Source organism: Gopherus flavomarginatus, chromosome 5 (genome assembly GCF_025201925.1).
Source record: "Gopherus flavomarginatus isolate rGopFla2 chromosome 5, rGopFla2.mat.asm, whole genome shotgun sequence".
NCBI lineage: Eukaryota > Metazoa > Chordata > Testudines > Testudinidae > Gopherus > Gopherus flavomarginatus.
In genome coordinates this window covers 22,610,702-22,665,887 of record NC_066621.1, presented here as the reverse complement: position 1 = coordinate 22,665,887, position 55,186 = coordinate 22,610,702, and the positions used below count along the sequence as shown (strand labels likewise).

The 55,186-nt window shown below is 51.8% G+C and overlaps 2 protein-coding genes across 3 annotated transcripts; both read left to right on the top strand.

Annotated features, from left to right (window-relative positions):
* Positions 1–8,269: 8,269 nt before the first annotated feature.
* Positions 8,270–36,277, top strand: CSRP1 (cysteine and glycine rich protein 1). Of its 2 annotated transcripts, none has more exons than XM_050956470.1 (6): positions 8,270–8,386; positions 24,799–24,911; positions 27,353–27,521; positions 29,829–29,958; positions 32,599–32,692; positions 34,631–36,277. In XM_050956470.1, exons 2-6 carry the CDS (start codon positions 24,800–24,802, stop codon positions 34,705–34,707), a joined length of 582 nt encoding a protein of 193 aa, XP_050812427.1. In that variant the 5' UTR covers positions 8,270–8,386; position 24,799; the 3' UTR covers positions 34,708–36,277. The 2 variants fall into 2 exon arrangements, with proteins under 2 accessions (XP_050812427.1, XP_050812428.1); XM_050956471.1 differs by lacking the exon at positions 8,270–8,386 and adding an exon at positions 9,635–9,723.
* A 7,045-nt stretch (positions 36,278–43,322) lies between these two features.
* Positions 43,323–47,224, top strand: PHLDA3 (pleckstrin homology like domain family A member 3). Its single transcript, XM_050956491.1, has 2 exons — positions 43,323–43,900; positions 45,609–47,224. Exons 1-2 carry the CDS (start codon positions 43,549–43,551, stop codon positions 45,731–45,733), a joined length of 477 nt encoding a protein of 158 aa, XP_050812448.1. The 5' UTR covers positions 43,323–43,548; the 3' UTR covers positions 45,734–47,224.
* The last annotated feature ends 7,962 nt before the right edge of the window (positions 47,225–55,186 follow it).

Genomic DNA, 55,186 nt, shown 5'->3' with positions numbered 1-55,186 from the left:
CAAATCACTCTACCAGCCTGGGGAAACTGAGGCAGTGGCTCCACCTCCATGCTGGAGAGGTATGATGGCTGTTATATGAGTACTCCCGCTACTTTATTTACTGCATAGGCAGATGGTCCTATCTGCATCTGCTGTAAGGTGATGAGAGATGTGTGTTACTGTGTTTTAGTCTATAAAAAAAGCCAAACGACACAGTGGTATGGCATCCTATGAAAGTTCCTGCCCAGGGCGACCGCTCTGCCCCTAGAACCAGCCCTGGCTGTGGCAGAACAAGTGGCTCTCTGGGTGTGACCTGAGCGGATGACTAGACATGCCAGCACAAGTCAATATTAGTCTATCATGGGGCCAGGGGTCAGCAGTGTGACCCTAGTCCACAGCCAAGGGGAGATCAGGGCCATCAGGGCCAGTAGTCCTCTCTTTGGTGATTTCTTCCTCAAAAACATTTCTTATATCCTGTAACTTCCTTCTTGCACTTTCTCCTCCTCTGTACGGTTTCACTCTGGCTGGATTTCCACTTGCTGAATGACACCCACTCTGCCCAAACAATTTATTGAAGCTCGACTTCAAGGCAGTCTGACTTGTTTCCTAAGAACAGCCATACTGGGTCAGACCAATGGTCCATCTAGCCCAATAGCCTGTTTCCAGTCCATGTCAGATGCTTCAGAGGGAATGCACAGAACAGGGCAATTCCTGCTTCACTTTCTCTGTAGGAGCATGCATGGACTCTCTTCTGGTTGCCCTCTTCTCTTGTAAGGCCTTCTCTAAACACAGAAGCTGCATCAGTTTGAAAACTGATTTAGTTAATCCAGTGCAAATGCCTGTGTAGACAAAATATATTTATTTAAAACTAGTTATATTGATTTAACCTGCATCCGTAAACCTAACAGCTCAAGTTAACCCGATGTAGGTTTAAACACAAACCTACATGAAAAGGACATTAAGGTTGCAAAAGCAAGCACTCAGAAGTTAGGCAATGCTAGAATTAAGGCTGCCTATGCAACCTTAATTTGACCCGTTATGCATGTGCATACATGCTACAATACAATTTTTAATGACATGATCACATACTTTTTTCCCCCCACAGAACCTGGCCTCATTCAATGCACAGGCTGAGCCTGCTCTGGGAATGAATTAGGCCTGTGTAACTAAACAGGCCATCTTGACCACTTTGATGTTCTTTTAACATAGTTTTGTATGTGTAACTTCCTAGCTGGTTTTAAAAGCAAATTGCCAAACTAAATTCCATCATATGGACAGGTATGTGATTCATCAGCAGGGCTGGCACCTTCAAATCTACTGCACAGACCTCTCCCACTTGAGGTAAGGGAGTATTTGAAAGCAGTAGTAGGTGTTTATCCTCTGGACCAGAACTAAAGAGAGTGGAGCACTTTGCCAGCAGATTGTATAGACTTCAGAAATTATAAATGATTTTCTAAAGCAAAGTAACTAGCTTGGTCCTCTTTACGGCAGATAGTGATTAATTATCACTGAACAGGACGGTGGTGCCTAGGAACCAGTAATCGTGACCTGACTATATTCAATATGGGCAAGCAGAGGACAGTTCCACCCAGTAAGAGATATACCTGGTGCTTCTGTGACGAACTGGGAAAGTTCTTAATGTTTTCTCTGAATACTGTGTTGGTGCCTCAGTGTCCCCATGGCAGTTCTTAAGTATCTGGCAGAGCAAAGGGCCAGTGCACCTAAATGCCTGACACACTGTCTCCTAGCAACTGATGGCCTGGGCCCCTCCTCTGCAAAGGTGCCAGCTGAAGGTGTTGGAGACAAAGGGATCAGGTGACCTCCTGGCCCGGGAAAGGGGCTGAGCAGAGAGGAGGGGCTGGGAGGGGTTGTTAGTCTGGAGCTGGCTGGGGTCAAGGGTGGAGGGCAGACCTGGGGGTCTGGCTCACTGCCCCCCAGAATGGACCCAGCCGAGGGGTCCGGTTCGCTGTACCTACAAGCTCTGTTTTAGACCCTGTTCCTGTCATCGAATAAACCTCTGTTTTACTGGCTGGCTAAGAGTCACGTCTGACTGCAAAGTGGGGGTGCAGGACCCGGTGGCTTCCCCAGGACCCCGCTGGGGTGGACTCGCTGTGGGAAGCACACGGAGGGGCAGAGGATGCTGAATGCTCCAAGGAGAGACCCAGGAGGTGAAGACGTGTGAGCTTCTTGCCCTGAACAAGTCTGCTCCAAGGGAGAGGAGGCTCCCCAAAGTCCTGCCTGGCTTGGTGGGGAGCAGTTCCGGAGCATCGCCCGGGGACTCCGTGACAGCTTCAAAATGAGTAACTTCCCAAAGCTGAGGTAAATTACAAGCAAAATTGATCAGGAGGAAAAGCGTAGGTGGGAAAATGTGAATGAAGATTGGAAGCTCTTTAAGAAGGGTTGATTAGATGGCCCAAAAAAACTCGACCACTCCACAGTCAAGAAAGAGGACAACTCTGGATAAAAACCCATCCTGGTTCAGTGAGAAAGTGAAGGCAGCAATTAGAAATAAAACTTTATAACAAAGGAAAAACATAAATAACAATCAATACAAGTGAGGTGATATGAAGTGTAGAAAATATAGAAGTGAAGCTAAAGACATCAGGGAAAAATGAATGGCTGGGAGGCCTAAGGACAATAAAAAGTTGTAAGCATATTGGGAGCATAAGAAATCTTAACAATGGAATAGGCACATTACTCTGTGGAGATGGCAAATTGTTAATAATAATACAGAAAAGGCAGAAGCATTCAATAAATATTTTCTGTCTATATTTGGAAACAAGCAGAATGTACTTTCTTGACACAGGGATGATGAAGCACTTAGGACGATGTTAAACAGCATCTATTACTTTTTAAGTTGGCACACATGGCTAACTTGAAACCAAAGGTCCTAAAAGCTGATGAGGAGTTATCTGGCCAAAAGATGTTAATTTTAATAAATCTTTCAATACTGGAGTGCTTATCTATCCAAAGTCGAACAGCTTCAACAGGAGAAATTGAAGGTATCCTATATCAGAATATCCCATAGCTCTGTGGTTTGGGCGTACATCTCAGAGGGAAGAGATCAAATCCTTTCTCCCCCTCAGGCAGAGGGGGGAATTGAACTTGGCTCTCACACATCCTAGGACAGTGCACTAAATACTAGGCTGCCTAAAAGTTATGAAGGAGGCACGTCCTCCTCCTGCCAGATTTTGAATAAAGCCCATGCTGGTAGGCACCCACCGGATGAAGCTCTGCAGGCAAGATAGGCTTATGTTAGCCCCATCTTCTCCCACTTTGCAAATCACATTGGGGCTTAGGTGGGAGATAGGTGGGTGTCTGCATGCTTAGAAGGAGGCAGCAGTGCACATGCCCAGAGGCAGACACTTAGGCACCCCGGGAACTGTTATAGCTGGTGTCAGGGTGACCAGATGTCCCAATTTTATAGAGACAGTCCTGATTTTTGGATCTTTTTCTTATATAGGTTCCTATTACCCCCCACCCCCTGTCTCGATTTTTCACACTTGCTGTCTGGTCACCCTAGCTGGTGTTTAGGGGTTGAGTGAGTTTAGGTGCCTACAAGGTTAGGTGGCAACCAAGTGCGGGTTTTGTGGATCACAGTGGGGCATAAAACAGGGATCACGGTCCTATTTGTTGGGCTATTGAATATGTGGAGGTGGAGAATCTTTTCCCTTATCCTTAGTTTTGTGAATGGCACCTAAATCCCCTTGTTTACCTATCCCAAAAATATCAAAACATTTTATTTTGATAATGTCAAAAATAGCTGATATTTCTGAAACATCTTTTTGGATCAGTTGAATGCATGTCTCCTACATCCCAGCTGAGAGCTCTACCTGCAAGCTTTTGGCTGTTTGACGGGAATGTGGGGAGGTGTCTTAGTCTATCCTACCGAAGCTGTTCTGTTTTGTGTGACATACCTGAATACAAATTGGGCCAGAGAGAGAGAGAGACTGCATTAGGGCACTCGCTTGTTGGGGGACACACACCTGAGAGCCAGTCCTCGCACCAAGGACTATTTAATTATTTGTCCAAAGTGGAGCCATTGCAACAGGTGAGATGGAGAGAGATCCACACTGGAATAGCCAATAGGCTGGTAGTTAGGAGTGGAGAGACCTACATTCAAGCCCCTAGAGTGGGGGGTTGAGCCTGGGTCTCCTACCTCTCAGCTGAGTGCCCCACGGCTGAATTACCCAATAGCCAGACTAAGCACATGCTTAGGGCACCAGCAAAGCAGGGGGCACCAAAAAAATGAGATTTAAAAAAAAATTGGTATTTGATCTTTCAAAAAAAGCATTGAAGTCGTCATCATGGGAAAAATCTGAACTTTGTTAGACTTCCTTACACTCCACTACACACTCTTTCCCCTTATTTCTGTTCTCTTTTTATTATTTATCCCCATGTAAACCAGGGGGGCATCCTACTAACGTAGATCGAAAAAATGCGAGGAAATCAGAGACTGTAACTGATCATCCTACTCCTGGTGATAAAACAGACATTGTTCTAGAAGGTGTGAATGTGTCAGAGACTGAACCTGCTCATGCTGTAAATAATAGGAGAAAAGATCCTGGTATTTGGGTTGATTTCAGTACCGATGATGTAGCTTGCTGGATAGATCATGGACCAAATGACTGTCAACACCACACTGGGCCATTTGAGAAATCACGTCGGACTTCTACCAATGGCAAACAAACAAGATATTGTCCGCAAAAAATATTCAGTAGCAACAAGTGCAATTCTGGAGTCCTACTCAAAGATTGTGGATGCATTAGAAAGTATAGCTGAAGACCAATCACGAAAGGGAGAAACTATATGAGAGGCAGAAAACATTGCAAACAAGATGCAAGAACTAGAGTTTGTATTCATGATGACCATGTGGAATGAAATTTTACAACACTTTTACCACACAAGTCAAGCTCTCCAAGAAAAAGATTTGGATTTGAAAACATGTGCAGACTTCTGTCAATCATTAGCACGCTTTGAGGAATGATTTCGAAAGATCTGAAGACATATCAAAAGATATCTTGCCTGAAACTAACTACAAAGAAGCCCAGTCCCTCAAGCGAATCAGGAAAAAACAACCAAATGATAGCAGTGCGACAGAAAAAGCATTGAATCCTAGAGACAAATTTCGCGTATCTACTTACTATGCTATAATTAATACACTTGAAGCTCATATGAAGAGGAGAAGTGAAGTGTACAAAGAAGTATCAAGTAGGTTTTCTTTTCTTAACGATATGGACTTATCTGCCCAACAATATTCACAAGGTTCCCAAAAGCTAGTTGACTCATACCCTGTTGACTTGAACGTGAATCTCTGTGGAGAAGTACAGCAGTTCCACTGTTATATACGCACCAAGTTTAACGAAACAGGAAAAATGAAATTCAGTCACAATGATCTTCATGACACAATACTGAAAGGCGGAATACAATGTGTATTTCCAAATGTAGAGATCGCACTACGTATTTTTCTAACATTGATTATGACTAACTGCTCCGCAGAACGCTCTTTTTCTCAGCTGAAAGGAATAAAAAACCCTCAGAGAACAACAATGTGTCAGGACAGACTTGATTCACTTTCCTTATTGTGTATGGAAGGGCACATGCTTTGTTGAGTCAGCTTCGATGAACTTATCAATTCTGCAGCCAGAAAATCTAGAAAGAAGCTATTTTAATTTCAGCATACCTGTAAGTTTTGTGTCATTGTGAAAAATAAAATTTTATTTTATGGTATAGTATTGTTTTTATTTTGAATTTCATATGGGGGAGCACCATAATCTTTTCAGTGCTTAGGGCCTCTAAAAGTCTTAATCCGACCCTGGTAGTGCCTGAACCATTGGGAGGGGAGGAAAAGTGCTGCTTCTGTGTTGTGAATCTAGCCCTTCATTTCCTTTGCTTTAAAGGACTGAAACAAATTTTTTCTGACTTTTCCAAAAATTCTGAAAAGTTTTGGTTTGGGTTGAACCTATTTTCTTCTTCTTCCCCAGTTTTTTGGAACTGCCAGCAAACTAAAGAAAGCTTGTGTTTCTTCTCCACAGAAGTTGGTCCAATACAAGGTATTACCTCCCCAAACCTTGTCTCCCTAGCAAACCAAAACATCAGGCATTTGCCCAGCTCCAGTGAGGGCTCCTTTGAAGTGTGAGGGGGCTTTTCTTTTATCCAGCATGTGACGAAGTGGGGGGTTTTCTTGGGGTTTTCTGTGTTTTCCAGGGTTTCGCATGCACAGGGGGTGGGACTCAATGTCCCTGGGTGTTACTGGTTTAAGGAGGTGAGGGGAGAGGGAGTTTGTTGTTACAGAGGACCGGAGAGGGACTCAGGACCCCAGCTCAGGAGACACAACCAGTTCTGGCCAGTGGGAGGACAAATGGCTGTAGAAAGAGGACCCCAGTGACCTGACCAGCCGGTTCCAGCCAGAGGAGAGCTGCGAGGAGAGGAGACCCAGGCCTTCCTGTTTACGACCCTGTTTACCTGGAAAGAAGACAATAGACAGAGGCGGGGCTTGAGGCCGGGGATATCAGAGGCCCAGCTGGGAAGTAGGGGGGCTTGGGGGCTGGCGAGGGGAAGCAGGCAGAGCCCACCTGGATGCAGGGAGACTGGGATGTGCTGTTATTGTGAGAGACCAGGCCTGAGGCCCTGAGAGTTTCCTGTGCTGTGTTCAACTCTCAACAAACCCTCCTGTTTTACGCTGGCTGAGAGTCACTCCAGTCTAGAGAACAGGGTTCACCCCTTTGGGGGTGAAGAGGCCCAGGGAGTTCAGAGTGCGTGGACTCCTGGAGGGGGCCCAAGGCAGAGACAGATGTGCTAAGGCTCAGAGAGGTGCAGCTCCAGGAGGTGGAGGGGCCTGACCCCGAGAGAGAGTGAACCCCCGAGAAGGGCTGTCTCACTGAAAGGGGCAACCCCCATGGACCGCACAGGGCCAAGAGTGGGCACGATCTGTGAGTCCGTGACACAGCATGAAAGAGGGGACTGGAGAGCTGATAAGGCAAAGAGCTCTGTGTCTCGATCAGAATCTGGCCCAGGTCTGCAGTGACTAAAGTTTATTGCCCTCTGCAAGGGCTTGGACTATTGCATGACACCATGACCTAGAGGAGTCAGCACAATGCTTGGAATCAGCATGTCCCAAGTCCTAATCTTGGCTTGGTCACCGATTTGCTGTGTGACTGGAGAAAGTCCCCTCACCTCTCTACTTCCACTTCCCTCTCTGCTCCGTGAGAATAAACAGCAACTGGACTGGTGGATCTTAATTTATTAATATTCCTGTCTTTCCCCCTATCTAATGTAACCATGACTCTTCAGATGACGGTTACTAAGATGGGGTCTCTATCACACCTTGTCACAGCGGATAACGCACAGTGGCTGTTGGGGCACGGGGATAATCTGGGAGGACAGTTAAGGGAACATGTTATTTATGGATCTACAAAATGGTTCACTCTGAGCTGGATAGCTGGCCAGGTGAATCGTTTATCCAAACTAGCTTGTCCACACCTACTGAGTATCTCAACACTGCTAGCCCAAATCTGTTGTAGGTTACCAATGAAATGAGTTTGCTGGTCAGTTGAGCTCCTAGTGGTTCTTTGTGAATGCTGACGGGTATGCAGAGGCCCAAGACTAACAGCAGGGGGTGCTCTGGGTTAAAGATGTGCCACATTTACAGAGCTGGAATAGCAAGGAGGGCTGCAGGTTGGATTTGAGGGGTCTCAGCAGAGCTGGAGGGTGAGCCCTGCACTGGGGTAGGATTGAGTGGTCTCAGCGGAGCTGCCAGGGGAGCCCCAGCCTGGAAGAGAAGGGCGCTGAGGGCAGGATTGCGGGGTATCAGCAGAGCTGGGAGGGGAGCCCCAGGCTGGAATAGCGAGGGGCTGAGGGCAGGATTGTGGAGTATCAGCAGAACTGGGAGGGGGCGCCTGGAATAGCGGGGGGCTGCGGGTCCGGTTTGTGGGGTATCACTGAACACATTTTGCAGAGCTCCTGCCACCTGAACTAGAGCAGCCCCTGCTAACCAGCTGGGCGCTCCGGAGTGCAGGGGAGCCGGGCACCAGCGTGCCCTGGCCAGGCTGCTCGCCCTTTCCCCGGGGGAGGTGGCACCCTGGCCCGCGCCCCTGCGCGGGCGCCTTTCCCAGCCTGTGCCGGGCTCCTGCGCGGACGGGTCGCCGGGGGCCGCTCCCTGGGCCCTGTCCCTCGCCAGGAGCTTGGGTGGGCAGCGCTGCCTCCTTTCTCCGGAGCCGTGACATCAGCCCCTCGGGGCGGAGTGCAAAGAGCCCGGCCCCCGCGCCTGCAGTGTGTGTGTATGGGGGGGGAATGGTGCCCCGGGACACGCCTTCTGCTGGGAAGAACAAAACCCAGCCCCCAGCGGAGCCCAGCCCGGGAGCGCAGCGCCGAGCGCAGAGCTAAGGAGAGCCCAGCCCAGCAGCAGGTACGTGCCTTCGGGGCAGCTGCTCCCAGGGCCGGGGGGCAGGGGAGCCCGAATTCTACCCCAGGCTGGCCGGAGCCTCCATGGGCTTCTGCTGCAGGGTCACGCGTGGACTCCCTCGCGTGCAGCGTCCCCAGCCCCACGCGGCGCGTCGTGACTGTAGCTCCTATCCGGGCAGACCCAGACCCGCTCTGCCCCGGGGCTTTCCCACACCAGGGCCCGGAGCTCGCGTCAAAGGAGTCGCGCTCCGGACCATATTAGCATGAAAGCCAATTGCCTGAGTCAGAAAGGATCTGGCCGGTTTCCTCTTGCCCTGGCTCTGTTATTACGCGGGGGCTGTGCTGCCCGGGGATGTGTTAAGGGGCAGCGGGTCTGGTTTATCTCGGAGTCCCTGAGCTCTCTTGGTCCCCGGTCATCAAACTTTCAACTGCTCCCAGCTACGAAGCCAGCCGCACCCCTGGCACCGAGTTCGGAGCAACTGCAACTAAAGCTGGCTCGGAGGTGCCGAATTCAGAGCAGGGTTTCAGGGCTGCTCCCTTCTGCCTCCCAACTCCCCAAAACCTTTAGGGGAGTCATCCCAGTGCAGGGCTCTGCTGCTGCCGGACCAGCCCTGGGATGAGCTGCCTAATGCTGGGGTTGTAGACACCTCCCACTCCCCAAAGCTGGGGTGTTTGGAATAGAGGTTCAGAGCTGGGGACCAGCTAAGAGGGTCTCCTCTGGGTTCAGGCTGCAAATCCCCAGGCTGACTGGGCCAGGGCTTTGTTTCAGGTCCGGGTTTTTGAAGGTCCCTTTGGGTTGTAACCTGTGCTATCAAATATCAGCCCTGTCAGGGCTACACAGAGCTGCCTCAGAAGTTCTGCTAATCAATTGTATTTCAAGGCTGTGACATTGTACATCCTCAATCTCCTCCCCAGATGTCCCTGTTCCTGGCTCTGGCAGGCAGGTAGAATCTTGCCACTGTTAAGAGGAGTTGTTCAGTCATGTAATGTAAAGCTGCATGCGTCTCAGCCTCAGCCCTAACATCAGCTTGTTACAATGGAATCCCATCACCCCTCCCAGCAGCTGGCATGCGCAAAGACTCCCCCACACCTGCTGGGGCAGCATGTTAGTCCTGTGCCCTGATTTCCATAGCAGGAGAGGAGCTGGCCTATGCCACCGCAAGTGCCAGGCAATGCCCTGGGCTGCGTTTAGGCTTGACGATTGCAATCTACCTCTCTGAGCTTCCAGGCTGCCTCCATTGTACCCATGGCATGGCAGGAACCCTCTGAACAGAGTGGTAGTGCTGTGACACTGAGAGACGCTTGGATGAGGATGGAGTAGCCATCATGCTATACTTCTTGGTGAGTTTAGTACCCTTGGAAATGAAGGGTTCATGATGCTGGATTGGAGCTGCATGTGGTGGGATCTTGTCCGGTACAGGCTTCATCTGCATGCATATAGCTCTATGAATGCTCCTCAGTCCTGAGTTCTAGCACCTCTTGCTATTTCAGTCTTGCATCCATGTTAGCTCTGCCAGTGGCCCTCAAGCCTGACCTGCAATGGCAGTAGTCTCACATCTTCCTGCAGCCCTGTCAGTGCCCCACAATGCTGACCCCCCACTCCCTTCCCCCAAATCACCTATTCTTCCAGACCTGGGCCATATCATGTGATGGGGTTTTGATGCAGAGTCCACAGTGAATGTTTACTGAGACCTCCCCAACTCATTTCACCCGTGACCAAAGTCTGGAAATGAGCTTGGTCTTCACACCAGCTCTTTCCAGTGTTTAGTTTCTTTGAGCATGAGCGGCACCAACCCTGGTGGATAAAGGCATGGGCCCAAGTTCTGATCTCTGTGACTGTGGGGAATCCTACAGCCGTGTTTTCTGAAATATTTTAAGGAAAATGTGTGAGGCCTGGGGGAAAATAAGACTGGACACAAGGTGTACGTTTTTAACGGTGAGAGTCTTTAACTCTTGGAACACGTTACCCAGGGTCGTGATGGATTCTCCATCACTGACAATTTTTAAATCAAGGCTGGATGTTTTTCTAAAAGATCAGCTCTAGGAATTACTGTGGGGCTGTTCTCCGGCCTGTGTTACCCAGGAGGTCAGATGAGGTGATCACAATGGTCCCTTCTGGCCTAGAAACCTAGGAATCTCTGAACTTTTAAACAAGAAAAGCAGGCTGACATCATCCTGCTCAGTGAATTTCCTGCCACGAGGGAAGCGGAAATGTATGTGCGCTCTGTACCCCGGAAGAGAGGTTGTGTGTGTGATTATATCTGATGGGGAAACCAAGCCTATAGCTCCTGGAGTTCAAAATTGCGAGTTTCAATGAAGCAGCAAAGAGAACTTCCCTAGTGCCCTTCATTTGGGCCTCTCAAGGCATTTTGCTATCACTAGTTAGAATCCACTCAGAGGTAGGTAACAATTTGTATTTCCATTTTGCAGATGGTTGTGAGGGAGGGGAACTGAAGCTCTGAGCAGAGGGGACTTGCCTGAGATCAGTGGCAGGGCTTGGCATGCAACCCAGGAGTCCTGTTTCCTAACTGCCCTGCTCTAACTTCCCATTTCAGTCTGGGTAAACTTTGCACTCCTTTAAACTTCAAGGACTACATCCTCAGTTGGTGTAAATCAGTGTACTGGTCTCTTCCCTGAAATAACTAGAGTTGCACCAGTTTATACCAGCTGAGGATGTGGCCCAAATAAAGGAGCTTCGGCCTGGTGTTAAAGCAAGAAATCCAGATAGGCATTGTTTGCACAAATTAAGAGCAGAGATTGTGCGGGGAGGGGGTATTGACCAGAACTGGGCAACAGAGCCGTCCCTTGGGTAAGGTGTGTCATAACCTTATTCCCAGATTTGGATCCAAAATATGGGGGTTAGCATGAAAACCTCCAAGCTTAGTTACCAGCTTGGACCTGGTACTTGCTGCCACCACCCAAAAAATTAGAGTGTTTTGGGGCACTCTGGTCCCTCTGAAAAACCTTCCCTGGGGACCCCAAGACCCAAATCCCTTGAGTCTCACAACAAAGGGAAATAATCCTTTTTCCCTTCCCCCCTCCAGGTGCTCCTGGAGAGATACACAGACACAAGCTCTGTGAAACTACACAGAGTGACTCCCCCTCTCCGTTCCCAATCCTGGAAACCAAAAGCACTTTCCTATTCCCCCAGAGGGAATGCAAAATCAGGCTAGCAAATCCAACACACAGATCTCCCCTGCTTTTTTCCTCCCACCAATTCCCTGGTGAGTACAGACTCAATTTCCCTGAAGTAAAGAAAAAACTCCAACAGGTCTTAAAAGAAAGCTTTATATAAAAAGAAAGAAAAATACATACAAATGGTCTCTCTGTATTAAGATGATACAATACAGGGTCAATTGCTTAAAAGAAATATTGAATAAACAGCCTTATTCAAAAAGAATACAAATCAAAGCACTCCAGCACTTATATTCATGCAAATACCAAAGAAAAGAAACCATATAACTTACTATCTGATCTCTTTGTCCTTACACTTAGAAACAGAAGACTAGAAAGTAGAAACTACTTCTCCAAAGCTCAGAGAAAGCAGGCAGACAGACCAAAGACTCAGACACTAAATTCCCTCCACCCAGAGTTGAAAAAATCCGGTTTCCTGATTCGTCCTCTGGTCAGGTGCTTCAGGTGAAAGAGACATTAACCCTTAGCTATCTGTTTATGACAAGGTGAATCGGAGCAACCGCTCCGGGCCCCACACTTCGGGGGGCCCTGCAGGCTGGTGCAATTGGCTAGTGTGGTCAGTCCCGGAAGAGATGAATCTGTCACTTCCACCCCACGCCTGCCACCCCCCTAAGGATGGCCCTCCTGGGCAAGGTACACTAGACACTTACTATCTGGTGTAAACCATTTTGCTGGAGGTTAGCTCAAAACATGAGGGTCAAGGGCCAGTGAGCCAAAACCTTGATGAGAAAGCCAGCACTGGGATACCAGGGAGAGGGAAGGTGTTGAGGTTGCTACTAGGTGCTGTCCCTGGCACCATCCTGTGTCTTTGGCTACTAGATGTCTGATGCGTGGACACCTCTTCCCCTCACGCAGAGCTTTGGAGAGGGGGTGCCTTGGCTTCTCTCTCCCATTCCTGGTGGCTGCAAGGTCTGGCTTGTGGGATCCACCTTCCCATGAATAGCCTGGAGCCTGCAGCTGCTCAGAGCTTGGCAAAGGTAGTACCAAGATACTCCTCCCTCTGCCCTCTGTGCATGCTGTTACAGAGACTTGGTATGAACTGCATGTGTGGCTTGTCTCCCTGCTTGGTAGGGTGGGGGTTCTTCTGTGGGGTTTTGTGCCTCTCCCAGCTAGAACCCCAGTGCATCTCAGAGCATCTGTCCCGAATTCTGCCTTAGAACTGGGGATGTCTGCTTCAGGATTCCATCTCCTGGGGAGGGCAAAGCAGCCCATAGAGCCTAGGATCTGACTCTGTTCTCAAAAGGTACCTGGTATGGGCTAAATTACTTGCATTAAATAGGGCTGGTCAGAAAATGAGGGATCAGGGGAAATTCCCTGCAGGAAAACCTGGCTTTTTGCTGAAAAACAAATAGCTTCTTTCTTGATTCTGCCCCCCCCACCCCCCGGACCCCCAGCCTGGATTTTCCATGGAGAGCACACACTTTCCATCAAACTGCTCACTTAGTAGATACTCCAGTTTTTCCACCCAAACTGGATTTGGATGGAAAACTTGCAGCCAGCAGCCCTCTTGTGGAATGCCTGGGGATCCTTGCGATCTCTGTGGCTGCAATACCTCATTTCTTAGGAATTTCACTGCCCTTTAGCACTAATGAATGGCCATGTATGGTAACCTGTCTAGAGCACACTGGTCTGGTGTTTACAGGGCCGGCTCTTTCCCTTTTGTAGCGGAGCAGGCTCAGGGACATTGGCTTGTCCCCCCTGGTAGCAGCAGAGGGCTTGGCCTGGTCTCTAGTGGAAATTCTCTGCCTGTCTCAAAGCCACTCAAGAATATGGCCTGACTGAGTCTGCCTGGGTTCGGGGAAGTTCTCCACTTGGAAGGTCAGGTCGGTGTGCACTGGCAAGCTCTGTGTGCGGATCCTGTGCTAGCCACGGGCTGCTGTTAGTCTCTCACTTCCATGGACCCTAACTCATCCCATTTATAACTCATCCTGTACTGACTCCCTTGCTCCGAGCCAAAACCCACGAAAAGGCCTCACACAGTGAGTGCTGCTCTCTTCGGCTACACTGATTTGGTCCCAGATTGCTTTGGTCATCATGCCACGAGGCTTGAGACCTGATTCTCTTTTCTCTCACACCAGTCTGACATGCATGTATCTCTGCTAACTTAATGAGGTTACTCCTGATTTGCACCGAGTGAGTGAGGGTTGGCCCCAGGTCTCTTTTGGAACCTCTACTTTAGCAAATGTCTTCCTTCTATGGGGGCTAATTCCCAGCTGACCTGTTCCTTGTGCAGTCACTTCCACCGGTGCACAACTGATGAAAATTGCTACCAAATCAGAGTGACAGTGTGCTACACCCACTTCACACTCGATCTGCACAGATGGAAGTGACATATGGTAGGAGAGAGTTGGGCTCTCCTGGCTAAACTGCCAAAATAACTCAGAACTCTGGGTGCAAAGAACCCCTGAAAAGCTGGTCCCAGTGGTAGGTGGTAAGGCCTCAGAAATCTGTCCCTGTGGCTTTCCTTAGTGGATTGGATATATCTTTGCAAAGTGATTCTCCTTTTCTTTCCTGCCCAGATGTCTAACCTCTCCAGGCCCCTTGGAGTTGCATCTCCTGACATTTACTTATCCTCTGCAAATCTCGTTAGCGTGCTGTTTACTTCCAGTAATCAGGAAGACTTTAAATCAGACCCCAGTCCCTGAGGTCCCTCTCTAGATCCCTCTCCCACAGTTCCAGACTCTGTCACTAGTTTCAAGGCCACGTGAGAGTTCTCCTGGACAGGGCCGCCCAGAGGCTTCAGGGGGCCTGGGGCAAAACAATTTTTAGGGCCCTTTCCATAAAAAAAAGTTGCAATACTATAGAATACTATATTCTCATGAGGGCCCCTGTGGGGCCCGGGGCAAATTGCCTCACTTGCCCCCCACCCTCCACGGGTAGCCCTGCTTCTGGACAAATAAGTGTGAATTAACTTTACAGGCGGGATTTCATGCCACACTGTTCAATGCTCTACAGCAATCCAAGTGCATTAAATCTGCCCTTCTCCTCTGCTAAATAACCTTTTAGTATAGCTAAAATTAATTGGCATCTAACCTTTTTTCCCCAGTAGCTGTCTCCTCATCTCTAAATCCAAGGCAATTGTTGTATAAATCATGCTCACCCATTATGGAGTGTAGAGGATGGACAGAACATCCGTGAATAGTTTGACACTGGAATGGTGGAGAGGCGCACAGGGAGCTACTTTCTGCAGTGACACCTTAGTGATCTTCAGAGGTGCTTATGAGGCCGGATTCTTATCTGCAGCTGTGTGTAGCCTGAGGGAGGGGAAATGGGATGGAGCTACACAGCCCTCATGCATGTTCTAAAGATCTGGCCCAAGCCATGCGGGGCCAGACTTGTTAAAGAGCATGGGGCCAAATTTCCAAGTACTCAGAGCCCCTGATTGGGGCCAGGTGCTCAGCACCCAGCACACCGAACTCTGTTGAAAATCTGGCCCTGTGTCACCCACCCTGATCCTGGCCACTGTAGACTTGTTTCAAAATCACCCAGAGCAGGCACTGAGCAAGGTCAAGCAACTGTTGGTCTCCTGAGGGAGAAGAGCAGTGAGTGTGGTGGGGTAACAGGTCAGGATGACCTCTTTCCCTTCAGAGAAGTAATGCTCAGATTTTCATACCCCTCAGCCTCGTGGTGAAATTCCCCCACAGCCTGATCAGACCTGCCGTGGTTTCTGTCTGAAAGGTGGAAAAACCCATGAAACTTTTACAAGTGAAACTCCAGGGAGAGCTTGTAAAACTGGTGTTTTCAGATTGGTTCAACTATACTGGGATAAATAAAGCAATACAACCCCATAGGTGAATGCAGTTATACCAGTGTAAAAGTGCCTTTTACGGGTATGGCTTACTCCCATGTGAGAAGGTCAGGCTTGACAAAGCCCTGTCTGGGATGATTTAGTTGGGGATTGGTCCTGCTTTGAGCAGGGGGTTGGACTAAATGACCTCCTGAGGCCCCTTCCAACCCTGAGATTCTATGATTCCCACAAGGAGGAAATGCATTCCTTCTGAACACTATTTATATTGCATCTGAAAAGAAAACGGGGGCGGGGGGGTTATATAAGGTGTCTAAGACAAGGTTATGGTTTGCTGGTTATAATTATGGTGTCAATACGAGTGTATCATTTTTGTAGTTGAAGTTATGAATATTGGCTCTATACGGTCTTGTGCTATGCTTCTGGGTGACATCCCAGACAAGCTGGCGTTAGCTCTGCCTAGCCTGCTTGATGGCCCATTAAGGATCATCAGCTATACAATTGACCCATTGAGAGAAGGCAGATATGCCTTGAGACTCAGCAAAGTATGCAGGAACGTGCCCATGTGACTCCGGACTCCATTTTGCTGTAATTTTCCACAGTAAGTACAAAGAAGTGTTCTTACACGTGGAAAAGACTATAAAAGGCTGACGCCTCAGCTCCATCTTGTCTTCAATCCTGCTTCTTATCTCTGGAAGGACTTTGCTACAAATGGAAGCTCTACACAAAGGACTGATGACCCATCCCAGCTGGGGATATACTCCAGAGATTTGATTTGAATCTGCAGTTTATTCTGTCACTGCTACAAGCCTGAACCAACAACTTTGCCATTACTATATGTAATTGATTCCATTTAACCAATTCCAACTCTCATCTATATCTTTTTCTTTTTATGAATAAACCTTTAGATTTTAGATTCTAAAGAATTGGCAACAGCGTGATTTGTGGGTAAGATCTGATTTGTATATTGACCTGGGTCTGGGGCTTGAGTCTTTGGGATCGAGAGAATCCTTTTTTTTCTTTACTAGGGTATTGGTTTTCATAACCATTTGTCCCCATAACGAGTGGCACTGTTGGTGATACTGGGAAACTGGAGTGTCTAAGGGAATTGCTTGTGTGACTTGTGGTTAGCCAGTAGGGTGAGACCAAAGTCTTCTTTGTCTGGCTGGTTTGGTTTGCCTTAGAGGTGGAAAAACCCCAGCCTTGGGCTGTAACTGCCATTTTAAGCAATTTGTTCTGAATTGGCACTCTCAGTCGGGTCCTGCCAGAACCGCATCATTACACTTGCCCACCAACAACTGGGGTCTGTTGGCCTTACGCTAGTCTAGTCACTTAAACCCAACTTTTCACAGGTGATCACTAACACGTGCATCCCTCATTTTCTGGATGCCTGGCTTGATATCCTGGGGTCTGATTTGCAGAAGTGCTGAGCACTTACAGCTGTGATTGAATCACTGGGAGCTGGGTTTTGAATATATCAGTGCTGTATGATGCTAAGCACTCTGAAAAATCAGGTCCTAGGCATCTCTGATTGGGCATCCAGATTTAGTGGATACTTTTGACCGTAATCTGTCTGTGCCTCCGTTTTTCCATCTGTAAAGCGAGGATAATACTCCCTCATCTCACAGGGATGCTATGAAAATAAATAAGTTTGTGAATCACTCAGATACTATCGTAAGAAAGGCCATGAGGAAATTAATAATTTTGCCTTCAGAGCAGCGTTTGGCTAGTGTGCAGGGCATAAAGCATCGGCCACACATGAACAATAAGGAGAAAATAAAACATTGAATAACTGCTCATTAAGTGAGCGCTCTTCATATTTCAGCCTCTTCCTGTCCTAGGCCCAGTCTCTGACCTTTGCCTTTGTTTAAATATTGGAAAGCTTCCATCGTGTCTCTGAATTGTTTTTCAGTGTTGGCCTTGTGTGGTTACAAACTTTTGTTAACTTGGAAGCCAGACTTCATCCACTGAGCCTGTGACAGTGTCAGCCTGAAATCTGCCAGTTCCAACTAAAACCACTGAAAGTGTAGTTCCTCTCTGTAGAGTCCCTTCTTATATAAAATTCATGCTGCGCTTTGATCAGACCCCTGGTGCCCTGTGCAGATTTCATCATACTTGCGGGAGTAGCTGGATACAAATGTGGACGCAGGCAGATCCTCAGCTAGTGTCAATTGAAACTAATGGAGCTACGCTAACTGCCAGAAGTGGAGGACCAGAGCTACAATCTTCCTGAGAACTCAGCCAAGTGGGAAACAGGTGCATCAATTCTCCTCTTTCAGTTAAACTAACCATGAGGCTGCTGGCTGGCAGCTTTTAACAGCCACCATATGTTGTAGGATTGCTAGGTGTCAATTGCTCACCGAGGTTCCGATGATGCACTGCACACCAACATGTCTAAGTCTGGGATACATGCACCTGAAGTTCTCATCTATAGTTATATTTTCACTGTCTGGACAAATGCAAAGACCTGGGCAGAATATTCCCCCGTTTTCTTTTCAGATGCAATATAAATAGTGTTCAGAAGGAATGCATTCCCTCTTGTGGGAATCATAGAATCATAGAATCTCAGGGTTGGACGGGACCTCAGGAGGTCATCTAGTCCAACCTTCTGCTCAAAGCAGGACCAATCCCCAACTAAATCATCCCAGCCTGGGCTTTGTCAAACCTGACCTTAAAAATCTCTAAGGAAGGAGATTCCACCCTCTCCCTAGGTAACCCATTCCAGTGCTTCACCACCCTCCTAGTGAAAAAGTTTTTCCTAATATCCATCCTAAACCTCCCCCACTGCAACTTGAGACCATTACTACTTGTTCTGTCATCTGCTACCGCTGAGAACTGTCTAGATCCATCTTCTTTGGAACCGCCTTTCAGGTAGTTGAAAGCAGCTATCAAATCCCCCGTCATTCTTCTCTTCTGCAGACTAAACAAACCCAGTTCTCTCAGCCTCTCCTCATAAGTCATGTGCCCCAGCCCCCTAATCATGTTTGTTGCCCTCTGCTGGACTATTTCCAATTTTCCACATCCTTCTTGTAGTGTGGGGCCCAAAACTGGACACAGTACTCCAGATGAGGCCTCACCAATGCCAAATAGAGGGAATGATCACCGTCCTTTGATCTGCTGGCAATGCTCCTGCTTATACAGGATATTAAGGTTCAACAGATCAAGACTTCTTAAATGATAGCTCACAAGGCAAACTTTGTACAAAACACATCGTAATCGTATGATAGTGGTGAATATAGGGGTTTCAAGGCACTACTTTGAGGTATGGAGTGTCACACTCCTGCAGACCGATTTAATCTGTGGCTAAGTGCTTGAATCACTTATTTAGATTGCTGTTTGGGTTGCATTCCAGGGGGCGTTGGCACAAGCGGTTACAGTTTCTTATCAGGTCCCAGTCTACCTTTCATATCAGTTGTCTTTATGGCATGATCACTGATTTGATCTCAGCTAATGCTAAAGAGCTGGAATAGGGACTTAAGTTGTCATTGTGGCTACATTTCGGTGATGATGGCATTGAAAATGTCTCTCCTGCAGGATTGTCAGGTGAATCAATGTTCTGCTTCAATGGTAGTGTTTCATTCAGTGGCACGGTTGTTCTTGGAGAATTCAAAGAACCAGATTCTCTGCCCTCTGAGCATGAGTTCTCTCAATCTTATCACTAATATGGACTGTGTTAGCTCTCCTCAAGTAGAAGTGGAATTATTTTTTTTCACTCCATCCATTTGGTTGCTTGATTCCTTCAACTTCATCGATGTGTGAACTGTTGGGATGTGCTAATGCCCATTTCCCATGCTGATCTGCAGCTTTCATACTTACTGTGGCTAGAGTAAGACATCACCTAGTGAATTCAAAATTTGAAGATTGGGATAAGATGAACTCAGCAGCTTTACACAGAACTATGTTCTAAGATGCCTGGCGCAGCTTTGAGAAAATGCTAGATTCTGACAAACTTCCCTTCCTCAAATAGCTCACAACTGCACAGATTCCCTTCTCCAGAATCCTGTGACAGCCGATTGCTACCATTAACAATGCTCCTCTCCCCACTCGCCAACGAGACATGATCAAAGTATCTGCTGAGCAAGTGGAATAAAGAAAGTAGATTGGAGAGCTTCTCTCCTCACCATCTTGTAACACACAAAGGGGATGTGCAATGAAACTGAAAGGTGGCAAACTCAAAACCCTCCAAAAAAAATAACCCTTTTCAAACACACAACGTGTGACTTAGACTGTGGAACTCATTGCCACAGGATGTCACTGAGGTCAAGAATTTAGCATTGACTGTTATAACTGTGGATATAAATCTCTGATCCCTCTTCTGAGTCTTGTGAACAAACTCTAAAGGGCTACAAAAACCTCATGGTTTAATCCAGTAATTTATTAGCAGGGGTTAGGATGATGCCTTAATGGGAGAGCAGATTATCTCACATCTGTCTACAGGGACGAGGGGGTTGCACCTTCCTTTGAAGCATCTGGTACTGGCAACTGTCAGATGGGACACGGGACTACGCTGGCCAGACCCCTGATCTGGTCTGGTCTTTCCTATGTTCATTGACTACACTCTGTCCCTCTCCTTGACTCTCCTGCCCTCCTATCTTCACTGAACCCTTAGAATAGCGCTCTTGCTGCTTTCTGATCCCTGGTTTTCCCCACTCAGTGTTCAAGCTCTCGTGTGTGAGTTGTGGACTGAGCGTGCGTGTGGTTGGGGGGAGGAGGACATAGTTCAATCTATCAGAAGACTTCTCTCCACTAGCGGTCCCACAAGCCCCTATTTCTGTGAGGTAAACTGAGGCTGCTTTGTTTATTGGGGAATCTATTTATACCCTGTTCACTGCTGAAATCTCTTGTGGTAGACTTGCTAGGAGACCCCAAACCATGCGCAACCTCTCTTAGGCCGCATCTGCACCATTAAACCTGTCAGATAACTGGGGTCAAACAGGGCTTATCCCAACCCCCCTCCGACAACTGCTCCGGAAAAAAGCTGTTCCAGTGAGGGGGTGTCACGGAGTCCCCAAGCGACGCTCTGGAACTGCTTCCCACAAAACCAGTCAGGACTTTGGGGAGCCACCTCTCCCTTGGAGCAGACTGTCTTCAGGGCAAGAAGCTCACATGGCTTCACTTTCCTGGGTCTGACCTTGGAGCATTCAGCATCCTCTGCCCCTCCGTGCGCTTCCCACAGCGAGTCCACCCTGGCAGGGTCCTGGGGAAGCCAGAGGGTCCTGCACGCACACCCACTTCACTTCACAGTCAGACGTGACTCTTAGCCAGTCAGTAAACAGAGGTTTATTATATGACAGGAACATGGTCTAAAACAGAGTTTGTAGGTACAGAGAACCGGACCCCTCAGCTGGGTCCATTCTGGGGCCCAGTGAGGCAGACAACCCCATCTGCACTCACCTCCTGTCCCCAGCCAGCTCCTAGCTGAAACCCCCTCCAGCTCCTCCTTTCTGGCCTTTGTCTATTTCCCGGGCCAGGAGGTCACCCGATCTCTTTGTTCTCCCACACCTTTAGCATCCCCTTGCAGGGGGGAAGGGCCTGGGCCATTAGTTGCCACGGAGACAAAATGCCAGCCAGAAACCAAGGCATTCACACAGTATTCAGAGGAAACATTAAGAACAGCCCCACTTCGTCACAGGGGGACAATTGGTTGGATTCAGTGCCGGCTGTAGCAAATCCTGCTAGACAGCTTGGTACTAAACTTGGTTGCAGCTGCCTCTGGGGTTGAACAGAGCACACGCTGGAACACTGAACAACAGATATGTGTATCTGTCTGAAAGTACAGAGTAGCCTTTGGCTGGCTGGTTACTAGAGATGGAATTTGCCTAGGAGTAGTGGGGGAGAGGGGACGGACTGAGGGGTAGGAGGTGATGGGTCTCTCTGTCCCTTCTGAGCCAGGGGAGGCTGGTATCTGACATAAGAGGGTGAGCAAATGCTTAAGATTGTACTGTAAGGATCAGAGAAGCTCTGTTCTAATCACAGAAGTGGCCTTCCCCTAGCTCTGTCCCTGGAATTGTAGTGTGTCTGTACCTGGGCTGCCTCTGGCCTGGTGCTGTATGGCTGGTATTGGCTTTGTTGTTCTCCAGGGAGCCGCCCTTTCTGAGCGGGACTGAGCTCCCTCCCACCCCAGCCAAGTGAAATTAGATTCTGAGAAACAGTCCTTTTAAGGCCATCCAGGGCTCTGGACCAGAATGATCTGGCTGAAAGGGAGGGATTTGGCAGCAACCAGACACAGCAGAAAGGAAAATACACAAACCCCAGCCTACAGGGCACTGGGGAGGAGCAAGGAGCTGCAGACTGCTGGAGTTAATCTTTTAACTAAGTGCATCACCCTGCCCATAAGACACCCTTAGGTGGTCCCTTGACACAATTCCCCATCCTAGGTAGTGTTTTATCCCTGCAACCCACGCAGGTCACTTAAATATATTTGGTATTGGAATGTGCGGCTGTGACTCAGGAACTGCTAGCACAGCACTGTTAGAGCAAGGCTTAGCCGCCGGGTCAGCCCTCTTCACAGCTCCGCCAATGCAGCCTCCCCTGCTAGCCCGGTGCTGGGCTCAGGTCTGTCCCTCAGGCTACGTCTACATTTGAAACGCGTCAGCGTCGACGCTACCTATGCGGACGGGAGGGGTTCTCCCATTGATGGTGTTTAACCACCTTCCCGAGAGGTCGTCGCCAGGTTGACGGAAGAATTCTTCCACTGACCTAGCACTGTCTATGCTGGGGGTGAGGTTGGCTTAACTCTGTCTCTCCGGGGAGTGGGTTTTTCACACCCCTGAGAGATGAAGCTATGCTGCTGTAACTTTTTCAGTGGAGACCAGCCCTCACTCCTGACCCGGAGCTCTCTGCTGTCCCCGTCCTGAGTCCATGCCTAGTTGAATCTCGGCTAAGATCACCAAACTTAGGAAGGCCTGGCGTAAACTAAAAAGCTAGGTTGACCCAGCTGTGTTGCTAAGGGGTGTGAAAAACCCATTCTCCTGAGTGATGTAATAAAGCCAACCTAGCCCCCAGTTGATGGAAGAATTCTTCTGCTGCCTAGCTACCGTTTCATGGGGCAGACTTGGATTAACTACAGCAATGGGAGGACCCTTCCTGTCACCGTAGTGAGTGTCTACACTGCTGCGTTGCAGCCATGCCACTTGTGCACTTCAAGTGCAGACAAGCCCTAATTCAGGGATTTTGTGGAATATTTTATGTAGCTCTTTCATTCCCGCAAGATCTCAACCTCTCCTGTGACAGAAGGACGACAGCCTGATGCTGCCAACGCTCGGGTGAGCAGTCTCCCTGGGACTGTGTGGGTAGGTGGAGTTTGCAGCCTCACCTGTCAGTCTAAAGTGTTTCTACTGCAGTGATGGGGCCAGATCGGAGGGTCTCACTGTCTTCAATGCATTTATTCTCCTCAACCATCTGTGAGGCAGGGCAGGGGTATTACCCCATTGTACAGACAGGGGCCCTGAGGCACAGGGAGGCTGTGACTTGCCCTTGGTTACATAGAGAGTCAGAGAGAGAATAAGGAATGGCCCCCAGACTCAGGCTATTCCCCCCGTCTCGCCCCCTCCCCTGCAACCACCGAACCATGCGTGCTCTTCATCAGAGCTGTAGTACTAAAGCTGCTGGAGGCAGTTAACTCTTCTGGCTGGTGTGTGGCGTCCGTCTGGGCAAACCCGTTAATATCTCTTGGGAACTTGCCCTGCTGCTTTCATTGATGTTGTGCCAAAGAGCAGAAGGCTGCGTGTTCCCACTGGGTTGCATGGTCCTTGGAATAATCTCTCTACCTGGCTGCACGGCACCAGAGCAAGCACTGTCCCAACCGCTCTACAGCCCAGTGCCATAGGGCTGGTGGGGGCAGAGGATGAGGCTGGCTAAGGAAGGGTATTGGTGCCTGCAATGCATTGAGAAACCAGTTTACATGATGGCTATGTCTTGTTCTGTCTTTGGGGGTTAGCTGAAGTCCTGATCCTGACTGATTACTCTGCATTTTTTAAAACTTGGGGCTGCCTCAACTCGGTGGTCCCCTTCTGATACCTTTTTGGCATTGAGTTCCCAGGAAAAGAGGATACCCCATAGGAAGCCCTGCTTTCCACCTCCTACAGCCAAGTTAGAATTTCAGGGCTGGCCTAGACAAGGCAATTAAATGTTTTGTGACATTTGTCAAGTTTGTGGGTATGTCTCTAGATATCCTGGGCATCTTTGATTCTCTTCTCTGGTGTTGGATCCAAGATAAAAACTAAAATCTCCCGGGAACGGGGAGGCCAGGTGGAAGGCTAATACAGGGCTAATACTCCAATAGTGTGTGCAGTTGAGGTGTGGGGAGGACTGCGGAATCTGAGTATACATGGCACAGTCACAGATGTTGTCTCTTGCCTTTATCGGGGATCCCTTTCCCCACTCTCATCCTCATCAACAGCTGTAGGACAGATGTTCAGAGAGCGGGCGATTCTAGTGACACTTTTCAGGCTGCTCCTCCAGGAAGCCCTCTCATCCCCCACACTCCAGCCAGCCAGACCCTGAGGAATGTTGCCCCAGGCCTGTTGCTTTGTCATTCCACTGGGAGATAACTGGGGCCCAGAATGTGGGGTGAGACCGCCTGGTCTGTCTCAGCCTGTGCAGATTTTCTCCTCTTCCTCCCCGCTTTCCAGCTCTCATTCCTTTACCCTTTTATAACAGGGAGTTGCTGGTTCTCTCTGGCCTAGTGAACAGTGCAGGGTCAGCTGTGCCTAAAGGGTACAAAAGTTCCCATGTCCAGTGGTGATACTATGGTGAGGGGCACCTTAGACAGACCTGGGGCCCAGGAGAAGTGCTGTTAACCTATCCTGCAGTGCTGTTAATCTAGATTCTTTTTCTCCTCGAAAATTCCTTGGGCTCAGGGGTCCAAGGGAATGGGAAAATTCCTGCACCTCTGGCAAAGCAACGAAGAGGTGTCTCGTTTCTCCACATTGTAGGGGTGCAAATCTCTGTTGCGTGCCCATGACACAGGAATCTGATTTCCTCCTTCCCATGCCTCATCTAGCACTCGTGGGTAGCTGAATTGCCACACAGAGCAGAGAGAGAGCCGCATCTAGGCTGGAGAGCTGCTGAGGACAACACTGACTGCCAGCCAGTGTGTGACCCATGTACCAAATGCATCCCACCACTCTTCTCTTATACTCAGGGGCACCTGCACTAACTACTAGCACTAGAATGCAATGCTCCAGCTCCAGGCAAGAAAGTTCTGGGACACAAGTGGAAACATTGCTGGAATTTGCAGGCAATGCCAGCGTATGCAGCTCCAAACTGTGCGTTACGTGACTTAGGTGCAGTGTGTGTGCTCTTGGTTGGAGCCTACACACCTGGGTTTTGAGATGTCCCTGTGACATTAGGATCTTTCCCCGGCACCTGCGGGGTGTCCTGGTCCTTTCCCAGGATTCTAATTGCACCGTCCAGCAGCTGCCTTGCTCAGTCCCTTTGGGGTGAATCTGTTTTTTCCTGTCTGTTTTCCACAGGATGCCGAACTGGGGCGGAGGGAAGAAATGTGGCGTGTGCCAGAAGGCCGTGTACTTCGCCGAGGAGGTGCAGTGCGAAGGCAACAGCTTCCACAAGTCCTGCTTCTTGTGCTGTGAGTACAGCGCCCCGTGGGGTCCTGGCCTTTCTGTTGACATGGCAACGCCCTGGCCCGCTTGCTCTTGCCAGCGATGTAAACATGCCCCCGGCGCTGCAGAGCAGACCCAGACAGCTGACATTTGGCTAATTACTGCTGGGCTGGGAGCAGCTCTCTGTTCTCCTCCAGACTGGGGGAAGGGATTTTTGCAAAGCACCGTGGGTGATTTAGGGACTGAAATGGCAGGGGTGCTTTGGGGAAACACCCATGCAACTTCTGCCCCCACATTGCTAAATGAAACACTAACCCTAAACCACACTAGGGTCTAAAGCGCAGGCCCCGTAGATACCTAAATGCACTATTTTAAAGCCCTGACTGTACCATTCCACAGCAAAGCCATCCTAGCGGTGCTGAGGGCTAGAAACTCCATGAGGGCACATCTCTGCACCGCCTTTGAATGAAGAGGGAAGGGTTTGTGTGGGGCCTTGCAGGCGGCTGGAGTGTGGCCTTTGAACCCTGCAGGACCTGGGGATCTGTGGACAGAGGATGCTGCTTTGCCTTGTGCTTGCTGGCCATTCTGGTGACCAAATGCCTGCAGCATGCCCGATGCCTGGGCCCCCCTCACCCGTCTGGCAGTCTTAGCCTCAGCCCATCCATACGGCGGTCTCCACATGCCCATCCAGCACTGGAAAGGATGCAGACATGGAGCGGCAACTGACATGCTAGCTCCCACCTGGGTGGATGTCACCTGTGCTGAGAGAAATGTGGGGTTGGGTCGTGCAGCTGCTTTCTACTGCTGGCACCTGCTGTCCCAAGAAATGCAGTTCCCCAGAGATCATAGCTGGCAGGGAAAGGGGAGGAGTTTCCAGGGAACGGCACAGGATCTCCCCACCTGACAGGTGCACTCCGGTGTCTGCTTTCCCGCACAGGAAATGGGGCCCGCCCACAAGCCCTGGTCTTTGTTTGCTTCTCCCCAGTGTAAGGCTACATCTGAACTACAGAGCCCAGGTACCCCCCAGCGCGGGTGCAGCATACGCTGACAGGCGTTTTTCTACCTGTGTAGGAACAGCACCTTCCCAAAGGACATGGGCTGTGCCCACAGAAGCACACTTCTGTCAGCATAGCTGCGTCTACACTGGGGCTTTTGCCAGCATCACTATATTGGCTGTGGGTGTGTGTCTCCCCCCCCCCCCCCCCCCCACAGATGTAGCCATGCAAGTGTTAAGTGTAGATTAACTGTTTAAATGCCTGATGGCTCAGCTGGTGGGGATTTGCTGAACCGCTGGGCTAGATGGGCTCTGAATACCAGCCCAGCTAGCTCTGCTACAGAGGGCTCAGGAAGCTTCTAATCCACAGAAATTCCTGACATAACCCTCCTTACATGGCAAACATTATCCTTTTCCTTTTCCCCCTCCTACTGTCCAAGCACAGAGAGCGCCCAGGGAGCAGCTGTCCCGGAGGAAAAGCACCATATTTAGTCATGGGGATGGGAAGCGCAGATTTAAGATCCCATATTTAGGTGGAAAGCTCTGGGCCTGCAGAGCGTTCCGAGGGGAATGCGCGGCTCTGTGTTTGCATTCTTGAAACATTGTTTAAGGGCAAGAAATTTTTCTTCTGGCAAGGAGACAAGCAGGCCATGGGGAGTGGCTTCCTGCTGACATTTCAGTCATGCGTGTGAGATGGGGGTTGAGTCTGTCAGTCACACACCAGTGTCTGGCTCTTGCTGGGCTCCTCCAGCCTCTTCATTCCTTTACAGCCAGAGGTAGGTAAACATCGAAAGGCTGCGGGCTGGGATTGTGAGCCCTGCCCCCACCTCTGATCCTGCCACTTCCAGCCTCCTCCCTGTCCCTACAACTTCCTCTTGGATTATCTGATCCAGTGCTAGGGCTTGGAGGTCAAGTGTGTCTAAGCGTCCAAGAGTGCTGTCTGTGCTGCCTGTCATCAGCTAGTTCTAAGCTGCCAGCCTCCTGATTGGCAGGCGCATGCTCCAGTCGGGTTGGCCTGGACCGAGCTGGACTCTCTCCTGGCACGCACACTTTCTGCTGTCATCCCATGGAACCGATCCCGCAAAGGCTGGGATCACTGACTGTCTATGCAGCCCTCCCCTGCCTGCACCACTCCTGATAAACCCTTAGAACGGTGCAGATGAGCTTGGTAAAGGGATGTCCAAACTTGTCATTTCTCAAACTGCATCTACTCTACCCACTGGCAGCACTGGGGTTAATGTCAATTTCACCTTTTAACTCTGAACTTCCTGGCTTTTACCTGGGTGGGTGGGTTGGTTGTTTTTTAACTCATACGGATGGTCCTGTTCTCTGCACATAATCTGACACATAATATGTCTTGGGAGGACTGATGCTTTCAGACTCGCCAGTGTGTTCTGGCTGCCCAGAAGCCAGAGATGACCTATAAACTCCTGGCCAAGGTCTGAGTGTGACATTCCCCTTGTTCCTCTCCAGTGGTCTGTAAAAAGAACCTGGACAGCACCACCGTGGCTGTGCACGGGGAAGAGATCTATTGCAAGTCCTGCTACGGCAAGAAGTATGGCCCCAAAGGCTATGGCTATGGGCAGGGAGCAGGGACCCTGAGCACCGACAAGGGAGAGTCGCTGGGAATCAAATCAGAAGAGTGAGTTGGAGCCTTCATTTCAAAAATAGTGGCTATAAAAGGGAATTGCAGAGAGGCACCCCCATCCCAATGCTGGGCTGTGGGGGCCCCAGTGGAGAGGGGCACTGGGGAGCCGAGGGAGCTGAGCAGCTCTGTTAGCATTTCCTGTTCTAAAGAAATCCTGCTTTCTACCACGTCTTTCAATTTCTGTGTAAAGTTCTGCACTCTCCTGACCCCTAGCAGTCAGCAGTTTGGCTGGCAGGCTCTTCCCAGCCTTGTAAACGCCAACCTCTCCCCAGGATCCTCTGACTGGGTCAGTCTAGTGCCTGGCTGCAGCTGGGCGTCTAGCTGAGCCATTCACCTGCTGAGATGATGCCCCCTGCTGTTAACAAAGGCAGCCCTGAGAACATAATCAAGCTGGCAGCTAAAACATAACCTAGCAGGAGCCTAATGAGACCAGTAGCCCTTGCCCTCCTGGGTAGTTTTAATGACCAGAAAGAATGGGAGGTCTCTACTCTTGGGCCCAATACAATCAAAGCCTAGCTTAGGACTATGTCTACACTTAAAATGCTTCAGTGGCACAGCTGCAGTGCTTCGGTGTAGACACTCGCTACAGCAAATGAGCGATGGGAGGGGATCTCCCCTTGCTGTGGTTAATGCATCTCCCCAAGAGGCAGTAGCTCGGTCGATGGAAGAGTTCTTCTATCGACTTAGTGCCGTCTACACTGGGGGTTAGGTTGGCTTAACTATGTCGCCCGGGGGTGGATTTTCACCCCCCTGAGCAATGTCGCTAGGTCGCACACATTTTTTTGTGTACACCAGCCCTTCAGCCGTGTCTTCACTGCCAAGCAAAGGTGCACGTTTACAGTGTCATTGCTATCTTGAGGTGGTCTCACTGTAAAATCCCAGAGGCACTGGAGTTCTTACCTTGATGGAGTTCATCATCATCAAGGCAAATCCCAAAGGGACGTAGTGCCCTTGAAGATCGAGCGCCACCTGGATCAATCAAGGTCCTTCAGATGATCTGGCCAGATGTTCAGGCTACAAGTAAGTCTGCGTTGCAGCCAGGGGTGTGATGTACAGCTTGTGTAGCCAGACCTGCGCTAGCCATACTCTAGCTAGCTTGCTAAAAATAGAAGTGAAGCCGTCGTGGTGTGGGCGTCCGTGCAGGCTGTGCAAGGCTGCCTGATCCCTTGGGTACGTACTCATTTGTGCATCCCATGGTGATGCCTGCAGCACTGCACCCTCACTTCTCTTTTCAGAGAGCTACTTAGAATACAGCTAGTGTGGGTATGTCTATATGAGCTGCTACTGCACTCCTGCACACATACTGCAGTGTAGATGTTTCCTTAGAATCATAGAATATCAAGGTTGGAAGGGACCTCAGGAGGTCATCTAGTCCAACCCCTGCACAAAGCAGGACCAATCCCCAGTCCCCAATCCCTTGGTCCATCATTTGGCTACCGAAGCCTTTGGTGTGCATGTGATCCCCGGCCGTGCAGCAGCATCCCTTGGTAAGTGCACTTTGTAATTCATTGGTCTGCCATCCTAATAACATGTCCATACCAAGAGAGCTGCTGAAACCGAACCAGTGCTGATGGTGGGTGCTGGGTTCGGCTACAAAGAGCCAGTCAAGGTCAATCTCATGTGCAGGGTACAGGGTTGACTCCCGTAGCTCCATCAAGCGAAGGACTCCAGCATCTCATCTCCACTTGGGTTTTAGGGCAGGAGACAACTCAAGCTAGCAGCCATTCTGTAAACACCCACCTTTGGGGGCAGTGCAGCCCTCGCTTGGTGCTCCTTGCATCACTGGTCAAACAGCAGCAAGGTTTCTGACAAAATGTTGTGCTGAAGTCTTGAACTTTCACTTCCAGGGGGGCAACTCCCGTGCGCACCCCCCATTCAGAGCAGGGTGGCTTATAGCATCTGGAAAGCCATCCATGGGGTGGGAGGAGCTTCTTCAGCCAGAATTGCTGGCTCCCTGCAGCATGATGGGAGCGACAGTGACTCTAGCCTGCCTTCTCCCTCATCTGTCAGGGCCTTGCTTTGCTAATAGAGGCAGCTCTCCCATAGAGCACACCTGCAGGAAAGTCTGTAACCTGTGTGCCCCCTGTGAAGAAAGTTCTAACCCTTCTCTCCCAGAGCATCCGAAGGGCTCGGCCCCCAATGGAAACCCATGTGCTGAGCCCTTCTCACAATCTGGCCCTAGCAGAGACCTCCCTCTTCCCTGAATGTGGAGCCTCCTGGTCTCATCAGCCATCTCTGTCTGCTGTTGCTTTCCAGTCATGCAGACCAGGTAACTAACTCTCCCTAACTGGAATCCCACAGGAGCCAGCCCCACCGGCCCACCAACAACCCCAATGCCTCCAAGTTGGCCCAGAAGGTGGGCGGTGCTGATGGCTGCCCCCGCTGCGGGCAGGCCGTGTATGCTGCTGAGAAGGTGATTGGCGCTGGGAAGGTAAGACAGCAGTGCCATGAGGGGAGTTGACTGCAGAATGGTGATTCCTGAGTCAGCATGTGGCTGGGAGCTCTGAAAGGGTCCATGAGTTAGGGCTCATGGTCCAGGATCAAGCCTGGATGCTATCATGGGCCAAATGTCCAGCATCCACAAATGGGGCTGGATTTTTAAGAGCTCAGCTAGCGCCCAATGTGCTGTGAGCTTTCTGGAGAATCTGGCCCCTATGAGTGGTGCTGGCCCCTTCTGAAAATTCTGTCTTTATGATACATGCAGGTGGCAGAGAGCTGCACGCACGGGGTAACCACAGGCCCTCTCCATCTCCCTGATCCTGGGGGATTATGATTGGTCCCTTCTCCTGCCCCCCTGCCCATGCCCTGGGAGAAGAATGATGTGCATCACAGCTCTAGGTTGGAAGACAAGTCTGCTGCAAGGAAACCGCTGTGTTGGCATTCTCCCCTTAGGCTCTAGAAGGCTGCATCTGGCTTCCACAGCCCAGTTCACCCAGCCGCTGGCTTCCTAAGTCTTCAGGCTCCCGTCTCCTCCAGCGCTGGCCTCTGCATGAGGCAAGGTGATGAAGTCTCCAGACTGTCTTTGGGTCTTCCCTGGGCCTTGCCCTGTGAACACATACAGCTCTGCTAATGCATCTGTAGCATCTCCTGCTGTTCCAGTCTTAGACTCTGTCCTGCCCGCCAGAAACTCTGTGCAGTCCTGACCTGCAGCACCCTCCACTAGTCCAGCCTGACTCGTGTTACAGGGTCCTCTGGGGCTGTGATCCCCATGTGCATAGCTAGGACTACTGGGGCCATGTCTCATGGTTCTATGTGCTGCAGCAAACTGAGTCTCTCCCAGTGAATTGTGGAAGAACTTGTCTGTCCTGGGGATGTGAAATTGAGGGAAGGCATTGGAGGCCTACTGGCTTTCAAGTGGGTTTGGCTCAGTGGTTCACTTGCGGCCCAATCAGCACCGAGCTGTGGCCCATGTGACATCCTCAGGGCCATAGCAGTTGTATTGGATGTGGCCCACAGTGGTAAATACTGGTGGCCTGTGTCCTCATTGCAAAGTGGGTGGGTCACCAGTCTGAGCGGAAGTGGCCAGCTAGCCTGGGTTGAAAGCACCACTAAACTCAAGTGAGAGGGTTTTGTGTGTGGATGGGAAGGTGGGTTGGGGAAAAACCCAGATAAGAACCCGTTGTGATCCTGCAGTGAAAATAGACCCTTAGAGCAAAAATCTGGGCACAGTGTTTAGTGGGAGACTTTGCATTCTACATCTTTAAGTAGCTGATGCTGGAAACGTTGCTGTGTCTAAACAAACTGAGAGAGGATACCAGCGTGTCCTGAAATGCACTGATAGCTCTTCTGCTGGTGGCATAACTTAGCCTGTCGTCTCTGCCTCCTGTCTCAACCCCAAGTCCACATTTTCTTTTCCCAGAAAAGGTTCCATGTTTCCCAAAGCAGGTTTTTTTTTTTAAACGCCTGTGTCAGCAGCTCTCACTATTTGCAGCTTAACTGATTTATCCATTAGGAACTCGGGGAGCAGCTGAGAGAGCCATCGTTTTAAAAGTCAGCCTGGTGCCTGTGGTCTCAACATAGGGGTGTAACTTTCATTGGTGCGCCTGTTCCGATTCTAGTGCTTTAGGATGCTTTCGTCTCTAGAATACAGAGCCAGGGGCTCTCGCCAGATCCTTAGGTGGTGCGAATCCAGTCGCCACAGCTTGGCTGACTTCAGAGGAGTTGTGCTGATCCACAGCAGCCTAATGTTTAAGAGTTAACTCTTTACAGGAGCAAATCCTAAACTGTGGGTGGCTGGTAGTTTGGAAACAAGATTAAAGGAGCATGTTTTATCTGTAACCGGTTTCATGCATGACTGGTTGAGATCCAGGTTAGACCAGCCTCCGAAATCCCACTTGCCTGGAATCTTTTCTGATGAGCCAGTTAGTTTTGTTTCACCAGGGTAATGGGTGGTTTTCCCTGAGCTGATCTTCTGGATGCAAGGGTAGCCCATGCTCACAGCATGGCTCTGTCACCACTCTGAGGTTCTGGGGTCAGTCCCTGATGCAGACAACCCATTGAGGGGCACTGTGTTATGAGGGGAATGGAATATGTGAGCTAGGCTAGAGCAGGATGCTGTTTCCCAGGGAAATTCTGGCTGTGACTTGGGACTTGTGCTCGGAAGATTTAAAACCTCTTTAAGGAGGGACTGGGCACTGAGGGTCCTGTCCAGACAAAAGGAAGTGTGATAAAAGCCAACCCTTCCACGCAATGCTGGAAATACCAGCCAGGGACTGCGAAGGGGTAAAGCCAAGGCTGTGCTGCTAGAAACAGTGACACTGGGGGGACCTGGGTACCACAGAGTCATGCTCACTTTAAATCCACTGTCCCATGGAGTGGAATCAAGCCACATAGGTCTGACCTGGGCTGTAGCATGTCTGAACCCCTTCTGAGGAGAATGGGATTGTGACCGGAGCCTTGGAACAGGCACTTTTCCCTATACAGCTTTTCCTGTGGCGGGGCCCTGGGGGTGCTGCCGGGGAGAGCCAGGGGACTGACATGCCCTGGGTGTCCTACCAGTGGATGACTGCCTGAATGGCCCCCTGCTCTGCCTCCCACCCCCTCTGACTGCTCTCTGCTCCTCTCCCTGCAGTCGTGGCACAAGGCCTGTTTCCGGTGCGCCAAGTGTGGCAAAGGCCTGGAATCCACCACGCTGGCTGACAAAGATGGGGAGATCTACTGCAAAGGTGAGCACCCACTTCCCGGCGAGCTGGCATCCCCGGGACATGAGGGAGAGAGGAATCCAGAGCAAGGTGGGGGAGGGGGCATTGCGGGGGTGTATCTGGGGAGAATGAATTGCTGACCCCAAACCAGCACACGAGATGCTGACAAATGTAGGTCCTGCTAAAATATTGGGGGGGGGGGAGTAGCTGATATTGAAATATGAACGGAGGGAGGTGCTGTCCGAATGGCCCCAGAGGGGCAGGGATATACCCGGAGAGCACCCCGTGTATGGGAACAGCGAGCACTCAGACTTTCTAGCGGCATGGCCCCTTGTGGGTTAACGCCACGCCGGCCACATGGGCTGCAGAGCCACTGGATCTCTCCCCATCTAGCACCTACAGATTACCTCACCCTGCTCCCAGGGCCATAGCCAGGCTGGTCTAGGTTTGTGGGGGCGGCTGGTGGCCTCTGGAAGTGTCAAGTGAACCTAACATGTCAGTGTCTTTCAATGGGAATCTGTAAAACCTCTAATGCTTCTGCTTTTGAAAGAGGTGGACAGTGCCCACCCTGCCTGCCCTAGTAGCCCCCTGAGGGGCAAGCACATCAGTGCCTTCATTTCCCCTTCCTGCCTATGGGGCTGTTGCCACCACATCCTCTTCCCCCCCCACTCGCCCCAGAGGGGAAAGCCAGGCTCCTCTGCAGCTGCTCCAAAAGTGCTGCAGCCGGCAGCCGGGTTGCCCACGTGTGACTGGCTGCAGAGTCTTCTTGTGTGTGGCCCCAGCTCTGTATGGGGGAACTTGCCCTGCTGCTGCCTGGGTTTGTGTCCCTTCTGATTGGTCTCTGGGGCGGACAATCGTACACCTTTCATTGCACCAAACTCTCTGTCCGAAACCAGAGACTCTGCCGCCCCTGATGATTATCCTGTGAGCTCTGCCCAGGGCTCACTGACAGTGACTCTGGGGGGGTTATCACTTGATAAGGGCCAGCGTATGGGTGGGATCTAGGAGAAGGGAGCGAACTCCATGTGAGTCTAATCTCTGGGGTTCCGCTGGGAGCTCTTGTTCACATTGAGCAGTCGAGGTGAGAAACTAACCCAGGGCAGGGGTGAAAGTAACTTAAAGGACTTACCGGTACTGCCGGAGTCCTGAGTGGGGGTGTGGCCTCAAATGGAAGAGGCGGGGCCTTTCAAGATTTAAAGGCCCTGGGGTTCCGGGCTGTGGCTGGGAGCCCCAGGGCCTTTAAATCACCCCAGATCTACCAGCTGCAGAGGCGGATGGGAGCCCCAGAGCTCAGGAGCCAATTAAAGGGCCTGGGGTCCAGCTGCCGTGAAGCTCTGGGCCCTTTAAATCACCACGGGAGCCCAGCGGCCGGAGCTCCAGTGGCACTTTAAAGGGCCCGGGGCTCCTCGCAGCGGCTGGAGCCCTGGGCCCTTTAAATCACCGCCACGGAAGCTGGTCCAGTACACTGGACCGGACCGGACCGGCTTACTTTCACCTCTGACCCAGGGTAAACTTTAAACCCCCTCCTCCAGCAGCCAGCTAACAAGGGCAACTATGTCCAGGCTGGGGGAGAGTTGCAGTGGATAGGGAACCAGGCTGGGAGCCAGGACGCCTAGTTTCTGCACCCAGCTCTGCCACTGACATTGCGGTGTGATCTTGGGCAAGTCATTTCCCCTCCTTTTGTGCCTCAGTTTCACTATTGGGGGTAACGACAAGGCCCTTGTTCGTAAAGGGCTTTGAGATCCTCTGATGAAAGGTGTTAACCAGTCCCCATGTGCTTGTTTCTTCACCCTGTTTCCGCCCACCTGAGAGATGGGGCCAGATCTGAACTCTGGGAACAAGCCTATTTCAACACTGACCCCACACCGTAAAACCACCTCCTGCATCATCCTTATGTCCCCTGTGGCTGGCACCCCTCCCTTCCCTGTGTCGCCATCACTCATGGCTTCTCCTCTCCCGCAGGATGCTACGCTAAGAACTTTGGGCCCAAGGGGTTTGGCTTCGGGCAGGGAGCCGGCGCGCTCATCCACTCCGAGTAAGCCGTCAGGATTGGCTCCTCTGCCTCTTCCCTGCAGTGCCGAGCGCTTCGCCGATACCAGGCTCGTCCAGACTGACCTTCAAACGTGGATCAAGGCAGCCCGGTCCTGCCCCCATTTCCTGCCAGTGCTTCTGTCAATAAACTCCTGCTTATTCTAACTAGCCCACCACCCACTTGCCTGCTGGTTTCCTGACCCATAGCTCACCGAACTAATCGGGAATCTTTGTGTTGACAGCCATGGGCTTTGACTCAGGAGCGAACAGCCCTAGCGTAGGCCAAATGGACTTGACGCCCTCACGCTCGTGCAGAGAACTTTCCACGCAGCTGGGGAGTGTCACTTTGTAGGTAATAGGCTCACCTGTGAAACTTGGGTGCTCTGAGGCTCTGAAAGCAACCAGCCACTGGGACGTCAGAGGAGTGTAACAAACCTTATTCGATCGTTCCTAGATGTAAAAAAAATCAAATGATTGGGGCTTGTGGGTGGGTTATTGTTTGTCTGGAAACAGAGGGAGACAGAGATCCAGTGACTGAAGTGAGCGAGAGATACAAACGAGGGAGAGGAGAATATTTTTTAAATTGTGTATTGTATTAAAAATACTAATTGGAGGGACAGTCCAATATAAATCACCAGCCAGCTCCCCACTGGTGTACATCGGCCCAGCTCCATTGACTTCAGTGCAGCGATGTGACGTTACACCCTGGTTCTAAATCTAGTAAACTAGTACGCTTTCAAAAGTGGCCACTGATTCAGATTGCCTCGGTTCTGGGGGGCCAACAGGGTGCTGATCTCTTTCAGAACCGCTGCAGCTCCCACTGACTTCAAAAGGGCACTTGGCACATTGGAAACCCCAGCCCAAAGCTGCCTGTTACGATGTTCCTAAAAACCAATGCCCAGCGTCACTGGCTAACTTGGAAACCTTTGACCCAGATTTCTCTTCCTGCGTTACTCACAGCACCTTAGCCTATTAACCCGAGAGCGTAGAAGCAATCCAACGTGCTTTTCACTGTTTATGCCACGGTTTTGTGTTTCTCTCAGCTTGAACATTGAGGTCAATTTCATGCTTGTTTCACAGTTGATGCCACAGTGTTCAGGCTGCAAACTCAGCTGGAAAATATTTGTATGTTTTAAAAAAAACCAGGGCCAGTTTTGCCCTCAGTTTGCAGTGCTGTATGAGCAAACAAACTTTCCCCAGTACAGTTCTCATTGTGGGGCTTCAGGTGGGGTGTTGCTTTCATGGGCTCAGATGCCATCTAACCCCTTGAGCAGAATAGAAAGATGCAAAAACTGGCCAAGGAATAATAGAACATGGGATCACACAGAGCATTCTATAGGTTTATACCTAAAACTTCACTAATTCACTTGGCATCATTCCCTCCCTTCACGGTGTTACCTGAGCAAAGATCACAGGTTTTATTTCCCCTGTTTCCTCCTGAAGCAGAGACATCTAGGATTCCACATACCTTTTCCACAGTGCAGGAGAAATATTATGTTGCAATATTTCTACTGTATGTGCCATGTACAAGGATTGCATTCAAGCAAAATTATGTATTCAATAAAGCTCTGAGAATGAGGCTTTTGTTCAGTCTCTTCTTTCCCTAGCAATAAGAGAAAGGATTAGTCACGTCAGAGGGGAACTCCACCTGTGGCTTCATATGAAACTGACTCTGTAGGAAGGGAACTGGCTTCTGCCTTTAGAGACCTGGATCAAAGCTACTTCATTACCCCACTGCTTGGGTCATCAGCAGGATTTGAAGCTGGGACTGTCAGTGTTACAAGCAGCTAGCAGTGTAGTTCCTCTAGCTGGTAGCAATATTAGACTCTTACTAGGAGCAGCCTATGGGAGACACAGGCCATATGCTGTGCTAAAGTAGGTTATACTGTATTAACTAGTCGGGTCACAAGTGGCATGAGTTTAAACTCACCCTGGGGCCACAGTTTCTCCCCCTCACTGATGCCCGGTCTGTGGGTATCTAAGCCCAGGGCAGGAGTGACTCTGAGTCAGGACTGGACTGCAATAGCAGAGCTACCTGGCTTAGCCCTCATTAACTTCACTCTCAAGCACTGCAGCATGAGTAAAGGCCCCAGGCTGGAGCTGCTGCCCCCGCCACCCCCCAGAAGGTTCCAGGGGTCTGAATTCTTCATTCACCATCTTTGCCTGTTTCCCAGGAGCTCCGGCACAGGGGCGGATCTAGCTTTTTTGCCGCCCCAAGCACGGCAGTCAGGCCGCCTTCGGTGGCTGTCCTGTGGGAGGTCCCCGGTCCTGCGGATTCAGCGGCTTGCCTGCGGGAGGTCTGCCAGTCCCGTGGCTGCAGTGTACTCGCTGCCGAATTGCCGCCAAATCAGCAGGACTGGCGGCCCTCCCGCAGGCAAGCCGCCGAAGGCAGCCTGACTGCTGCCCTCACAGGGACTGGCAGGGCGCCCCCTGCGGCTTGCCGCCCCAGGCATGTGCTTGGAGCGCTGGTGCCTGGAGCCACCGCTGCTCTGGCATCAGAGCGCTCCGTGGGGAGGTGCAGGGGCTCTCACCCCAGCTGTGCAGCCAGGCCCCACCTCTTAGCCCAGCAGCAAGCGGAGGCAGCTTGTCTCCCTAATGGCGCCGGCAGAGCTCTGCAGGAAGGAAGTAATGGAGCCTGGCTAGTGACAGGGTGTGCTCTCCTCGCATGCAGCAGAGACAGCACAGTAACAACCTGATGTCTCCCTCTGTCTGCCTGGTTGTGCAGCAGGAGGGCAAATGCCCTGTGATGCGGAGGTCAGTGCTCTACGGGGGGACAGCTGCCCCTGCTGTCAGAGCACAGTGAGGACACTGCTGAGAACAAGGCTGAATGGGCCTCATTTGCCTCCAAGAGATTTGTCTAAAGCCCAGCTCCCTCAGCTGCGACATGGGGGTATTGACACTGAGGGAGATCTACAGATGGATGGAGTGGCATGTGTGCTGATACTCAACCTAATAGGCTCCCTCTGTGCTAAAGAGAGGCCATGGGAAGCCACAGGTCGGGGCTGAGAGGCAGCAACACAGTTGTGTGGGGAGCCCAGGGCTGGAATAGCAGGAGGCTGCAGGTCAGGGTTGAGATCAAGGGCTGTGTGTGGCTCAGAACTGAAATGGGAGGTTGCAGGCCAGGAGCGAGGGGCACTTTCAGAACAGGGGTCGGGGGAAGAGTTGTAACACCTCTGTGGGGCTTTAGGCCAAAGGTTTGGCTCCTAGCTGGGCCCATAGGGATCCAGAGACCTTATTGTGGTAAATGGTATTAGTTTCTTTACCAAGTTCCCAGCCACCGCCAAGGAGCAGGGTATGCTGGGCCCTGATAATAGGACTTGGTAAAGCACAAGGCTGGGGGTGATGTCCAATCTACTGTGCCCTTCAGTTACCCTGGCACAACTGGGGCGGATTGATGTGAGCTCGGATCCCTGGCTCCATGACAATGATGGGAATTTGTCCCTAAACCCGCTGGCAGCAGGACCCGCGGTTTTAAGTGACCGGCTCCGCTTGGCTGCTCCTTGGGAGGGAGGGGCTGGGGAAATTCAGAATCTGAACCCAACAGAGTTGGGTGACTGTCTGTGCCCTCTGCTGGCAGACTCCTGGGCACTGCAGGCTGAGATACCAGGAGGAGCTCCAGGGTCCCCGCCCTTAGATAGGGAAGGGAAGTGGCTGGGAATTTCCCCATAGAATGCATCGGGCTCAGAAGGTTTCTCAGATGCAGGTGGAATTTCGAGGGGGATGGGTAGAGTAGGGTGACCAGATGTCCCGATTTTATAAGGTCAGTCTCGATTTTGGGGTCTTTTTCTTATATAGGCTCCTATTACCCCCCACCCTGTCCTGATTTTTCACATTTGCTGTCTGGTCACCCTGGGTAGAGAGAGGCCAACTGACCCAAAATAGCCATAGCCCAAGGGCTAGGCCAGGGTCAGCACCTGGGAACACTGGTTTGAATCAGGCAGAGCAAGCCCCCCACATGCCAGATGAAGCCCTAACCACTGGGCTACTGGCTTTTAAAAAGGTCTTGGTTTCCTCACAAGGAGGAAGAAAACCAAGTCCCCAGCTCTGATGTTTTTTGTGAAAGGGAAGTGGCATTTTCTAGCCAGCTGTAATGGGGAGGTCACTTAAGAGTCTGGCACGTGTTTGTTGGAAGTAAGCTTCTTTCCCCCTTGGGTAGGAAGGGGCCCCAGTTGTTAGTGCATTAGCCTGGGACTGGGGCACCTGGGTTTAAGGCCCTGCTTTGCATGAGCTGGGGCATGTCCCCTAGCCTTGCTCTGCCTCAGTTGCCCAGCTGTACAATGGAGCTAATGGCCCTCACGGGTGCACAAAGGTAAATACATTACAGGCTCTGAGATGCTCAGACACTTCTGCACTGGGGGAAAGAGAAGCACCTGAGCCTGATTCAGCACAAACGCTAGCAGGTTTCACAGGCTGGGCCAGGGCTGGCTGGGGTTGGTTTGGCCCATGTACATTGTTAGCTCCGTGCATGGGGCCCAAGGAGATGGGTCGCTAGGCAGGTGTTAGGGCCAATGGAGACATTTGCTGTATTATCTCTGCACTGGGGAGACCTCATCAATCAGTGCCTCCAAGAGTCAATGTACTTTCTCAGGGCTGTGCTCTTCGTTCCCTGGGCAGTCCTGGCTCCGTGGCATGCAAAGCCATACTAACCTAATGGGGATCTTCCCAGGGCTGCCCGGGGTGGGGGGGCAAGTGGGGCAATTTGCCCCAGACCATGCAGGGGTACCCATGAGAGTTTTTCGGAGCCCCTGGTGCAGGGTCCTTCACTCGCTCTGGGGGCCCTAGAAAACTCTCATGGGGCCCGGGCCCCTGGAGCGTCTTCTGCTCCGGGTCTTCAGTGGCAATTTGGAGGCTGGTCTCGGAGTGGAAGGACCTCCCGCCACCGAATAACCACTGAAGTAGGGGCCCCCCGCTGCTGAAGACCCCAGGCCCCCCAAATCCCCTGGGCGGCCCTAGATCCTCCCCCCCCCCCCAAAAAAAAACCCCTCCTTCCTTTGCTGTTTTGCCCTGTAAATCAGAGTGGCATTGCCATGAGGCACTGTCATAGCAGTGAAGCAGAGTGATGCTGCCATCATCTCAGGCATTACTGTTTGTGCACTGTGTGGTGGCACCATGTCTACAGGATCCCATGCTCTGGGTGTCCCTAAACTGCTGACGCCAGAAGCTAGGACTGGACAAAGGGGATGGGTCACTTAATAATTGCCCTGTTCTGTTCATTCCTTCTGAAGCACCTGGCATTGGCCACTGTTGGAAGGCAGGACTCTAGGCTAGATGGACCTTTGTTCTGACCCGATGTGGCCGTTCTTATGTTCTGATCTGATCTCTCGAGAACATTCACAATAGGCCAATGGGCTAAGATCTCTCTCTAATACTCCCCTGCCCAGCAGTCAGGGCTGTGGTTTTATATCTGGGTTTTCATTACTTTCTTTCTAACCCATCTCCTTCCTTCTCTTTCTCTCCCTTCTAGCGTTCACCTCACTTTTCTCCTTTTTCTTTCTCCCACTCTCCTTTGCTGCATTGTATTATGGCTGTGGGAGGGCTGAGTCCTCCTGTGGGCTGACCTCACAGTGCAATGACATCACCCAACAGTGTGATGAGCTCACCACGCTGTGACATGGCAATGTGGTTACATCATGCCGTGGCAGGGTGACCTCACAGCCCAGGAGTCTCACCTCTTAATCCCTTGCAGGGCAGATGAAGTGTACTGAGAGCATGGCACGGATCCAGGGCAGCTGCAATTCTGGAAGAGTCAAAGGTGGCCATATCCCAATTCCAGATCACAGAGCGGGCTCCCGGGAATGCCTTGCACATAAATGTTTCAGTGGACTGGGATGAGGTGATGGTGCAGAAAGGAAGGTGACAATGGAGCAGTTATGGGTAGCCATATGAGTCTGTATCCACACAAAACAACAAGGAATCCGGTGGCACCTAAAAGACTAACAGATATCAGATCAAGGGTTTTTTTTTACCCATGAAAGCTTATGCCCAAATAAATGTTAGTCTTTAATGGGACAGTTGCAGGTCTCTGACACCAGGTGGCACTGTGGAGGCATTGCAGAGAAGGGCCCTGTTCTGTTCAGTTCCCGTAAGGGGTGATTGTTTTGCAGGCCAGGAGAGGGGAATTTGAGGCCCAGGGCTAGACAGATTTGGGAAGGAAGAAGCCAATTCTGAGCTCTGGCTGCAGCTCATGTGCGGGCATGTTGTCATGAGTAGGCAGCAGGGTGTGATGCTCTGGCATTGTCACAGAGTGCAGGAGGTGCGGCCTGTCCCGCTGCTAACCCTGACGTGGCCTGTAGTGCAGGGGATAGACCATAAAACCACAATCCAACCCTTATGAGTGCCTGGGTCTTCCCAAGTTGCAGTTTCTTCATTGCTGCTTCCCATGACCTCGAGGACTAATGATCACCCTAAACTTCATGGGCTCCCCTCCCCTGCAGCTCTGGCAATGCCCCTAAATCCCAACCCACAGACCCCTGCTGCTCCGGTCCTGCCCCCCTTTCTCCAGTTCTGCCAATGCCCCTCAGCCCTGCTCTGCTACTGCAGTTCTCAACTGCCCCCCCTCCACAGCTCTGTTATGTTGCCAGCTCCTTGCTGCAGTCTCCAAATCTAGCAGCCAGGACATGTTGACACTAGAAATGTTCTGTGCAACAGCCCCCACCATGGTTAGTTAAATGCTGGTCAGTCATGTGGTGCCCTGTGCCTGGTTCTTGCTACAAACTTGGCTTATAGGCTAGATCAGGGACTTTGTTTGGTCCAGTCTATGCTGCAGGATCAAACCTGTGTGGCAGGGACACAACTGTAAAACACAGGTCGGGTTCCTCTTGGTTGACATGACGATAACTGACTACCTCTGCCAGCCCATGGTCCTTTAGCTCAGGTAGGAGAGGTGTGTGCTTGAGTCCTAGGTTCAACTCCTGCAGGGGGCTGTAATGTAATACAGGGTAGGTGAGACTGAAATTAACCCCAGGAGACCAGCTCGTGCTTGTGGTTACTCCAGATTTACCCCATGTAAGTCAGGGAGGAACTGGCCCTTGGAAACACTACCAACTCCCTGGGTACAGCTTCTGCTGGGATTTGTGGCCCCAGCCCTTTTAATGAAGGGTAATTAGCCATGTCTCATTCTTACCACAGATTCGCAGCTCTGGCCATATCCAACGGCTGTCCGGGGGCTGAGGATGACTGAGAAATGTGGGTGATCAGTGGCTGCATTTGGGGAGACTCTTTCCAACAGCACCTGCGCTCCGCTCCCCTGGGCATGCAGGGAGTGGCTGGAGGCTTTGCAGGTGCCTGCCGCTCCCCCAGTGCCATTTGAATGGCAGCCATGCCAGTGTTGTTGGTGGTCTGAGCCATTCCCTTGGCAGCCAGCCCAGTTCTTTTCAGCCCTGGCCAGAGGCATCCTCTTACCTGCCTACACTGATCCTCAAGTTCCTCCAACACCAGCCCAAGCAGCGGCCCTGGACCCTGGATCACAGACAGCATGTGGGCACCTCCCCCACTAACTCCTGCCAACCGAAGAGCACAGCGTGGGCATTTGTCCCTCTCTGGCAGCTAGTGTGGCTAAGAGCCTTCTTCCATTGCCTGCCCAGATCTCTGCTTCTTTAGCTCAAGCAAGAGAGGCTGGTGGATTTAGTGCTGAAGTTTCTAGATTCAGACCCTGCTGACAACACAGGAAGGGGTGGTGATATCGCTATACTGCATGGGCCTGATCTCCCATCCTGTCCCTGTCAGTGAGGGGTTTGCCCTGTTTTCTGTACCCCCCAAGCCTGTGATGCTGGCTGCTTGCCTCACAGGCCATCCCACCAAGCCTGTCATCTTGCCCTTCCGTTGCTATGAGCACTTTCTAGTGTCTGTGATGTTAGAGGATGACAACCTACTACTGCTGTCAACTAAAAGAGTTACCCCTTTAGCTCAAGTGGCAAAGGCCTGAGCTGTCAATGCTGAAGGGTCAGGTTTCAAACCCAGCACCTACCCTGGTGTTTCTGCTTTTATAATCCCCCCACCCTTCCCCAAAGCCAGAGGAAGCACCAGCACATAGTAAGGTCCAGAAGACAAGAGGGATCCCCTTTGTGGGGCTGTGCATATGTGAAATAACTGATCAAGCCAATGTGTGGGGGCTGGCAAAGCTGCACAAAAACTCCCTAGGTTGCTCGTATCTGGGGCCACTGGGCCTGCCTGCTGCTGGGGTTCATTCTCAGGGGCGTGGCAATGGCTGGATGCACCAGGCCTCTGAAACATGGTCGTATGGGCAGACCCCTGTCTGGCATGGCTGCCACACACCGGTCTCAGACCCCACCCAGCAGGGCTGCCATAGGGGAATGACTCAGACCCTGGCCTAGCTCCCCTGCTGTGCAAACAGCTCCATTCCCGGATTTAGGTTGCTGCTGAGCAAAAGGATTTAGGCTGCCCTCCTGCCAATGATTTGGGCCTCAGACTGGCACATCAGCCCTGCAACCCACTAACCCTCCCTTTGTACCCAGGGGCTGCAGCTGCCCGGCAGCCAGAAAAGCCCAGGCTACCCAAAAGGCACTGGGGAGGAACTGGGGTTGCTCCGCTTCCCTCCCCAGCCGCCTGTGTGCCAATCTGTGAATGAATCCCAGCTGCGCGCAGAGGCCGCCCCCAGCCTGCGCTTGGCTGGGAAGGGTGCCTGCCAGGCAGGAGGGGCGTGGGGCGAGGCTCCGCCGGGGAAGGGCGTAGAGCCGGGGCATGCACCGACACAGCCCGGGCAGAGCAGCGCGGGGGATCGCGCCTGGCTGCCCTGCGCTGCAAGCGGAAGGGGTCTCGGTTCTCGTGCCCAGGCAGAGCCGGGAGCCCGGGCTGCTGGGGATGCCTCGGCGGGGGGCGGCCCGGCGGCCATGACCCCCCCGCAGGTGCTGAAGGAGGGGGTGCTGGAGAAGCGCAGCGGGGGGCTGCTGCAGCGCTGGAAGAAGAAGCGCTGCCTGCTGACCGAGGAGGGGCTGCGGCTCTTCCAGCCCGGCGGCTCCCGCTACAAGGAGCTGGGCTTTGCCCGCATGCGGGCGGTGGAGTGCGTGGAGTGGAAGCGGCGGCACGTCTACTTCACCGTGGTGACCCACAGCGGCCGCGAGATCGACTTCCGCGGCCCCCGGGAGGAGCCCGGCTGGAGCGCCGAGATCGGCCTGGGGCTGGTGCGCTTCCAGAACCGGCTGGCCATGCAGAGCGTGCGGGCCCGGCACGGCGGCGGGGCGGGTGAGCCCGGGCCGGACCCCGCGGGGATGGGCGCCCTGGGCAGGCACCGGGGGAGGGGAGCGATCCGTGCCAAGGACAGCGGGGTGAACCCGGGGCTCAGCCCGCGCTTCCTTGCGTTGGAACCGCCTTGTCCCCGAGGAAGGAAACTTCCCGGGAGGATAACAACTTACCGCTGCTACCAGCCAAAGGGGCCGCTCCTTCAGCTCACCCCAGAGGGGTCTCTGCTGAGTCTTGCCTTCACCCCCTGCTTGTGCCGGGCCTTACTCTGTCCATGCCAAGGGTGATGTGCCAGTCAGCTTGCAATTCCCAGAGCCATCCTAACCCTCTGTCTCCAGACCCTGCTTTTCCCTCTCTGTTTTCATTGGGGGGCCTATCGCCTGATTTCCTGGGGTGCCCCCAAGTCGCCTGGATTTCAGGGGGAGCTGCGGGTGCTGCATGTATTTACACTGTGCCAGTCGGGGTGTAGCCTCCCCCAAGGGCCCCTGAGCTGCTGTTTCCTTGCCTGGGTGGGGAGGAATTTTAGTGCCTCTGTCTGGCCTGGTGGGATGGTCCCACCACAGCAGCACTGGGGAGGGGCAGGGGGCAGGGTGAGAGGGGGCCAGGCACAGATCATGCCTCCACCGAGTGCCAGGTGCTGCCTTGAGCTCACAGGGTTTCCGTAGCCTTTGCCTGGAACCTGTCCATGGGCTGATGATCCCCTAGCAGAGTCACTCCTCTCCTTGTGCCAGAGCCCTGCTACAGGAGCCTGCCTTCTTTACCCTATGCTGCTGACCTGGGATCGCAGCTGGCAAGCCCAGTTGTTTCAGGACTGTGTTGCCAGTGCCCTAACTCCCTCCCCCCTGGTTTGGAGATGATGTGCCAAGTCCCGCTGTCTGCCTCTTGGGCATGCTCCAACCTGGGCAGGTGCTGGAGCGGCTGCAGATCCCCTTGGCTGGAGCAGTCCTGAGCTCCACAGTGGATTGGAGTGTGCGGGGGGAGGCGGGTTGGATGGGAAGCAGCCAGACCTGGCTCCTAGACCCCGCTCCAGCACGTGCGCCAATCCCCTGGCTGATTTCTGCGGTGCTGCTCAGGCACTTGGCACCACTTCCATGAGGGCTGGGAGAGCTGATCACTCTGCCCGGTGAGTGGGGCAAGGGGCCCCCCAGGCTAGTGACAGTATCCCCATGATGGGATAGGTCCCCTCTCAGCATGCCCTGGCCCTCAGGGTGGCCATGGTGACCATAGCGCTGCTGCTGTGGAACTTGGAGCTCTCAAGCTGGCAAACACCCCTGGGTGTCTTCTTTGCTCCCACAGCCCCAAAGCAGGGCTTGATTCTGCAGGGTGCCTGGAAGCCCAATTCTCCACTACTCCCTTCCTGTGTTTGGGTCAGGGAGGGGGGGCTTCAAGCCACCTTTGCTTTCCCCCTGTTCTGGGCCTGGCCTGGGCTCTCCATCTGTCCTGGCTCAGGTAGAGCAAGCAATGGCTTATATCACAGCCCTGTGTGCCCCCCTCTCAGCTCCTTCCTCTGGCCTAAACCCAAGTTGGGGCCAGATTCCCCTGGATGTAAATAGCTGGAATGCCCCCATACACTTCCCCAGAGTCTATTCCACTTACCCCAGGTCTGAGCTGGGCCCCTCAATGCCCAGATGAGCTCCCAGGTGCCCATGCCAGCCAGTCCCCTCGCTAACTGGGCAGCCACCCTCGCTAACTGGTGCATTCCCTTTGGCAGCGTTCCAGTATGACCCGGCCCCGAGCGGCCAGGCCACAGACCCGGAGGGGCTCAAGGGAAGGACGGAGATGGTGAAGGGGCACTCGCCCACCGGCGGGGAGAACGGAGTCCCTGGCTGTGAGTGAAAGTGGGGCCCTGGCTTCAAGAGGGACAGCAGGCGTTTCAGCGCCAAAGGCCCGATACGCTGGACCACGTGTGCCGCTAGCTGCTGAGAACCGCCTCCCTCCCTGCAGGGCCATTCCTGCTTCCCAACGGCCATAGGCTGCTGCACTGTTCTCCAAGCGCTCCGTATAGCTTGGCCCAGGGATCCGGGGCCCACTGGCCCAGTCAAAGACCTGCAGGAGAGGCAGGAAGGGGAGCACCTGGGGGATAAAAGCCCAGGCTGAAAGCAAGAACCAAAGCAGGATTGTTTTGCGCTTCGTCAGCCTGCTGCTGGCTGGACGCCAGAAGGGACGCAACCGTGCTAGTGAGCTGGGGAGCCCATCCCGCCCGCCGGACTGCCTTGGCTCTGCTGTCAAGGCTCAGCCAGGCATCTTCGTGATCCACAGGCGCATCCCTTGGCGACAAGCTGTCCTGTAGCTGAGCCGGTTGGGGCTGTGCTGAACTGGAAGTCAGCTGTCCTATGTCTCTTCTCCTGCGGGACTGGAGTAGCTAGAGATCCAGCGATTGAGCCCGGTGGGATGTCAGGTGTAGGTGGGGGTGGGTTCCTGGGCAGAGTGATTGTGTGGTGCTGCTCCCCAGTTTGGCTGGGGCCTGTGTGATGACAGGCTTCAGCGAGAAGGCACCAGCCTGTCTCAGCCGGTGACCTGTCTGGACAGAGGGGTTGTGAGGACAGCCCCGAATGAATTCCTCCCCTTGTAACAGAGGGTGCAAGTGCTCGCATGCCCTGCCCCACTGGGTCAGGCCAGCTCTCCTGCCAGGATGGGAAGTCGCTGCTGTTGGTGTCAGGGGCGGCTCTAGACATTTCACTGCCCCAAGCACGGTGGCTTGCCGCAGGGGGTGCTCTGCTGGTCGCCGGTCCCACGACTCCACCGAAGGCACGCCTGCAGGAGGTCCAACGGAGCCACTTGCCGCCCTCCCGGTGATCGGCAAAGCGCCTCCCGTGGCATGCCGCCCCAAGCACGCTCTTGGCGCGCTAGGGCCTGGAGCCGCCCCGGTTGGTGTGTCAGGACAATTGATAATGCGGGCACCTGGGCTGCTGACAGCAAAGAGTGATTTGTGTCTGGAATGGTGCCCATTCTGCATGCTGCTGCTGCTTGGTTTGCGTCTTCACCTTGTGGAGGTTGGTCTGGGGTGAACGGAGGCAGGGTGAAGGTCCCTGGAGAGACACGTCTGACACAAGCAGTGTGCTGGGGAAGTTCTCCCATGCACAGATCTGCCGATGCTCCTCAGCCCTGACTCGCAGCCCCCTGCTATTCCAGCCAGGGGCTCCCCCACATACAGCTCTACCAATGTCCCTCAATCCTGACCTGCAGCCTTCTGCTTTTCTGGCCCTGGGCTTCCTCCCATCTGCCACAGACTCTCTGTTGCACCTGCTGTGCCCATCCTGGGCCTCCATGTGAAGGCCAAGCTGAATGGTAATTTTGTGACATGGACCAATAAACTTTACAGAGAGAGCTCCTCTGCTGTGATCATTTGTTGTGTGGGGGGTGGCCACCTTGCCCCAAAGAAGGAAGAGAACTGATTGATGGCCCAAAGCAGCCATGTCCTGAATGCTCCTTGTAAAGGGTTTTTTATGTGATTAAAAATGACCGCTGGGGATTGAAACAAAACATTTGAACGAGAGGTGTAACAATCTGAAGGGGAGCACTGACATGTTCTGTGTCATGGCTTGCACACAGAGAAGTGAGATAAAAGCAAATACTCTTGCTGGAAGGTTGCAACGTCCCACTCCTTTATTTCTGAGAATTCATAGTGATAAGCCAGAGAGAGACAAAGCAGGCTGCTCCCTGAAGGCAGAGAGGCACAACTCATCCCATCATTTTCTAGGCTGCTTCTCTCCAGACTGCCGACGCAGATCACGCAGCTTCCCTTTGAGGCTCCTAGCCTGCAAGCAGGACCAGGAAATCCCTCAAGCTTAAATCATAGTTTATCAAGGTTGGAAGGGACCTCAAGAGATCATCTAGTCCAACCCCCTGCTCAAAGCAGGACCAATCCCCCAAATGGCCCTCTCAAGTGATGGCTTGTCCTTTGTAACCAGTTTCCAGTACACCACAGCAAGGAGACCCATGGAGTGTCCCTTGTGCTACAGCGGAGACAAGCCTGGGCTGTGATGAATGCAAAGGGGGCTGCAGGTCACAGACAGACCCAGGGGGTCTCTCTAGCTTCCCCAGTCTGCGCTGCCCTGTCATTGCATAGTGGCCTGGGCTGCTGGACTGCCAGGGAGAAGGAGGGATTCTCAGATGAAGCCTGGGAGCCTGAGATTAGAATCAATGGAGGGTCTCAAAGACCTGAGAGGTGGCAAACAGCTTAGAAAACACAGCAGCAGCGGGGCAGGGAGCCAGCGGGACTGTGGTCACCCTCAGCCCACTCCCCCCTGGCATTAGGATTCCCCCTGTGCCAGGCTGTGGCTTCACAGTCAGGATTAGGTGGCATTACAGGAGTGCCCAGGCCTCATGCTGACCCTGTAGGCAGGGGGAGGCCACCTCCTGTGCAAGGGTGCTTGTGCAGTTCCCTTTGCAGGGGCTGATAAACCACCACTTCCATGTAGCATCCTCCACCCTGGGACTTTTCACTCAGGGCCTGGCAGTGAGAGGCCAGTTCCCTAGTGCCAGATGGTTCTTGCCCTGTATGGCATGGCACTCCCATAACCTTTCTTATCCTTCTAAGTAACAATGAGGTCTTGGGCCTTGTTGGTGGGAGAGTGGCCATGGTGGCTCAGGGTGTGGTTCGGTGGCTCCCCAGATTGTTCACCGAGTGCCCACAGCCTGGGTGAAGCTCTGGGAAAACACTGGCCCTCAAATCCTGCTCTGCTCCAGCTGGTTTGAGTTTGACACAAGTATTTTGCAAAGCTCTCACAGTCAGGATGAGAACACCTGCCCCCCATGCTGCTCTGGCCTCACGCAGGAGGGTGTGTTGAACGGGGAAGGGTTAACATCACCCCTCAATGTCCCTGGACCTGGCTGGCTGCAGACCCATCCCTGAGGGGAGGCAGGCTGGAGCTCTGCGAGGTGGCCCTCCAGAATGCAGTGGGGAGACAGCCTAGAACACAGAGAAGTTGCAACCTGGAACCCTGCAGAGGGAGGGTGGAACCCTGCATGAGCCTGAAACCCCATGGGGAGACAAGCAGGGTTTCTCTATCGCCTGTGCTGCTCTGGGCATTTGCCGTTCATCGCGGCTTTGCTTCTGTGGGCTTTGCAGGGACCAGGTTTCTAGGCTTTTAAAAAACAAGTTCAAGCGTCTGGTTCTCGCTCTGTGTCTGTAAAACACAGCTCTGCGGTATGTGCTGCCTCTGGCCAGGGCTCCTTCTCTCCAGCTGCTCCTGGCAGGCACGTTGTTTAGGGGCTGGGCAGGAAGGACGTGGAACACGGCACTGGCAGGTACGAATGTGGGCCAAGGTGCCAGCTCCTTATCAGAGGCAGGTTCCTCTGGAATGGGAAGCATACCTCCAGAGGGGTCACTCCCCCAAAGGGGAAGTGTGGGTGGGTGAGACCATCTGCACCAGAACCGCAGGGGACGGGCTCCATGCACATCCGGAGCGAAGCCAAGGCTTGCGCTGACCCCTATGAGCTGCAACGGTACCAAGGTGTGAGGCAAGACTCATGCCTCTTGTGTGCTCTCGTCGCTCCCCTTGCTCCTCCCGCTCGGCTGGGCTGGGCATGAATCACTCAGCCCTGAAAGGAGATGGAGGTGCACACCCTCAGCTATTTCCAAAACGGAGTGAGTCTGTTGGTGAAACACGGGCATTTCCACATCCCATCTGCTGGCCCCTAAGGATGTGGTCGGTGCACAGCTGGGCTCAGCTGCTCATGGTATCCACTTCTGAGGGTGGTTCCTTGCCCCCCGAGGTCCCTGTAAACTCACTGCCAGCTGGGGATGGGGCACTAGAGCAGGCCCAGGCTCCTCCCATCAGGAGCTCAGGCTCACTCTGTGTGCGTGTATCTAGGCAAGTCCTGCACATTCTGCAGCTGGGACTCTGAAACACCCCATTGTAGCTTCCTCAGTGCTGCCAGCCCCACTTATGCCCTCTGCAGCGCATCAGTGTCACAGCCATAGGCCTGAGCGTGTGATAGGCATTCTCCTCAGCAAAGGCCAGTGACATACATGCACATAAGCCAAGTCAGGCACACACTTCCTGGGAGGGGACAGGTCCCCCTCTGCACGCAGCCTGTTTTCTTGCTGTCGGTGTGGAGAGCTAGTGGAAGGGAGGAAACACATGCAGTGTGTTGCCAGCTCTCACAATTTTTTTGTCAGTCTTGCAATATTTAGTGTTTTCCCTAAAGTCCCAGCTCCCGGAGTCATGGGAGTGAATGAGGATCTCGGCTCGCATTTAACAACAAAGCATCCAGTCCTGGTTGTAGAGGGAAAGCTGGAAAACATGACCCAGGAGGCAGAGAAACAGAACCCAACATTTTTACAAACTCTCCTGATTTTTAAGCTAATCTGGTGTTTTGGGGCCTGACTTAGGAGTTGTGAATGCTTGGGGCTGGGCATGCTGCAGGGGTCACACTCCACAGGGGTGTGAATTCCCACATGCTCCTCAACAGCTGGAGGGCAAAAGCTTTATCTGTGTCTTCACCTTCTACCCGGGACAACACCCTGTTACAACATGACAAGCATCTCCCCATCCCTGGTCAGGAAGCAGGGCCTGCAGCAGAGCCAGGCTGGCAGGGCCGGCTTTGGGCCTATTCCACCAATTCCCCTGAATCGGGCCCCATGCCTAAGAGGGCCCCACACCCAGTGAGAATCCCTTACCTGGCTAGAGGAGCCTTTTTAATTTTTACTCACCTGGTGGCGCTTTGGGTCTGCGGCGGCACTTTGGCGGCGGGTCCTTCGCTTGCTCTGGGTCTTCGGCAGTGGGTTCTTCAGTGCCACCAAAGACCTGGAGCGAGTGAAGGACCCACCGCCAAAGTGCCACCGAAGACTTGGAGCACCTCCTGGTGAACACAAGCCTCCTGTTTTTTTTACATGTGTGGTTTTTTTTTTAGTCATCCCTGCTGGGGTCCCATCGAAACTGTTCGAATTGGCCCTGCATTTTCTCAAGCTGGCCCTGCCTGACTGTTAGTGTCGGTGCCCTTGGCACTATTGTTTCTTTTGTCATCCATTCTCTCACCTTCTGTCCTTCCTTTCTCCACTGCTGCGCCCTCTCCCACATGATTTGCCTCCTGCTCAGTGTGAGAATCAGGCGTGGAGATTAAGTGAGTGTGTCCCAGCTGTCTCTCCCACAGTTCATAGTTTAAAGCACTTTTATTCAGCTGTAACATCCTCCATCCCAGAAGTCTATCTCCCTCCCCACACAGGTGGCATCCATCCCAGGAGACCAGTCGTCTGTCCGTGAGCGCCTCCCAGTGTTCGAACATCCCCAAGCCCTCCTTAGCCCCACTGCCTGAGCCATCTGTTGATCATCAGTCTCCTTTCATGTGCACCAACAAGAATCTAGGGGCCTTTCCCCTCAAGGGAATTCTGGTCTGATCCCACCCCAGGGCAGGAGACTGGCTGGCTCAGGGGGTTGGGCATGGGAAAGGACTATGATCTGCTCCAGGGAGGGATTGGCTGGCTCAGGAGAGTGTGAATGGGGTGCAGCGATCTGATGCAGAGACTGGGAGCTGGGTAGCTTAGGGAATGGGAAAGGGGGATGGAGTCTGCCCTGGGGAGCACAGAGGTCTGATCTGGGGGACTGGCTGGCTTGAAGGGGTGGGCATGAGGCACAGGACTCTGATGCCGGGGACTGACTGGCTGCTGAGCCAGGCTCTCAAGCCTCTTCCAGCACACAAACAGGTACGGACACACCCAGCTGCAGACAGACACAGACACTGAAATCAGCTCTGCATGGGAAGGCTTTCAGCTGAGGAATTGCCCAGCACTCAAGTGCCCACCCCCTCTAGAGAGTAAACCCAAATGTGTATTGTCTTGTGCTGCACCAAGAACTGCACAGCATAAACTCATGAAATTCGCCTCCTCCAACAATGGGGAGGAAGATCTGCACAGCTTTTTGTCCTCCAGTTATGAATACACAAACTGGTTTCGAGAAAACAAAAACAAGTTTACTAACTTCAAAAGATAGGTCTTAAATGATTATAAGGGATGGCCAGCTGATCAAAGCAGATGACTAAGCAAATAAAACAAACACGCAAACTAAGCTTAACACACTAACAGAACCAGTTACAAGCAGTAGTATTTCTCACCCTAAATGTTGTTCTAGGCTGATTGCAGACATTCTTGAAGACAGGCTGCTCTTGCTTGCAGCTTGGAACTCCAGGTATTTCTTTCACAGGTCAGACACATTTTCCAGCATGGGCTCAATCATTTCCCCCTGCCCCCGTCTTTGTTTCTCAGATGTTTTCAGAAGTCATCCCGGGAGGGGAGAGATTCAGTAAAGAATGAACGAACCTTGAGTAACTCACTTCCCTGCCTTAAATAGGATTTACATATGGGGGGAGCCAAGGCCGGCTTTAGGCCAATTCCACCAATTCCCCCGAATCGGGCCCTGCGCCTAAGAGGGCCCCGCGCCCATTGGCAGGGCCACCAGGTGTGGCAAGTGGCCAAGAATCCCTTCCCTGGATAGAGGCTCCTATTTAATTTTTACTAACCCGGCGGTGCTCCGGGTCTTCTGCAGCACTTCGGCAGCGGGTCCTTCGTTCGCTCCAGGTCTTTGGCAGCACTTCAGCGGCAGGTCCTTCAGTGCCCTCGAAGACCCGGAGCGAGTGAAGGACCTGCCTTCGAAGACTAGGAGCGCCGCCCTGTGAGTACAAGCCCCATGTGTTTTTTTGTGTTTTTTATGTGTTTTTTTCAGTCGTCCATGCTGGGGCCCCGTTGAAATGTTCGAATCGGGCCCCGAACTTGCTAAAGCCGGCCCTGCAGCCTGGGGCAACCTAATGAGCATAGCTGGCCTGTAGCAGGCTGCCTGATTGGCTGCCCCACCAGATGGGTTTGAAGAGTCAGCAGACTGGCTCCTAAGCCCAGCAGCAGCAGATGTTCAGTGGGCGCTCAGAGCACTCGCCTACAGTTGCAATAACGCCTGCGCCTGTTGCCCCCCAGCCCTGCTCCTACCTTTATCTCACTCCTGACCCTCAGCTCTGATTCCTGAATCTAGCTCTGACCCTTGGCTGCTGACTCCTGCTCTAACCACTAGCCCTAACTGCCCAAGTCCTGGTGTCTTATAGCCCCAACATAGGTACCCAGCTATACAGACAGGGAAAGCACAGATGGAAAAGCTATCCCCCCATTCACACTAATGTTCCGCAATCCTCTGCACCTGTGCTCTGACTCCTAGCCATTCTGGGACTCTGTAAAGCTAATGGGGCCTTTTTTACCTCCCCGCCCAGTCGGGCTGTGAACAGACTTCAGGTCTAAGCTGCAGCATCTGACTAAACCCACTCATGGCTGGATTACCCAATAGGCAGACTAAGCACGTGCTTAGGGCACCAACAAAGCAGGGGGCACCAAAAAATCAGATTTTTTTGGAAAAAATTTGATATTTCAAAAAAAAAAAATCTAAAGTAAAGTAGTCTTCATGGGAAAAATCAGAACTTTGTTAGACTTCCTTACACTCCACTACATACTCCTCCCTCGTTTTTCTGTTCTCTTTTTATTATTTATCCCCATGTAAACCGGGGGGGCATCCTACTAATGTAGATTGAAATAATGTGAGGAAATCAGAGACTGTAACTGATCATCCTACTCCTGGTAGTAAAACAGACATTGTTCTAGAAGGTGTGGATGTGCCAGAGACTGAACCTGCTCATGCTGTAAATAATAGGAGAAAAGATCCTGGTATGTGGGTTGATTTCAGTACCGATGATGTAGCTTGCTGGATAGATCATGGACCAAATGACTGTCAGCACCACACTGGGCCATTTGAGAAATCACGTCGGACTTCTACGAATGGCAAACAAACAAGATATTGTCCACAAAGAATATTTTTCAGCATGAAAGCAAATGGTGAGAAACACACTCAAAAATGGCTACTGAATTCACCATCAACAGGGTCTGTGTACTGTTTTGTTTGCAAACTTTTGCATACAAACCTTCAACATCCCAGTTTGGTGCAGATGGATTTAGTGACTGGCAGAATAGTGTTTTAATTGAACAACATGAAAATAACTACTCCCAGAGATTCAGTGTTGACATATTTAAATCGAAAACAGGGCTTTGGATTGACACAAAAATTGGAAGAATAAATTAAAGGGGAGTGTAAATACTGACAACACGTCTTGCAGCGTGTTATAGCTGTTATTGAAACATTAGCTGAATGTGGTCTGCCTTTCTGGGGATCAAGTGACACATTTGGATCATTGCAGAATGGAAATTTCTTGGGATTGTTGGAGCTTGTGGCTCAGTTTGACCCATTTTTAGCAGGCTATATATATCTCAAAATATGGGAATGCTGGCAAAAGTAACCCATCATACTTGTCCAAGACAATATGGGATGAACTCATCGGTCTAATGAGCGACAAAGTTCATTCACCTATTGTGGATGAAATAAGTGCTGCTGGGTACTTCTGTTTATCTGTCGACTCTACACCTGATCTTTCACATATTGAGTATTGTACTAAGATATGTGTCTCCCACAGAGGGAAAACCAGTTGAACGATTTATAACATTCCTCAGTTTGAAAAGCCACACGTGGTGAAGAAATGGCAAATCAAGTACTGCACTATCTGTGCCAAGTTTGCAAAATAGATTTCTAGAAGTGCAGAGGTCAATCTTCTGACAATGCTGCCAACATGTCAGGGCGTCATCAAGGAACGCAGAAGAAGCTTTTAGAACAGAACAAATATGCCATATTCGTACCATGTGCTGCACACTCTCAATCTTGTTGGCAGCAGTGCTGTTGATCGTTGTTCGGTGGCAGTAAGGTTTCTCTCAACAGTCCAGTTACTTTATACATTTTTCTCTGCTTCAACACACCAACGGGCAGTTCTTAAAACATATTTGGGCAATGATCATGTGTTGAAATCTATTTCTAATACTCGCTGGGAGGCACATGCAGTGGTAACAAGTGCAGTTCTGGAGTCCTACTCAAAGATTGTGGATGCATTAGAAAGTATAGCTGAAGACCAATCACAAAAGGGAGAAACTATACGAGAGGCAGAAAACATTGCAAACAAGATGCAAAAACTAGAGTTTGTATTCATGTTGACCATGTGGAATGAAATTTTACAACACCTTTACCGCACAAGTCAAGCTCTCCCAGAAAAAGATTTGGATTTGAAATCATGTGCCGACGTCTGACAATTATTAGCAGACCTCTTACACACTTTGAGGAATGATTTCAAAATATCTGAAGACATATCAAAAGATATCTTGCCTGATACTAACTACAAAGAAGCCCAGTCCCGCAAGCGAATCAGGAAAAAACAACCAAATGATAGCAGTGCGACAGAAACAGCATTGAATCCTAGAGACAAATTTCACTT

What these genes read in the sequence shown, in the direction of transcription:
- CSRP1 (XM_050956470.1), top strand. Translation starts at nt 24,800, where the DNA reads ATGCCGAACTGGGGCGGAGGGAAGAAATGTGGCGTGTGCCAGAAGGCC. An exon ending in CTGGGAATCAAATCAGAAGA is followed by an intron (nt 27,522 to 29,828) that starts GTGAGTTGGAGC and finishes GGAATCCCACAG; the next exon opens with GAGCCAGCCCCACCGGCCCA. An exon ending in AGGTGATTGGCGCTGGGAAG is followed by an intron (nt 29,959 to 32,598) that starts GTAAGACAGCAG and finishes CTCTCCCTGCAG; the next exon opens with TCGTGGCACAAGGCCTGTTT.
- PHLDA3 (XM_050956491.1), top strand. Translation starts at nt 43,549, where the DNA reads ATGACCCCCCCGCAGGTGCTGAAGGAGGGGGTGCTGGAGAAGCGCAGC. An exon ending in CCGGCACGGCGGCGGGGCGG is followed by an intron (nt 43,901 to 45,608) that starts GTGAGCCCGGGC and finishes TCCCTTTGGCAG; the next exon opens with CGTTCCAGTATGACCCGGCC.